This window comes from Myxine glutinosa, chromosome 5 (assembly GCF_964187855.1).
Source record: "Myxine glutinosa chromosome 5, kmMyxGlut1.1, whole genome shotgun sequence".
In the NCBI taxonomy this organism is placed as follows: Eukaryota; Metazoa; Chordata; class Myxini; order Myxiniformes; family Myxinidae; genus Myxine; species Myxine glutinosa.
The window spans coordinates 176,819,376-176,891,464 of NC_136265.1; the positions used below are offsets into that span (position 1 = coordinate 176,819,376).

Below are 72,089 nucleotides of genomic sequence, written 5' to 3' on the forward strand. Positions count from 1 at the left end.
AGGTTGGAAAGGGTGGAAATGCGAATGGTTCGACGGATGTGCGGAATATCGTTGAGAGAGAGGAAGACAAATGATGAATTGCGAAAGATGATGGGAATAGAGCCTGTGATTGATGCTGTGAAGAGGAACAGGTTGAGATGGTTTGGTCATGTGATGAGGAAGGATGAAAGTGACTGGTTGAGAAGAGTGATGGAAATGAATGTAGAAGGAAGTCGAGGACGGGGAAGACCGAGAAAGTCTTGGCTAAAGATGGTGGAAGAAGAAATGCGGGCAAGGGGGTTAACAAGGAGATAGGGCAAAATGGAGAAGATTGTCATGGGGACCGCAAGGCTGACCCCCGCTCTAGTAGGGAAAATGGCCTTTAAAATGCATGTTGTATGTTGCATGTTGTAGCCGTTCACCCATCCTCTTCACCTGTTACAACGACCACGCTACTGACACTTTTCAGCCACAAATCCTACACAGTGCCCCCATCAGGACCCTCTATGGTTTGGAGACAATGCTGAAATAAAGACAGTTAAGACATTTTCTTTTAACTCTTTCATTCCATAATATTATTTGGAACTTTGGAACTCTGTCGATGTGGCTACTCCACTATTAAGGTATAAACTAACCCTTCGTTATAATCAGCGAGTATAGTAGAGAAGTATTACTTCAGCCCCTTGCTGCCCCCGGTCGGTCAACCGAACACGTTTTTTCATGAATCTTGCAATAAACCATTTCTTTCCCATGAGGAATTTGAATTTTCCATTAACTTCAGAAAGCTTTCACACCCCCTTGACTTTTTTCACATTTTGTTGTCACAGCCTGAATTTAAAATGGATTAAATTTATTTAATTTCACTTAATTTAATTTAATTTAAAATTTAAAATCTAAAATGAATTATTTTTCACTGATCTACACAAAATACCCCACAATGTCAAAGTGGAATTTTTATAATAGAAATTTTTACAAAATAATTAAACATGCAAAGCTGAAACATCTTGTCAATAAGTATTCAACCCCTTTGCTATGACATGCCAAATTGACCTCAGGTGTATCAAATTTCCTTTGCTCATCCTTGAGATGTCTCTACAACTTGATTGGAATCCACCTGTGGCCAATTTCTATCCAAGGTCCCACAGTTGACAAAGCTTGTCAGAACAGAAACTCCACCATGAAGTCCAAAGAACTGTCCATAGAACTCTGAGATAGAATTGTGAAGAGGCACAGATCTGGGGAAGGGGATAAAACAAATTATAGTGTCGAAAGTTCCCAAGAACACAGTGAGCTCCATCATTAGAAAATGGAAATAATATGGAACTACCCAAACTCTTCCTAGAGCTGGCCGTCCAACCAAACTGAGCAACCGGCAGGGGAGGTCACGATTTTTCGGCGCTGTCCTGATCTTCACGCACGCTCGAAGTTAAGAAATTGTTCACAATTGTATTTTTGTCGAAACTGTATTTATCTTACGTGTGTGTACCTAAAGTGCGTCCCTTGGAAGATTTATCGGTGTTAATCTTTCATACCTGTATATAATAGTCGAGTATTTCGTGCCGTGGTATTTTGCGTCCCAGTTCTTGAATATTTCTACCTTGAGGCTTGTTTTCTCTCAGTGGTCGATTGTGGTCCTTCTACTCTCGTTCTCTCAGTCTTTTCCCAGTCTTTTCACCCCATACTTCCTTGTTTAAATTCTTAACTTAAAAAAAAACAAAAAACATTTCCTACTTTTCGTTCGTTCGTTCTGCAACCACGTGTTTCACCCCCATTTCACCCCCATTTTCACGCCATTCCCCAGATCTGTTTTGCCCTGTTCCTTTTGCTGACACCTTTTGCCCTGTTGATGTGACTCGTGGTTGTCCCTCTAGGCCCTCTCCCCGTTGGTATTTTTGTGAATATTAGATTGTTCTTCACGGTTCTGTTTAAATATGTTTAAACTTTCTCTTGCAGTGTTTTATTCAGTGGTATATTACAACACGCTGTTTTTCTTCCTATTTAAAAGGCTTTTTTCAATTTCCTCTCCAACTCATTCCACTTCAAAAAAATATTCAATCTCTTATCATTCTAAATCACTACATGCTCTAAATTCACATTCATTCCACCCCTCCTCCATCGTTCTTAAACGGATCTCTAACTTGAAAATCACAATAAACCCAATTTGTTATAAATGTTCCTCTTTCATTAATCATCCACTTTCTAAACTCCCCCCTTGCCCCTCCCCTCCAAATCTCCCCCCTTGCTCCTCCCCTCCTAAACTCCCCCCTTGCCCCTCCCCTCCTAAACTCCCCCCTAACACCTCCCCTTCAAAACTCCCCCCTATCACCTCCCCTCCAAATCTCCCCCCTTGCCCCTCCCCTCCTAAACTCCCCCTTGCCCCTCCCCTCCTAAACTCCCCCCTTGCCCCTCCCCTACAAAACTCCCCCCTTGCCCCTCCCCTCCAAAACTCCCCCCTAACTCCCTCCCTTCAAAACTCCCCCCCTACCCCTCCCCCTTCAAATCTCCCCCCCTACCATCCCTCTCTAATTCTCCCCCCCTCCCACCTCCTTCTCAAAGCTGCCTCCTCCCCACTTCATCTCCCTTCTATCTCATACCACCACCTCCCCCAACCTTCTACTTTCCTCTGCCCCCCCCCCCCCTCAAAGAACCCCTCACTGTGCCTCATCCCATCACCATCAAACCCTTCGTCCTTCTCATCCTTCCCTTTCTTGTAACTCTTCTGTAATCTCTGACACACTATCAACTGCTCTCCCTACCTCCCCCTCTCATCCTTCATCTGACCCTACCCTTCCCCTCCCCTCTCCTGCACCCGATGCTCCCCCTCTCTCCTCATTAACGATATGGACCTCAAACATCCGGGGCCTTCGCTCAAACCTGATTGAGCTCTCCATTCAGGTTGCTTATGTCAATCCAGACTTGATCTGCTTAACAGAAATTTTCTTCCTTCAAGATATCTCTGATTCCTTAATATCTCTTCCTGGTTACTCCCTCCTCCAGTATGATAGACCTGAGCCTCGTCCTGGTGGTGGGGATGCTATCTTTATCAAAAACTCTCTTCCTCACTCTCCTTGCACTGTCCTCTCTCCACCCCACACCCAGGAGTACCTCTGGCTACGGCGTCCTCTCCGCTCCCACCTTTTGTTCATATGTGTTCTGTACCGTCCTCCAAACAGTGATGACTCCATTTACATGTCGCTGTCTGACAACATGGACCAACTTCGAGCAACTCATCCCAACTCTCTCTTCCTCATATGTGGCGACTTCAACTGTCATCATGCCACCTGGCTGGGTGTGGGTTCCTCTATCACCAGCCATGGCACCTCAGCAAAGGACTTCTGTGACTCATTGGGACTGACACAATCTGTCAATTTCCCGACCCGGATCTCAGTCAATGGAGTATCTGCTCTTTTAGACTTGGTTATGACAAACTTCCCTGCAAATGTCTGCTGCTCTTCTTCTGCTCCAATCGGTTCTTCTGATCATGTGCTTGTTAAAGTGGACATCTCTCTGGCCATTCTCAGAGAGCCTCCTCAACATCGACGAGTCTGGCATTTCACTCAGGCTGACTGGCACGGTCTGCAAGCAGCCATCAATCATCTGGACTGGTCTCCCATCTCTACTGCCTCTGACATCAATTCTTCCTGGGAATTCTTCCAAAGCAAACTGCTCTCTCATGCACAGATTTGTCCCATCTCATCTTCGGTTGTCTTACCCTTCCTCCCGTCCATGGTACACTGAATCTTGTGGTGAGGCAGTTGCCCTGAAACAACTTGCCTTTGCCTCTTGGAAGGCAAATCCAACTGAAGGTAATCTCAGTTCCTTCCACCAGGCCTGCTCCTAATTAACAGCAAAGTCATGGAATCCCTCATTACTTCGGATATGAAATCTTTCCTCTTCTCCAATGGCTTGATCTCTGATCATTAATTTGGTTTCAGACCTGGTCACTCTACATGGACATGCTGCTTCTGCTTTCTCAACAATGGATGGAGGTCCTCAATGCCAAACAGGAAATTAGAGCTGTCTCCCTTGACATAGCACGTGTATTCGATACAGTCTGGCACCCCGATCTGCTCACCAAACTCTCCTCCTTTGGTATCCATGGAAATTGAAAATCTCCACGCATGGCTGGCGGACTTCCTCTCTAGTCGTAGTCAATGTGTGGCCCTGAATGGGTTTCTCTCATCTCCTCCTCCTGTTCAGGCAGGAGTTCCCCAAGGCAGTGTTCTGGGCCCTGTGCTTTTTCTGGTCTTCATCAATTATCTCTCTGACTCTCTGGAAAATCCTCTCTATCTCTTTGCTGATGACTCCACTCTCTGCCGCTCCATTCCTCATCCCTCAGATCGGCAGTCTGCAGCCTCCTCACTCTCTACAGACCTGGACAAAATCACAGACTGGTCAAACAAGTGGAACATGTCTTTCAATCCTGACAAATCTCACACTCTTACTATGTCTCTCCGAAAAGACCGACTGGACAACCCTCCCATCCACTTTCTGAATAATCCTCTCCAAGAAGTTCTGTCGCTCAAGCTTTCGGGTCTCACTATCTGCCATGATCTTTCTTGGGAAAATCACATTTCCAAGCTGGCCGCCAAAGCCAGTCGCCGACTGGGCATCTTCCATCGTGCGAAGTCCTTCCTTGGCACACCTGAGCTGCTCACCACATACAAGGCTTTCATCCGCAGCTCAATGGAATACTGTTCCCCCCTCTGGGCTGGTGCTCCTGCCTCACAGCTAGCTCAACTTCACGCTGTTTAAACCAAAGCTTTCAAAATAATTGGAATCTCCCGCGATGAAGGGCAAGAGGGCCTTTCACTCACTCATCGCAGGCAGGTTGGTGGTCTTTCTGTCTTCTACCGACTCCTCTCCGGCCTTGCTCCCCCAGCTCTCTCTGTTCTCTGTCCCCCAAATATTGCTGCAGGTCGCACAAGATCTGCCAGCAACCCTCTCATGGTTAAACTGCCAAAATCTAGGCTCTCTGCTCACCTTCACTCTTTTATTCCCCTTTTCTCCCGCCACTGTAACAAACTCCCCCACTTCCTTCAATCCCACTCCTCCCTCCAGGTCTTTAAACCACCATCTCTTATCTTCCCCCATCCAAAACCTTGATCTTTTCTACCCCCACTAATTCACCCCAGATACACTTTTTCAAAATTCCAACTTCTTTCCTGGAAGTTCTTGCAGTATCATGCTATGGGCATGCTTTTCAGTGGCAGGGAATTAGAATCCCACACGGGGAATAGGCAAGCTGCTCGTTTTATTTCCCATCCCGACACCGCTCATTTCCAGCAGCCTCCCCACTCATCCCAACCCTCCTCCCCCCCCCCCCCACTGATCCTAACCCTCCTCCCCCCCCCCACTCGTCCGAAACCTCCTCCACCACGTACTCGTCTCAACCCTCCCCCCCCCCGCCGCTAATTGTCCCAACCCTCCTCCCCCCACCACTTGTCCCAACCCGCCTCCTCCCACTTATACCAACCCTCCTCTTCCCACACACCCCTCCACTCGTTCCAACCCGCCTCCCCCGCTCGTCTCAACCCTCCTCCTCCCCCTCTCGTCCGAACCCTCCTCCCCCCACCTATTCGTCCAACCCTCCTCCTCCTCCTCCTCCCCCACCCCCCCACTCATCCTAACCCTCCACCCCCCCCCCCACTCGTCCGAAACCTCCTCCCACCACGTACTCGTCCCAACCCTCCCCCCCCCCCCGCCGCTAATTGTCCCAACCCTCCTCGCCCCGCCACTCGTCCCCAACGCTCCTCGCCCCGCCACTCGTCCCAACCCACCTTCCACCCCCTCCTCCTCACTCGTCCCAACCCGCCTCCCCCTCCCACTCGTCCAACCGTCCTCCTCCCCACCCCTACACTCATCCTAATCCTCCTCCCCCCCACTCATCCCAATCCTCCTCCTCCCCTCTCGTCTGAACCCTTCACCCCCCTCCCACTCGTCCCAACCCTCCTCCTCCCCCCCACTCGTCCCAACCCACCTCATCCCCACTCGTCCCAAACCCCCTCCCCCACTCGTCCCAACCCCCCCCCCCCCCACTCGTCCCAACCCGCCTCCCCCTCCCACATGTCCCAACCGTCCTCCTTCCCACCCCTACACTCATCCTAATCCTCCCCCCCCCCACTCGTCCCAACCCTCCTCCCCCCCACTCGTCCCAACCCTCCTCCCCTCTCGTCTGAACTCTTCACCCCCTCCCACTCGTCCCAACCCTCCTTCTCCCCCCCACTCGTCCCAACCCACCTCCTCCCCACTCGTCCCAAACCTCCTCTCCCCCCCCACTCGTCCTAACCCTCCTCCTCCCCACTCGTCCCAAACCTCCTCTCCCCCCCCCCACTCGTCCTAACCCTCCTCCCCCCCCCCCCGACTCGTCCTAACCCTCCTCCCCCCCCCCCACTCGTCCTAACCCTCCTCCCCCCCCCCCCCCCACTCGTCCCAACCCTCCTCCTCCCCTCTCGTCTGAACCCCTCCACTCCCCCACCTACTCGTCCCAACCCTCCTCTCCATTGTCCCAATCCTCCTCCCCCCAACGCTCGCCCTAGTCCTCCTCCCCCGTGCCCCAATCCTCCTCCCCCCAACGCTCGCCCCAATCCTCCTCCCTCCCCCACTCGTCCCAACCCTCCTCCTCCCCCACTTGTCCCAACCCTCCCCCCCCCCCACTCGTCCCAACCCTCCCCCCTCCCCCCACTCGTCCCAGCCCTCCTTCCCCCCCCACTCGTCCCAACCCTCCTCCCCCCCATTCGTCCCAACCCGCCTCTCCCCTTGCCCCAATCCTACTCCCCCCAACGCTCGCTCCAATCCTCCTCTCCCCTTGCCCCAATCCTACTCCCCCTTGCCCCAATCCTCCTTCCCCTCCTTGCCACAATCCTACTCCCCCCAACGCTCGCACCAACCCTCCCCCCCGCACACTCGCCCCAATCCTCCTCCCCCAACGCTCGCCCCAATCCTCCTCCCCCTTGCCCCAACCCCTCCTCCCCCTTGCCCCAATCCTCCTCCCCCTCGTTGCCCCCAATCCTACTTCCCCTTGCCCCAGTCCTCCTTCCCCTCCCCCTTGCCCCAATCCTCCTTCCCCCCGCCCCATTGCCCCAATCCTCCTCGTTCCCAATTCTCCTCGTTCCTCCCCCTTGCCCCAATCCTACTTCCCCTTGCCCCAGTCCTCCTCCCCCCCCCCCTTGCCCCAATCCTCCTTCTCCCCGCCCCTTGCCCCAATCCTCCTTCCCCCTTGCCCCAATCCTCCTTTCCCCCGCCCCTTGCCCCAATCCTCCTTCCCCCCGCCCCTTGCCCCAATCCTCCTTCCCCCCGCCCTTTGCCCCAATCCTCCTTCCCCCCGCCCCTTGCCCCAATCCTCCTTCCACCGCCCCTAGCCCCATTCCTCCTCCCCCCATTGCCCAATCATCCTTCCCCCCCCCTTGCCCCAATCCTCCTTCCCCCCCCTTGCCCCAATCCTCCTTCTCCTCGCCCCTTGCCCCAATCCTCCTCCCCCCCCCTTGCCCCAATCCTCCTTTCCCCCGCCCCTTGCCCCAATCCTCCTTCCCCCCCGCCCCTTGCCCAATCCTCCTTCCCCCCGCCACTTGCCCCAATCCTCCTTCCCCCACCCTTGCCCCAATCCTCCTTCCCCCCCGCCCCTTGCGCCAATCCTCCTTCCCCCCCACCCCTAGCCCCATTCCTCCTTCCCCCCCTTGCCCCTATCCTCCTTCCCCCCTTGCCCCAATCCTCCTCCCCCCCTTGCCCCAATCCTCCTTCCCTCCCCTTTGCCCCAATCCTCCTCTCCCCCTTGCCCCAATCCTCCTTCCCCCCCTTGCCCCATTCCTCCTCCCCCCTTTCCCCAATCCTCCTTCCCACCCCTTGCCCCAATCCTCCTTCCCCCCGCCCCTTGCCCCAATCTTCCTCCCCCCCTTGCCCCAATCCTCCTTCCCCCCCTTGCCCCAATCCTCCTCCCCCCCGCCCCTATCCTCTTTCCCCCCCTTGCCCCAATGCTCCTCCCCCCTTGCCCAATCCTCTTACCCCCCTTGCCCCAATCCTCGTTCCCCCCTCCCCCTTGCCCCAATCCTCCTCTCCCCCTTGCCCCAATCCTCCCCTCCCTTGCCCAAATCCTCCTTCCCCCCGCCCCTTGCCCCAATCCTCCTTCCCCCCCTTGCCCCAATCCTCCTCCCCCCCTTGCCCCAATCCTCCTCCCCCCCTTTGCCCCAATCCTCCTCCCCCCTTGCCCCAATCCTCCTTCCCCCCGCCCCCTTGCCCCCAATACTCATTCCCCCGACCCCCCGCCCCTTGCCCCAATCCTCCTTCCCCGCCCCTTGCCCCAATCCTCCTTCCCCCCGCCCCTTGCCCCAATCCTCCTTCCCCCCCTTGCCCCAATCCTCCTCCCCCCCTTGCCCCAATCCTCCTTCCCCCCCTTTGCCACAATCCTCCTCCCCCCCCTTGCCCTAATCCTCCTTCCTCCCCTTGCCCCAATCCTCCTTCCCCCCGCCCCTTGCCCCAATACTCCTTCCCCCGGCCCCCCGCCCCTTGCCCACCAATCCTCCTTCCCCCCCCCTTGCCCCCAATCCTCCTTCCCCCCTGCCCCTTGCCCCAATCCTCCTTCCCCCCCTTGCCCCAATCCTCCTTCCCCCCGCCCCTTGCCCCAATCCTCCTTCCCCCCCTTGCCCCAATCCTCCTCCCCCCCTTGCCCCAATCCTCCTCCACCCCTTGCCCCAATCCTCCTCCCCCCCCCCTGGGTCGGCGTCATGGGGGGGGGCACTCGCGGGCCTTTCCCCCCCAAATGAGTTATTGTGCCCCCCCACCCCCACCCGCAGGTCAAGCCTTTGGCGCGACACTTTGCGTTTTATTAATTAATTTATATTTATCATATTAAAAGTGAAAATCTTTTCGCTAAATGAAATGAAATAAAAACAAAAATAAGAAAAGAAAGAAACACCCTGTTGGTCATATTTGCATCATGTCACATTTGAGGAAGTGGTGATGGTGTGCTCATTGACGAGGAGTTTAATAAGGTGTGGGACATGGCCACGACTGCCTGCGCATCACTGAGACCCGCGATCCCCAAACGGAGACGCAAAGCGAACACGAATATGGATGAGTTTGTCGTTATGGAACTACAGGACACAGGGATGATGACGATAAAACAGAACTTCAGAGACTGCACCACAACACCATTGATTCAGTGCTTGGAGAGATGGATCACAGATTCAGCGAGCGGAACTCACACTTGGCGAGTGCACTTGTTGCACTGAATCCAGAAAGTGATACATTTCTTGATGTAAAGACTGTGAAGCATATTATGGACCTGTCACGATCGCCTATAATTGAGGCAGAGCACGAAGTTGCTAAACAGTTTTTCAGCTCACAAAAACAATCACAGCCAATCGAGGGGGATTGGACTACACAGCACATCCCCTCAGAGTAGCACACACATGTACTGACTGCTTTCAAACATGCCTCAACATTTGGCGCCTCCACAGCAATGTGCGAGAATTCATTCTCCACTCTGAGAAACGTATTTTCGGACCGCAGACACGCAATGCTCCACAAAAGAAAGGCCCAGTTGGTTCAGCTAGCGTTTGAGAGGGACTCAACCCGAAAATGCACAACTGAGTGGAAGGACACCATTCTTAGGAGGTTCAACTCGCCGCCTGCAACTCTTCTGAAGGTAACCAGGTAAGCCATGTGTTTAATTCACTTCATGATGCCAGCCTTGGCTTTCATGATTATTACGCAAAATGTTGAATGATTTTGGGGTTTGTCTGCATTTATTCGGTAAGAGTGGAGTATATAGTCTATTTCAAATGATGGTCCAATGACGCGCACAGTGCAGTGTGTGAAAGAGTGAAAGAGTGAAATATTGAAAGAGTGAAAGAGTGAAAGAGTGAAATGGTGAAAGAGTGAAATAGTGAAAGAGTGAAAGAGTGAAATAGTGAAACACAGAGACGTGGCTTGCACGTAGGCTATATTTTGTGCAGTGAGGGGCGCAGTGAGGGGCACAGTGCAGTGTGTGTGTGTGTGTGTGTGTGTGTGTGTGTGTGTGTGTGTGTGTGTGTGTGTGTGTGTGTGTGAATAAAAGAGAGAGATAGAATTGTGAGGAACAGAAATGAAAAAACGAGATGTGTGTGTGTGTGTGTGTGTGTGTGTGTGTGTGTGTGTGTGTGTGTGTGTGTGTGTGTGTGTGTGTGTGTGTGTGTGTGTGTGTGTGTGCAAGAGAGAGACTTTGCAGCATGTTTTTAAATAATTGTAACTGGGTTGGTGTGTTGGTTGTTGGCGGCAAACTCTTATTATCAAGCATTTACATCATAGGCAGTTTGTGCCCCCCCCCCCCCCGCGGTTACCCTAATGCCCCCCGATTAGATTTGTTCTGACGCCGACTCTGCCCCCCCCCCCTTTGCCCCCAATCATCCTCCGAGAGAAGCCTTTTTATCGTTTTTCCCGCTTGAAACAAATCTCAGTTGTTTGATTAAAGTGAAATATAATCCACATGTGTAAAGAATGGCGCAGATTTCTTGCTTTCCCGATGGCCGATGATCTTTGTAACGTCTTAGTAAGTGTAATAATCTCGTCTTGGCGACGTTTACTCAGAACATTTACACGATCGACGTGAAGCTTCGTCCCAAGCGTCGTGGATGAGAAGGATTTAAATGAAGAAAGAATGAACCTTCCACTGAGAATGAGTGAAGAGCGAAGACAGGAAGAATGCGGAGTCAAGATGACGCAATGACGTAGAACCCGTCCTGTTGGTTTCTCATCGACGCTGGTACGAACCGCTTCTGTCGGTACGTTGGAATGTCTGTGTCCGTGTCAGTCTGTTCGTCTCCTTCTTCGATATAAAAATTGATCGCCATGACGTCTTGAGCCGACGTTCTCCTCTGCAACGTTTCTCGTGTCCGTCGCAACGGTCTTGTCCATGCGTATCACCCCGTACATGCCGCGCGTACGTCGTACGTTCCGTGCGTACATGTATTTTGTGTTGGAGCGGTGACGTAAAAGAACGATAGGATTTATGAGCTCAAAGAAAGAGGAGTTGTTTCATTAGTGAGGACATTTTATGAGAGGAAAATGAATACTTCATTCAAATCTCACTGATGAGCACATCATCACTGATTAGTGACTAGTTTGAGCACATCATCACTGATTGTAGTGACTAGTGTGAGCACATCATCACTGATTGTAGTGACTAGTGTGAGCACATCACTGATTGTAGTGACTAGTGTGAGCACATCACTGATTGTAGTGACTAGTGTGAGCACATCACTGATTGTAGTGACTAGTGTGAGCACATCACTGATTGTAGTGACTCGTGTGAGCACATCACTCATTGTAGTGACTAGTGTGAGCACATCACTGATTGTAGTGACTAGTGTGAGCACATCACTGATTGTAGTGACTAGTGTGAGCACATCACTGATTGTAGTGACTAGTGTGAGCACATCAATGATTGTAGTGACTCGTGTGAGCACATCACTCATTGTAGTGACTAGTGTAAGCACATCACTGATTGTAGTGACTAGTGTGAGCACATCATCACTGATTGTAGTGACTAGTGTGAGCACATCACTAATTGTAGTGACTAGTGTGAGCACATCACTAATTGTAGTGACTAGTGTGAGCACATCACTGATTATAGTGACTAGTGTGAGCACATCACTGATTGTAGTGACTAGTGTGAGCATATCATCACTGATTGTAGTGACTAGTATGAGCACATTATCACTGATTGTAGTGACTAGTGTGAGCACATCATCACTGATTGTAGTGTGCGTATGTCATCACTGATTGTAATGTGTGTACGTCATCACTGATTGTAGTGTGTGTTCGTCATCACTGATTGTAGTGTGTGTATGTAATCACTGATTGTAATGTGTGTACATCATCACTGATTGTAGTGTGTGTACGTCATCACTGATTGTAGTGTGTGTACCTCATCACTGATTGTAGCATGTGTTTCATCACTGATTGTAGCGTGTGTTTCATCACTGATTGTGGTGTGTGTACCTCATCACTGATTGTGGTGTGTGTACCTCATCACTGATTGTAGTGTGTGTACGTCATCACTGATTGTAGTGGGTGTGCACCTCATCACTGATTGTAGTGTGTGTGCACATCATCACTGATTGTAGTGTGTGTGCACATCATCACTGATTGTAGTGTGTGTACCTCATCACTGATTGTAGCATGTGTTTCATCACTGATTGTAGTGTGTGCACCTCATCACTGATTGTAGTGTGTGTACCTCATCACTGATTGTAGTGTGTACCTCATCACTGATTGTAGTGTGTGTACCTCATCACTGATTGTAGTGTGTGCACCTCATCACTGATTGTAGTGTGTGCACCTCATCACTGATTGTAGTGTGTGTACCTCATCACTGATTGTAGTGTGTGTACCACATCACTGATTGTAGTGTGTGCACATCCTCACTTCCTTTTTAATCGCTGTAGTTCATGGAGCGAAACCCGAAACGAATATATTGTGGTGCTGTGCACACACGACTCGATTGCCAGAGAGGTAGGCCACAACGCGTTGATACAACAAGTCTTTATTCAGAGCTCGCACTTCAGCACTGGGCGGGCTCGACCTTAGAGCCCGCATATATTCCCCGAGGCCACGCCTTGCCCCCGGGCGTGGCCGATCGGCCGAAAGGCGGGGCATGCATTTCAGTTCCCCGCCTGGACGCTCGCGCCACCCACTGGTGCGCGGAATTATTGTCCCTTGTGCCTGCCACACGCGCCCCCCCCAGAATTCCCGCGCACCTGAAGGGTGAGCTTGCGGGGAAGCCGGATGACCCGGCCGAAACGCCCCCTGGCGATGCGTGCAGGGTTGGGGGGTAGCGAGACGGCGGGGCTGGGGGGTGCCGGGGGTCTGACCACAGGGGGGCGGCCTCGACGCGGAGGCAGAGCTGCTTGCGGGGGGTGGTCCAGGTCAAGGTGGGCCGGCTTGAGGCGGTCCACGGAGATACGATCCGGGGCACCGCCGATGTCGACGGTGAAATATTTGTCCCCGGTCTCCAGCACGCGGAAGGGCCCGGCGTATGGGTGCGTAGCGGTGCCCGGTGGGCATCGTGCCGGACGAAGACGTACTCCGCCGTGCGAAGCTCCGGGGCGACGTGGGAGGACGGGCAACCGTGGTGTGCCGTCGGCACCGGGGCGAACCTCCGGGCGGTCTCCTGCAGGGTGGAGCGCTGTTGCGCCACGGACCAAGGAGCAGTGGAGTCAGGGATAAATTCGCCCGGTACCCGCAGTGGTTGCCCGAAGACCAGCTCCGCCGAGGACGCACGCAGGTCGTCCTTGGGCGCCGTCCTGAGGCCCAGCAGGACCCAGGGGAGCCTGTCGGCCCAGCTGCCGTCGCGGAGGCTGGCCCGGAGCGCGGCCTTCATCGAGCGATGAAAGCCCTCGCACAGGCCATTGGCCTGGGGGTGGTAGGCCTTGGTGCGGTGCAGTTTGACGCCGAGCCCTTGCGCCACCGCGCCCCAGAGCTCCGAGGTGAACTGGGGGCCGCGGTCGCACGAGATGTCCGAGGAGGCACCGAACCGGGCAACCCAAGTGGCGATGAAGGCTTGCGCCACATCCGCCGCAGACGTCGCCGCCAATGGCACGGCCTCCGGCCACCGTGTGGTGCGGTCCACCATGGTGAGGAGGTGGGTGAACCCCCGCGAGGGGGGCAGAGGTCCCACCAAGTCGACGTGGACGTGGTCGAATCGACGCTCGGGCACCGTAAACGGGGCCAACGGGGCCTGGGTGTGGCGGTGGCCTTTGCGCGCTGACACGCGAGGCACGTCCTGGCCCAGTCGCGGACGTCCTTCCTGAGGCCATGCCAGACGAACTTCGCCGCGACGAGCTTCTGGGAGGCCTTCGTGCCCGGGTGGGACAGGCCGTGGATGGCATCGAAAACGGGGCGCTGCCAGCCAGCGGGCACGATGGGGCGAGGCCGGCCGAGGGAGACGTCGCACAGGAGGGCCGCGCCCTTGACATCGAACGGCACCTCGGTGACGCGGAGGCCCGTGACAGCGGTCCGCAAGGCCTGGACGCCGGGGTCGGCGGTCTGGTCCTCCGCCATCCGGGCATAGTCGATCCCAAGGTGGACCGCGTGCGCGACGGACCGGGAAAGGCAATCCGCCACCGGGTTGTCTTTACCCGTGACGCGACGGATGTCCGTCGTGTACTCGGACACGGCAGAGAGGTGACACTGCTGCCGTGCCGACCATCGCTCGGCGACCTTGGCCATCACGAACATAAGGGGCTTGTGGTCGACGAAAGCCGTGAACGGGCGGCCTTCGAGCAGATGGCGGAAGTGTCGGACCGCCAGGTGGAGCCCGAGCAGCTCGCGGTCGAAGGTGCTCTAGCGGTGTTCGTGCGGGCGAAGCTGCCGGCTAAAAAACGCCAGTGGCTGCCAAGCACCACACACCCACTGCTCGTGCACCGCGTAGTCCGACGCGTCGGTGGTGAGGGCGATCGGTGCATCGGGCGCCGGGTGCGCCAGCATGGTGGCGTTGGCCAGGGCCAGCTTTGCGCCCGCAAACGCCGCGGCTATCAGCTCCGACCAGGCGATGTCACCTTTGCCCGGCTTGCCCCGGAGGGCCTCGTGCAGGGGGCGGAGGAGCTGGGCGACGTGGGGCACGAAGCGGTGGTAAAAATTTACCATGCCCAGGAACTCTTGGAGCCCCTTGATCGTGCGGGGGCGCGGGAAATCCCTGACCGCCTCCACCTTGGCCGGTAAAGGGACGGCCCCGTGCCTGGTGATGCGGTGCCCCAAGAAGTCGATGGCGGCGACGCCGAAACGGCACTTTGCGGGGTTGATGATCAGGCCAAGCTGGCCCAGGCGTTCGAAAAGCATGCGGAGCTGGAGCAGGTGCTCCTCCCAGGACGCGCTCACGACTAGGATGTCGTCCAGGTAGACGTAGATGAAAGGTAAGTCGCGCAAGATGCTGTCCATGAGCCGTTGGAACACCTGGGCCGCATTCTTCAACCCAAAAGGCATTCGCAGGAACTCAAAGGGGTGATGACGGCCGTCTTTGGGACATCGTCCGGTTGGACGGGCACCTGGTGGTAGCCCCGGATGAGGTCCACCTTGGAGAACACGGTCGTGTTTGCCAACCGGGCGGAAAAGTCCTGGATATGCGGGACCGGGTAGCGGTCGGGGGTGGTGGCATCATTGAGCCGGCGGTTGTCACCGCACGGCCGCCATCCTCCGCCGGGCTTCGGCACAATGTGCAGAGGAGAAGCCCAAGCGCTGTTGGAGCGCCGTACGATCCCCAGCCGCTCCAGCGTGGCGAACTCCGCTTTCGCCACGGCGAGCTTCGTGGGGTCGAGTCGGCGTGCCCGGGCATAGACCGGCGGCCCAACCGTGGGGATATGGTGCTCCACCCCGTGTTTGACGGCCACCGCTGAGAAGGTGGGCCGCGTGAGGGCCGGGAAACTGGCGAGGAGGCGGGTAAACTAGTCCGCTGCCGGAAGCGTGCAGACTAACCTTGCCGGGACAGAACCTTTCAGCAAGCCGCTTGGCAAGCCGCTCGGTGAGATGCTCAGCGAGTGCTCAACGAGCCGCTCAGCGAACAAGCGAGCGAGCTGAAGGTTTCGGCCTGGACGAGACGTCTGCGCTTAACGTCGACCAACAGCCCATGCGCACATAGGAAGTCCGTGCCGAGCAGGGCCATTGGCACGCTGGCGGTGACGAACGACCATTGAAAGCGCTGCCCTCTGAACCGCAGTGAGAGGCAGCGCTTCCCGAATGTGCGGATGGGTGTACCGTTGGCGGCAAGCAAAGCGGGCCCCCAGCCCGCGGCTTGCTTGTCGGACGCGGAGGCAGGGAGGACGCTTACCTGCGCTCCCGTGTCGCAAAGAAAACGGTGCCCGGACAAGGTGTCCGTGATGAACAGGAGGCTGCCAGAATGGCCGACGCTCAGGGCCGCAAGTGAGCGCCGGCCCGGGCGTTTCCCGACCCGTCAAAAGAACACGGCTGGCGGCACGTTTTAGCCTTGCGGCCGAACCTGGCATGGTAGTAGCACCAGGTTTGCGGCGGTGGCGGCGGCCGTGCCGGCGGCGGTGGTGGTTGCGGCGGCAGTAGTGGCGGGGCGCAGCAGCGGCCACGAGGGAAGCCGGGGGCGCTGTAGCCGCTGCACCGGGATCCACTACGGCAGCACCGTAAACCGACCGCGTGTCGCAGGCCGCGAAAAACTTGTCGGCCTCTCCGGCCAGGGCGCGGGGTTCCGTGATGTTGGAACCGGCCAGCGCGAGGCGCACCTGTATCGGTAGCTGGCGGAGGAAAAGTGCACGGAACAAGAAATCCGGGCGCTGGTCTCCAAGCAGAGACAGCATGAAATCCATCCGGACGGATGGTCGTGTGTCGCCGAAGGCGGGAAGGTCCAGGAGGCGGTCGGCACGTTCGATCTCTGTGAGCCCAAACGTGGCAAGGAGGAGACGTTTGAGCGCCTCGTACTTGTGGTCGCCTGGCGGGCGCCGAAGGATGGACACGACGCGGGCGGCAGTGCCGGGCCCGAGGGAGGCGACCACGTGGTAGTACCGGGTCTCGTCCGCCGTGATGCCCCGGAGTTGGAACTGAGCTTCGGCTTGCACAAACCAAACGTCGGCTTGCGCTTCCCAAAACTCCGGGAGTTTGATTGCGACGGCGTTGGTAGCCATGGCACGTTCGGGGGTCAGCAACGGCTGAACCAATCGGGGTCACCAGTGTGGTGCTGTGCACACACGACTCGATTGCCAGAGAGGTAGGCCACAACGTGTTGATACAACAAGAGTCTTTATTCAGAGCTGGCACTTCAGCACTGGGCGGGCTCGAGCTTAGAGCCCGCATATATCTCCCAAGGCCACGCCTTGCCCCCGGGCGTGGCCGATCGGCCGAAAGGCAGGGCATGCATTTCAGTTCCCCGCCTGGACGCTCGCGCCACCCACTGGTGCGCGGAATTATTGTCCCTTGTGCCCGCCACAATATCATTCATTGCTCCTTATCCGTTTGTTTGATTTGAATAATTTTTCACATGAGCACGTTTTCAGAACCGCCCGTACATGCTCATCCATCCACAACCAACTGTACATGCTCATCCATCCACAACCATCCGTACATGCTCATCCGTCCACAACCATCCGTACATGCTCGTCCATCCACAACCACCCGTACGTGCTCATCCATCCACAACCACCTGTACATGCTCATCCGTCTACAACCACCCGTACATGCTCATCCATCCACAATCATCTGTACATGCTCATCCGTCCACAACCACCCGTACATGCTCATCCATCCACAATCATCTGTACATGCTCATCCGTCCACAAACACCCGTACATGCTCATCCGTCCACAACCCCCCATACATGCTCATGCATCCACAACCATCTGTACATGCTCATCCGTCCACAACCATCCGTACATACTCATCCGTCCACAACCACCCGTACGTGCTCACCTGTCCACAACCCCCCATACATGCTCATCCATCCACAACCATCTGTACATGCTCATCCGTCCACAACCATCCGTACATACTCATCCGTCCACAACCACCCGTACATGCTCATCCATCCACAACCACCCATACGTGCTCATCCGTCCACAACCACCTGTACATGCTCATCCGTCTACAACTACCTGTACATGCTCATCCATCCACAATCATCTGTACATGCTCATCCGTCCACAACCACCCGTACATGCTCATCTGTCCACAACCACCCGTACGTGCTCATCCGTCCACAACCACCTGTACATGCTCATCCGTCTACAACTACCTGTACATGCTCATCCATCCACAATCATCTGTACATGCTCATCCGTCCACAACCACCCGTACATGCTCATCCGTCCACAACCACCCGTACATGCTCATCCGTCCACAACCACCCGTACGTGCTCATCCGTCCACAACCACCCGTACGTGCTCATCCGTCCACAACCACTCGCACGTGCTCATCCGTCCACAACCACCCGTACGTGCTCATCCGTCCACAAGCATCCGTACGTGCTCATCCGTCCACAACCACCCGTACGTGCTCATCCGTCCACAACCACCCATACATGCTCATCCGTCCACAACCACCCGTACGTGCTCATCCGTCCACAACCACCCGTTCGTGCTCATCCGTCCACAACCACCCGTACGTGCTCATCCGTCCACAACCACCCGTACGTGCTCACCTTTCACCTGTCACCTGTTTTAGCGCACCTGTCACCTGTACAAATGAAAACGAATTAATAATCCTCTACTCTATTATTATTGTGGTGGAGGTAACCCGCAGCTTGGATAACCACGTTTCTCTGGACAGCATGACATGTTAATTTGAAACACTTTGTCTCCTCTGGCACATTTGTCATCCCAGAGATCTCTTGGTGTTACAAAAGTGTTTTTCTGCGTTTTTATTTCATCGTCAACGGGGAGACACATATTTAAGCAGGCCGTCTATTTGTGCTTGTCCCCTTGTGGTTGTATGAAGGATTATGTTGTGCCAAGGCCGTCCCGGCTCCTCGCCGCATCATGCCCGACTCTAGGCAACACCCGAACCCCGTTATCTGTGAAAGCAGAGGCCTCTGGTTTGTAACGATAGGGTAAAAGGTTACAAAATGCGTCGTCACTCGGCGGTTGATGACATTGTTTCCCTTCACATCGGCGTCGGATGTTCTTACAGGTACATGCGGAATTCGGCGAAAGGTGTTTCTTTACAAACAAGCTCATGGTAAAATAATTTATTCCTTTTTTATTTTATTTTCAATTTTTTTTGTCTTGCGCATCGTGTTTCGAATGGATTTATCAAATTACCCAAGGGACGGATGGATGTTGCCATCGGTCTATGTGTCTGTGAGTGTGTCAGTCCACATGCAGATCTACTTTTACTACCTGGTTTTCTTTATTTATTATTTGTAATAGTTTCATTTTGACGCATTTGTTTTCAGTGCAGCTTTCGTACTCTCCCTGTGTGCTCACGGGTTGACCAGAGTAAGCAACCTCAATACCCGATACCGAGATGGGTATCGAATCGTCCTCGTACTCCATACGTGGGCTCCGTACGGATCTCAGGTTTTGCTCCATTGTGTCCATCGATTACATAATTAAAGAGTTGGTGACATTATTGAACCTGGCTGGGGTATGGAGCGGGGGACACGTTGGCATATTCATTAGCGGGTGGTTGAACTACTTGTAAGGAAGCACGAACGGCTCTGCAATGTGCGTCGATTTCAACATGTGACCTTGTTTTGAGTTCCGAGTACTTTGTGACGATGAACCATGTTTAGGAAAACTGTTGCACCGACTAATAATAGAGAGGTACTCGCCGGTACTTGCATGAATATCCTGATGACCCTTGCGTCACATATTTTTGGGTAATCGTTCTGATAACTATCGTAACTTCATAATTGTTTGTTTTTCAAGCTGGTTCTTGGTGGTCTATTTGACCTTCTTGTGTACTACAGTAATCCCTTGTGTACGTGGACGGGGTTTTACTCCGAACCTCTTTCCTCATCTCCCACAGCTTTTGAGCTCTTCCTCTTGTATGTCCTGCACCAAGCACCAAGCACCAAGCAAGGACGATGGAATTGATTGAGAACATCTTGCATAGCAAATTTTCAACGACCAAGGTGCCCACCAAACAAGACGTCACCTTGATTAATGGACCCAAGACTCACGTGAATGGAACTTCGGTGTCGTACAAAGTCTTGGTGAATGGATCGGAAAATCGACTCGAGAATGAAACGGGTTCTCTGCTTTGCCCGACTGAATCCGCAGCTCATTTTCATCTCGAGCAGACGCGCATCTCTGATTTCTGTCAATCGAGGACTGATTCAGAACCGGCTGAAATCAAAAGTTCCCGTGACCTTGAAGATAATCCCTCCAATTTGTTCTCCAAATTATATGCATTCCCTAACTGTGTGAATAGCATGGGAATAGAAACCCGCTGCTTGGAAGATGCATCAATAGACTCAAATGTAGGGCCTCTGGGAAGCACCCTGGGTGGGATGCCTGAAGATCATCTGGGGAGCATTCCGGGCGGGGTGCCTGAAGATCCTATGGGGAGCACCCTGGGTGGGATGCCCGAAGATCATCTGGGGAGCATTCCGGGCGGGGTGCCTGAAGATCATCTGGGGAGCATTCCGGGCGGGGTGCCTGAAGATCCTATGGGGAGCACCCTGGGTGGGATGCCCGAAGATCATCTGGGGAGCATTCCGGGCGGGGTGCCTGAAGATCATCTGGGGAGCATTCCGGTTGGGGTGCCTGAAGATCCTATGGGGAGCACCCTGGGTGGGATGCCCGAAGATCATCTGGAGAGCATCCCGGGCGGAGTGCCAGAAGATTCTCCAGGAGGTACTCCCACTAAGCCTTTGGATCGCCCAGTTTCTTTGCCAATGGACACCTCTGGCAATGGAGGAATGAACTGGGACGAGACTGCAAAGTTCATGCATGCGTACATCGAACAAATATTCAGCCCAGGGTACGTGTCTCATCTATTGGTTTTTTTTCCATTTTGAAACGATGTGTTTTTGTAAATGTCTAACTCGATGGAGAAAAAAAAAATTGAATTATTTCCTGGAACAATTTTCGGAAATGTTAGGGTGAAGTTTTAAACCATTCACAAGATGGTGTATAAATTCTACCTGAGATCTGCAGGCTTTAACCGATTTGAGGTGAACCTTAATTGTACATAACATTTGATTGTAAGATGTAGTGGTGGATATTTTCACAAAGATTACGTGTACCATGTGTGGTGGCCATTGCGTTCGCAGGACGGACGTGAGCTCGGACGACAAGTCAAGGTTTGGGAAGCTTTGCCAAGAAATGGACAGCACAGGACGTCTGTGGTTCTCCCGTTTCCTGTGTGAGCAGGTGAGCTTGAGTGTCCGTCGTCTGCCAGCCACGGCAGGTCAGAGCAAAACGAGTGTTTTGTCCAGATCCACTCTGCTACCTCATCTTGCTGTTAAATGTTATATTAGTGTAGTGCATTGTGGGATCCTCATCCTGATTGGTTCCACCTGTTGTGCAAATTCTGAACGCATGTGGCATTGTGTGCATACCTTCGCCAGGTTGAACAGTTGCATGTTGTAGCCCACTGTTTACATGTTGTAGCCCACTGTTTACATGTTGTATCCCACTGTTTACATGTTGTAGCCCACTGTTTACATGTTGTAGCCTGCTGTTTACATGTTGTAGCCCACTGTTTACATGTTGTAGCCCACTGTTTACATGTTGTAGCCTGCTGTTTACATGTTGTAGCCCACTGTTTACATGTTGTAGCCCACTGTTTACATGTTGTAGCCCACTGTTTACATGTTGTATCCCACTGTTTACATGTTGTATCCCACTGTTTACATGGATCTGGATCCAGACCTGAAACAAAATCGAATTGGTTTGTTCTCATCACCTACCCGTACTCATTCACCTGGTATCGTCCGAATCCAACTTTTTGAGATATCCTGCTATACATAGTTTTGGTCCCATCTTTCAATGGTGAAGAATCGCTGAAATAAATGATCAGATTGGGATCTCCACCAAAATCGAATCAATTTGTCCTTGTTACACACCCAACCTGCCCAACAAATTCCGTCCGTAACTTTTTCAGATATCCTGTTCACAGACAGACAGACAGACACACACACAGACACACACACAGACAAGCAAACGGGTAAAACCATAACCGCTGTCCACCTTTGGTGGTGGAGGCAATGATACGAAACACTTTCCGTTGTAATTTCTCCAAACATCACCTCTGGACTTTAGTTAAGCCACGGAACCTTGCAGGTGAAGCATATCCCAAAGTTGGTCGAACATACTTTAAATACACTTATTATATCACAAACAGCGATAATACTTGAAATACACTTATTATATCACAAACAGCGATAATACTTTAAATACACTTATTATCTATCTATAATTCCAGTAATCTCTGTACGTTTGTACGTTTGTACGTCTGTACGTCTGTACGTCTGTACGTTTGTCTGTGACCGCTGTTTCTCGACAACTACCGGTCCGATATACTTGAAACTTGCCAGGTATATTGCTGGGGACCCGAGGATGTGCCTTTTCAAGGTTTGAAATTAATCGGACAAGTACTTACCGAGCTATGGCGATTTAGCCGTTCGCCGTTCGCTTTGCCGTTGCGAATGGACCAAACCATTCATGTAAATAGAGGGGGGGGGGGGTTCTGTGGTCGTTCGCTTTGGCTTTGCGAATGGACCAAACCATTCATGTAAATAGAGGGGGGGGTTCTGTGGTCGTTCGCTTTGGCTTTGCGAATGGACCAAACCATTCATGTAAATAGAGAGGGGGGGGGGGTTCTGTGGTCGTTGCGAATGGACCAAACCATTGTTTTTTTTTTGCTGTTTTTTTTTTTTTTTGCAGTTTTTTTTTTTTTTGCAAGGAACGGGCACCCACGTACGGGCACGTCCTAGCTTATATATAGTACGGGCATGCCCTAGTATCACAAACAGCGATAATACTTTAAATACACTGTTATTACATCACAAACAGCGATAATACTTTAAATACACTGTTATTACATCACAAACAGCGATAATACTTTAAATACATTGTTATTACATCACAAACAGCGATAATACTTTAAATACACTGTTATTACATCACAAACAGCGATAATACTTTAAATACACTGTTATTACATCACAAACAGCGATAATACTTTAAATACACTGTTATTACATCACAAACAGCGATAATACTTTAAATACACTGTTATTACATCACAAACAGTGATAATACTTTAAATACACTGTTATTACATCACAAACAGCGATAATACTTTAAATACACTGTTATTACATCACAAACAGCGATAATACTTTAAATACACTGTTATTACATCACAAACAGCGATAATCTATCTATAATTCCAGCAATCTCTGTGTGTCTGTCTGTGTGTCTGTGTGTCTGTGTGTCTGTGTGTCTGTGTGTCTGTGTGTCTGTGTGTCTGTGACCGCTGTTTCTCGACAACCACGGGTCCGATATACTTGAAACTTGCCAGGTATATTGCTGGGGACCCGAGGATGTGCCTTTTCAAGGTTTCATATTAATCGGACAAGTACTTACCGAGATATGTCCAAAAAACGCTTCAACCAATCAGAGAGCAGCGAGCTATCACGTGTGCCGAACGTGGCGATCAGACTCTGCCTCGGACGGCACATTTGACAGCGTATTCATTTATTTCACGTTGGAAAACTATGTTGCCGTTAAACTATGTTTTAAAACGAATTCAAACTGCGATTAAATTAAAACGATTCATCCTAACTGCGATTTGCGAACTTCCGGACAGTGACGACTGTCCGGCAGCACGCTTTCCGGCATCCAATCACAGAACGCTTTGTTGCGTAGGCGTGGCCGATGTGAGACGAGCGGAGCTGAGCGCGTTACGAGCTGACCGCCATTACGGTACGTAATTCGATTTCTTATGCGCATTATTTCTCCCAATTCATTCATCTCCCAATTTCTCCCAATTCAATTCGTATCACTAATAAAAACGAATTTGCGATTCATTCGCTTTCCTGCGCGTTTGTGCACGCGATGGCGATTGCTTTACCAAACTCCGGAAGCCGTTCGCTTTGGACCAAACCATTGCATGAGGGGGGGGTTCTGTGGTCGTTGCGAATGGACCAAACCATTCATGTAAATAGAGGGGGGGGATTGTCACTGTACTCGCAAGCCGTTCGCCGTTCGCTTTGGCGTTGCGAATGAACCAAACCATTTCATGTAAATAGAGGGGGGGGGGATATAATTTTAGATAGATATATAGTACGGGCATATATATAGTACGGGCATGCCCTAGTCTATCTATAATTCCAGTAATCTCTGTCTGTACGTTTGTACGTTTGTCTGTGACCGCTGTTTCTCGACAACCACGGGTCCGATATACTTTTAACTTGCCAGGTATATTGCTGGGGACCCGAGGATGTGCCTTTTCAAGGTTTCATATTAATCGGACAATTACTTACCGAGCTATGTCCAAAAAACGATTCAACCAATCAGAGAGCAGCGAACGATCGCGTGTGCCGAACGTGGAGGACACACTCTGCCTCGGATGGCACATTTGAGAGCGTATTCATTTATTTCACGTTTGCAAACTATGTTGGCGTTAAACTACGTTTTAAAACTAATAAAAACGAATTTGCGATTCATTCGCTTTCCTGCGCGTTTGTGCACGCGATGGCGATTTCTTTACCAAACTCCGGAAGCCGTTCGCTTTGGACCAAACCATTGCATGTAAATAGAGGGGGGGGGGTTCTGTGGTCGTTGCGAATGGACCAAACCATTCATGTAAATAGAGGGGGGGGATTGTCACTGTACTCGCAAGCCGTTCGCCGTTCGCTTTGGCGTTGCGAATGGACCAAACCATTTCATGTAAATAGAGGGGGGGGATATAATTTTAGATAGATATATAGTACGGGCATATATATAGTACGGGCATGCCCTAGTACTTTAAATACACTTATTGTATCACAAACAGCGATAATACTTTAAATACACTGTTATTACATCACAAACAGCGATAACACTTTAAATACACTGTTATTACATGACAAACAGCGATAATAATTTAAATACACTGTTATTACATCACAAACAGCGATAATACTTTAAATACACTGTTATTACATCACAAACAGCGATAATACTTTAAATACACTGTTATTACATCACAAACAGCGATAAAACTTTAAATACACTGTTATTACATCACAAACAGCGATAATACTTTAAATACACTGTTATTATATCACAAACAGCGATAATACTTTAAATACACTATTATTACATCACAAACAGCGATAATACTTTAAATACACTGTTATTACATCACAAACAGCGATAATACTTTAAATACACTGATATTACATCACAAACAGCGATAATACTTTAAATACACTGTTATTACATCACAAACAGCGATAATACTTTAAATACACTGTTATTACATCACAAACAGCGATAATACTTTAAATACACTGTTATTACATCACAAACAGCGATAATACTTTAAATACACTGTTATTACATCACAAACAGTGATAATACTTTAAATACACTGTTATTACATCACAAACAGCGATAATACTTCAAATACACTGTTATTACATCACAAACAGCGATAATACTTTAAATACACTGTTATTACTTCACAAACAGCGATAATACTTTAAATACACGATTATTACATCACAAACAGCGATAATACTTTAAATACACGATTATTACATCACAAACAGCGATAATACTTTAAATACACTGTTATTACATCACAAACAGCGATAATACTGTAAATACACTGTTATTACATCACAAACAGCGATAATACTTTAAATACACTGATATTACATCACAAACAGCGATAATACTTTAAATACACTGTTATTACATCACAAACAGCGATAATACTTCAAATACACTGTTATTACATCACAAACAGCGATAAAACTTTAAATACACTGTTATTACTTCACAAACAGCGATAATACTTTAAATACACTGTTATTACATCACAAACAGCGATAATACTTCAAATACACTGTTATTACATCACAAACAGCGATAAAACTTTAAATACACTGTTATTACTTCACAAACAGCGATAATACTTTAAATACACTGTTATTACATCACAAACAGCGATAATACTTTAAATACACTGTTATTACATCACAAACAGCGATAATACTTCAAATACACTGTTATTACATCACAAACAGCGATAATACTTTAAATACACTGTTATTACATCACAAACAGTGATAATACTTTAAATACACTGTTATTACATCACAAACAGCGATAATACTTTAAATACACTGTTATTACATCACAAACAGCGATAATACTTTAAATACACTGTTATTACATCACAAACAGCGATAATACTTCAAATACACTGTTATTACATCACAAACAGCGATAATACTTTAAATACACTGTTAATACATCACAAACAGCGATAATGCTTTAAATACACTGTTAATACATCACAAACGGCGATAATACTTTAAATACACTGTTATTACATCACAAACAGCGATAATACTTTAAATACACTGTTATTACATCACAAACAGCGATAATACTTTTAATACACTGTTATTACATCACAAACAGCGATAATACTTTAAATACACTGTTGTTACATCACAAACAGCGATAATAATTTAAATACACTGTTGTTACATCACAAACAGCGAGAATACTTTAAATACACTGTTGTTACATCACAAACAGCGATAATAATTTAAATACACTGTTGTTACATCACAAACAGCGAGAATACTTTAAATACACTGTTATTACATCACAAACAGCGAGAATACTTTAAATACACTGTTATTACATCACAAACAGCGATAATACTTTAAATACACTGTTATTACATCACAAACAGCGATAATACTTTAAATACACTGTTATTACATCACAAACAGCGATAATACTTTAAATACACTTAGTACATCACAAACAGCGATAATACTTTAAATACATTTATTACATCACAAACAGCGATAATACTTTAAATACACTTATTACATCACAAACAGCGATAATACTTTAAATACACTTATTACATCACAAACAGCGATAATACTTTAAATACACTGTTATTACATCACAAACAGCGATAATACTTTAAATACACTGTTATTACGTCACAAACAGCGATAATACTTTAAATACACTGTTATTACATCACAAACAGCGATACTACTTTAAATACACTGTTATTACATCACAAACAGCGATAATACTTTCAATACACTGTTATTACATCACAAACAGCGATAATACTTTAAATGCACTGTTATTACATCACAAACGGCGATAATACTTTAAATACACTGTTATTATATCACAAACAGCGATAATACTTTAAATACACTGTTATTACATCACAAACAGCGATAATACTTTAAATACACTCATTACATCACAAACAGCGATAATACTTTAAATACACTGATATTACATCACAAACAGCGATAATACTTGTAATAACAGTGTATTGAAAGTATTATCGCTGTTTGTGATGTAATAACAGTGTATTTAATCACAAACAGCGATAATACTTTAAATACACTGTTATTACATCACAAACAGCGATAATACTTTAAATACACGGTTATTACATCACAAACAGCGATAATACTTTAAATACACTGATATTACATCACAAACAGCGATAATATTTTAAATACACTGTTATGACATCACATACAGCGATAATACTTTAAATACACTGTTATTACATCACAAACAGCGATATTACACCAGTTCAGTTGCTGCAAATGCCAGAGTGGTTTATGACGAGGTTTTGTTTGTGGTTATTTTGATGGTAACACCAAGGAGTGGTTTATAACGAGGTTTTGTTTGTGGTTATTTTGATGGTAACACCAAGGAGTGATTTATGATGAGGTTTTTGTTTGTGGTTATTAGTCCCCTACCAGTGTACACTGGAGGGGACTATAGGTTTGCACTTCGTCCCTCCGTCTGTCCATCCGTCACGCAAAGAACAGTTTTCCGGACTTTTTTTTCTAAACTCAATGCTAATGATTTCAAACTTGGCACATGGTTTCCTCATGATAAGTTACAGATCAAGTTTGAACTTCACGACGTTTCGATCATTTTTGACAAAGTTATGGCACTTTGAACTTTAGTAATTTCCCCAACAGTTTTCCGGACGACAGACTGCCGGTAGGGGACATGTATTGCAGCGCAATACTCAGAATGCTTGTTAGTCCCCTACCGGTGTACACCGGAGGGGACTATAGGTTTGCACGCCGTCCCTCCGTCTGTCAGTCCATCAGTCCGTCAGTCCGTCACGCAGTGAGTCAGTCCATCAGTTCAGGACTTTTTTTCTAAACGCTTAATGCTAATGATTTCAAACTTGGCACATGGTTTCCTCATGATAAGGTACAGGTCAAGTTCGAACTTCACGACGTTTCGATCATTTATAACAAAGTTATGGCACTTTGAACTTTGTTAATTCTGATAATTCTGATGATCCTTAACTCGGTGCCATTTTAAGTTTTAATTTCCTTTAAAAACCAATTTATCTGCAATAATAGGACCGATTGAGATAAATTTTTCACCATATGATGGACTCGGTCTGTAGAATATTTTAATGGTAATTATAACGTCACAGGTCACGTGGTTCGGTCGCCATATTGTTTTTCGTGAAAACACGAAAACCCCTTTTTCTCTGCAACGGCTGAACAGATCGAGGCCAAACTTTGCAGGCAGAATCGCATACCCATGACGAACAAAAAAGTCAGCGAGAATGACGTCATGCGTCACATGGTTTCAGAGTTATGACGTTTTTAAGCATGAACCTTTAAAACCGAGCTCCTCCCTCATTTTTGATCCAATCGAGGGGAAACTTCACAGATCTGTTCAGCACTAAAATGTCCTTTTGGAATTTGCGATAGGGCACGTGGTTTGGCAGATATCGTTAATTAAACGAAAATATATTTTTTTTAAATGGATATTTCTTGTTTATTCTCGAGTTCTCCTCAAGCCTCACTGCGCGTCCTCAGCCTCGTCTCACGAACGTCAACAGCACGACACAGCGCACGCTTTCCGGAGGGGCGGAGCCAAGCCGAGCAACATATATATATATATATACACATCGATCATTGATCGTGAACCGAAAAATATAATAAATTACTGATGGTTTCAGAGTTATGACGTTTTTAAGCATGAACCTTTAAAACCGAGCCCCTCCCTCATTTTTGATCCAATCGAGGGGAAACTTCACAAATCTGTTCAGCATGTCAATCTACTAAAATGTCCTTTTGGAATTTGCGATAGGGCACGTGGTTTGGCAGATATCATTAATTAAACGAAAATATTTTTTAAAAATGGATTCTTTGCTGACGACTCTACTCTCTGTCGCTCCATTCTTCATCCCTCAGATCGGCAGTCTGCAGCCTCCTCACTCTCTGCAGACCTTGACAAAATCACAGACTGGGCAAACAAGTGGAACATGTCTTTCAATCCTGACAAATCTCACACTCTTACGATGTCTCTCCGAAAAGACCGACTGGACAACCCTCCCATCCACTTTCTGAATAATCCTCTCCAAGAAGTTCTGTCACTCAAGCTTTTGGGTCTCACTATCTGCCATGATCTTTCCTGGGAAAACCACATTTCAAATCTGGCCTCCAAAGCCAGTCGCCGACTGGGCATCCTCCGTCGTGCGAAGTCCTTCCTTGGCACACCTGAGCTCCTCACCACATACAAGGCTTTCATCCACAGCTCAATGGAATACTGCTCTCCCCTCTGGGCTGGTGCTCCTGCCTCACACCTAGCTCGCCTTCACGCTGCTGAAACCAAAGCATTCAGAATCATTGGAATCTCCCGCGATGAAGCTAACTCCAAGGGCCTCTCACTCACTCACCGCAGGCAGGTTGGTGGTCTTTCCGTCTTCTACCGACTCCTCTCTGGCCTTGCCCCCCCCAGCTCTCTCTGGGCTCTGTCCCGCAAATATTCCTACAGGTCGCACAAGATCTGCCTGCAACCCTCTTATGGTTAAACTGCCAAAATCAAGACTCTCTGCTCACCTTCACTCCTTCATTCCTCTTTTCTCCCGCCTCTGGAACAAACTCCCTCATTCTCTTCAATCCCACTCCACCCTCCAAGTCTTTAAAACAGCTGTTCACCACCATCTCTTATCTTCCCCCATCCAAAACCTTGATCTTTTCTACCCCCGCTAATTTCACCCCAATTCCACTTTTTTGAAATACCAACTTCTGTCCAGGAAGTCCTTGGTGTCCTTGTGTTTTATACTTCTCCCTCCCCTCCCTCCCCCCCCCCCCTTCCCATGCCTCCTCCCCCCGGGCCCTCTCCCTTCCACACATCTCCCTGCTCTCGGATGTTGTGTTTGTGTGCTTCCCCTTCTCTCCCCATCTTGTCTTCCGCTCCCTCTTTTTGGGTATTTTGTTTGTCTGGTTGATTTGTTTGTGAAGTAAATGTTAGGTCTTTCACGAGCCTCGATTCAGTATCCAAAAAAAAAAAAAAAAAAAAATCTCTTGAATCGCTAGTACCTCAGACCGTGAGTTGGTAATAATTTATATAATTCATACAGTGCAATACGTGCAGGCTGCTCCACGGAGCGACCTTTTGGGCTTATCAACGAGGCCCGGCGTGACACACGTGTCTCAGCATACCTCAGATCAATACTCAGAATGCTTGTTTTTATGGTAACACCAAGGAGTGGTTTATGACGAGGTTTTGTTTGTACGTGTGCAGCGATGCAACTCGAAGCGCGTGTCGGAGCAGACGTTTTTCCGCTTGGTGCAATCCATCGCTGTGGTTCTGTTCGAGTAAGTATTGGGAAGTGGTTTGTGGTGCAACGACAGCCAAACATTTTCTCTAAACTTCCGCTCATCGGTTTTGCTTCACTTTGTACTCGTGCATGTGTGTTGTCACATGTTACAATGCAATGTCCTTCCAGGTGTCATAACTTGGACGATTTTGGACCGGCCAAAAACCTCATGACTATGTGTTTCACCTACTACTACATGAGTACGTTTTTTACACCATGGCATCTCTTGCCGAAAGGGCAGGTCATTGTGTGCCTGTGTCTTTTAAGATTCCATCTTACCTGTGTTGGTCATTCGGTAAGAGTCCTTGCGATTTGAGTGATTAGTTGTTATACAGCTATTATTGTGTAACGTCTGATAAGATCCCATCTACATATTGTGTATGTAAAAGGATGGGGTCATGGGGTTAAAACTTTTTACCATTTTTGCATACACCTTATTTGGTTGGACCAAAATCTTAATTCTTGTCTTGAGGATAATGTCTGTGGCACTGACTTTTCCAAAGTGTAATTAGCCCGTCCCCTTCGCAGCAGGAGACGTGGTTTTGCAAACACTTCTATGACTGTCCGTGTGTCTGTCCGGCCATAACTTTTTTACAATCTGAGCTTTGTCATCAAATTTTCACCAAAGCTTTGTTATGATACTATGGAGAAGGCAAATTAATAATCTGGTCAAAAGGTCAATGTCAGGTCAGCGTCACATAAAATCGTCAATTTTCATCCGATTGACCTGAAAATTTAAGAATTTGCATATTGGGTCACAGAATTGGTTCACCAATCAAAACCTCGAAGCTGATCATTTTTGTAGATCTAAAGCTGAATGGTCATGGGTTTTTAATTTTTTTTGGGATACAGAGTCGAGGCTCGTGCAAGAGCAAACACATTAAACACAAAAACATAAACTGACACATAAAACATACAATAAAGGGAACGGGAGAAAAGAGGGGAAAGAGAGGGAAGTACACAAGCACAACAACAGTGGAGAACAGGGACATCAGTAGATCTGTGGAAGCGAGAGGGCTGGGATTGGGGGGAGGGGGTAAACCATAAGGCTGCATAAAATCAACAATTTTTTTTTTTTAAACTGTTTTCATTATTTTGGGCATACGGAAGAAGAAGACGTCTGAATACAAACGGACACAGATGGGCTTTGCATTTTCAGGTGCTTTCTAGTTTTGATGTGCATTCATAGATCCCTGAGGGCATTAAGGGTCAACTACCCAGTGTAATCTGGCACCTTGTCTTTAACAGTTTGAGGAGGCAGGTTACCCCCAAACCTGGAATAGTTTTGAGTTTTTATTGACAATCTGATAGCAACATGATACCTTGCATCAGAATGGGGTGTAATGGTTCACAAGTCTGCAGAGAGTCTGGGAGGTCGATGGTTCAAACCCCGACAGTCATATTAAAGACTTTAACAAGAACTAGCAGGGACCCGTGGAACTCTGATGCCCTCCTTTTTTTTTTTTTTTTCCTTTTTTTTTTTAGGCAGTGTATAGGCACTGAATTGCTGCCTCACATACTCCTGGAAGTTTATATTTTGCAATGTAAAGGTAGGGCATGGCGATTGTGAATATGACAGGCTTGACGATGTGTTCGGCCTGAACTGCATGAAAATCAAAATGCTAATGGGGGGGGGGCGTCAGCCTTCCTACTAATGACGTCATTGTGGGTGGAGTCATGACAGCTGTCCAACCAATGGGCAGAAAGAGAAAAACAGATGGACAGAAAACTGCCACTACTTTAATATGTAGATGACTTCACTGTGTCACAACGTGCAACAAAATCCGGTAACTGGTCGATTGGGAAACACACATTTAAAGCACTCTTAAAAAATGAACAGCGTGATCTGGAAACACACATTTAATGCACTATGAATGAATGAATGAATGAATGAATGATCGTTTTAAGGCCATTTTCCCCGCTAGAGCGGGGGTTAGCCTTGCAGGCCCCATGACAATCATGGTTCCCTGTTTGAGGCAATGTTTTTATGGCCGGATGCCCTTCCTGACACCAACCCTTCGTTGCCTCTTACGATGCGCAGGGATACGGTGTACCTATTCTAAAAATGAAATGAAATGAAAGGTTAATTTGACACCTCTTATCCGTGTCACCCTCCCTTTGGTTATATCAGTACGAGCTGATTCGTCACACGGTCACGGATCGTTTAACCCCAATGTGGGGCTGTTCAAAAATTACATAACGCTATTTTCTTCGGAGGGGCTACATAACGCTACTGTGCGTGCTGACGGGCTTGAATAAACCTTACTAATATTTGACGTACCGTATGATTAGATTTTTCTGGGTACCTCTTCATGAGCAACACTTGAACCAAACAAAGCCAATGGAAATCTGCTGCACCAAAACCGTGCAGTCAGCAGAGGCCTGCAGGCCTGATGTCTTAAGCCCACCGGAAAACCAAGATGGTGCCATATTGTTTTGTCTTGATGCCATGGTGGGTGGAGTCAAGCAACAAATATGGATGGGGTCCGGCAACTGTCCGACCAATGGGTGCACATTTCAAAAATCGATTCTGCAACTGGACCTGACGGCATCAGCCCACGGGTCCTAAAATCCTGTTCTTCCGCTCTTTCACTCCCTCTCTCTGTTCTCTTCACACTCTCTTTTGCTCAAGGTCATCTGCCATCTGCTTGGAAATCTGCCAACATCACCGCTTTGCACAAAAAAGGTGCAAAAACAGATCCCAGCAACTACAGACCAATCAGCCTTCTCCCAATTATCAGCAAAGTCATGGAATCCATCATTGCTTCAGATATGAAATCTTTCCTCTTCTCCAATGGCTTGATCTCTGATCATCAATTTGGTTTCAGACCTGGTCACTCTACTCTGGACATGCTGCTTCTGCTTTCTCAACAATGGATGGAAGTCCTCAATGCCAAACAGGAAATTAGAGCTGTCTCCCTTGACATATCACGTGCCTTCGATACGGTCTGGCACCCCGCTCTGCTCACCAAACTCTCCTCTTTTGGTATCCATGGAAATCTCCACGCATGGCTGGCGGACTTCCTCTCGAGTCGTAGTCAACGTGTGGCCCTGAATGGGTTTCTCTCATCTCCTCTTCCTGTTCAGGCTGGAGTTCCCCAAGGCAGTGTTCTGGGCCCTGTGCTTTTTCTGGTCTTCATCAATGATCTCTCTGACTCTCTTGAAAATCCTCTCTATCTCTTTGCTGATGACGCTACTCTCTGTCGCTCCATTCTTCATCCCTCAGATCGGCAGTCTGCAGCCTCCTCACTCTCTGCAGACCTGGACAAAATCACAGACTGGGCAAACAAGTGGAACATGTCTTTCAATCCTGACAAATCTCACACTCTTGTGATGTCTCTCCGAAAAGACCGACTGGACAACCTTCCCATCCACTTTCTGAATAATCCTCTCCAAGAAGTTCTGTCACTCAAGCTTTTGGGTCTCACTTTCTGCCATGATCTTTCCTGGGAATACCACATTTCAAATCTGGCCTCCAAAACCAGTCGCCGACTGGGCATCCTCCGTTGTGCGAAGTCCTTCCTTGGCACACCTGAGCTCCTCACCACATACAAGGCTTTCATCCGCAGCTCAATAGAATACTGCTCTCCCCTCTGGGCTGGTGCTCCTGCCTCACACCTAGCTCGTCTTCACGTTGTTGAAACCAAAGCATTCAGCATCATTGGAATCTCCCGCGATGAAGCTAACTCCAAGGGCCTCTCACTCACTCACCGCAGGCAGGTTGGTGGTCTTTCCGTCTTCTACCGACTCCTCTCTGGCCTTGCCCCCCCCAGCTCTCTCTGGGCTCTGTCCCGCAAATATTCCTGCAGGTCGCACAAGATCTGCCTGCAACCCTCTTATGGTTAAAGTGCCAAAATCAAGACTCTCTGCTCACCTTCACTCCTTCATTCCTCTTTTCTCCTGCCTCTGGAACAAACTCCCTCACTCTCTTCAAACCCACTCCACCCTCCAGGTCTTTAAAACAGCTGTTCACCACCATCTCTTATCTTCCCCCATCCAAAACCTTGATCTTTTCTACCCCCACTAATTTCACCCCAATTCCACTTTTTTGAAATACCAACTTCTGTCCTGGAAGTCCTTGGTGTCCTTGTGTTTTATACTTCTCCCACCCCCCCCCCTTCCCACGCCTCCTCCCCCCAAGCCCTCTCCCTCCCACACATCTCCCTGCTCTCAAATGTTGTGTGCTCTCAAGTGTTTGTGTGCTTCCCCTTCTCTCCCCATCTTGTCTTCCGCTCCCTCTTTTTGTACATTTTGTTTGTCTGGTTGATTTGTTTGTGAAGTAAATGTCAGCTCTTTCACGAGCCTCGATTCAATATACAAAAAAAAACAAAAAAAAAACACTTTACTCGGGATACAAATACAACTACAACTTTGGCCGGGGCGTAACATAGGCTATGTGGCCATGGCCTCATGCGAGGGTGTGGGGGACCGGGGTTGGGGTGTAAATTCTCTTTGTAAATGGGTACCGTGTTGCGCCACCTGGTGATTGTGGCAGAGGGTATTACAATTTCCTTTTTAACCTGGGCAACACTGAGGTTAAAGCAATCTTTGCACGGGTAAATTTTTCCCCCTTGCCCTTAGCCCCCCCCCCCGCCTCAAAACGGAGGGGCCTGTCAAAGCCCCCCCCCCCAAAAGATGGATTTGTAGCAAACCTTCCTGCCCCCCACCCCTCCCTCTCCTGCCTCACCCCCTCCCCCCCCCCCCCTGGGTACTTCTGCCAGTCTCTAATATTACAAGTGCTGCTTCAGCGAGATTCATACCTTCAACCCCTGGCATACCATTCTGGTGGCTGTGGAATGCACATTCATGTCTCATGCATTTCAACGTTGTTTAGTTTCCTTTTTTTATTTTAAAATGGGTGAAATAAATAATTTGTTGCACGATTGCTCAACTAATCTGTATCCAGCGATTCCCTGACGTGAAACCTTTTCGCATACAGGCTGCGCGACCACAGAGCCCTCATTCTTCAAGAAAAGCGCGACCAAAGGTCAGAACAAGATGCCAGCTCGATGGCGAGACGTGTTCGACTTCCGGGAACTCCGGCAGCTCATGCTGGGAGATGACAAGAGCAGTTTGTGAGTGACATTGATGAAAAGCATTGCGTTTTTCAATCGTCCTTAATTGGTACCTGATTTTGAGGTTCGGGAAAAGCCCAGTAGCAGCAAACTTTGGGGAAGATGAAGAGGCAATTCCGGTTATGTTTCACCAGCTGCCCACTTCCTGCAGTCGTCAGGAGTCATTCTGAAATATTTGATTCTCCTTTTTGTTTTTAAACCACAGAAAAGCTGAAAGCAAACATGATGGTGATGACAGAAATGGCACAGGTGTGTGCCCATGTAAAGTATTCCTTTAATTAGTGTCCATCTCTAGCTCTTCTCCCCCTTCCCCCCTTCGGCCCCACACGTCTCCCATTCTCCCTCCTCCCCCTCCCCCAGTCTGAAGTTCTCCTCCCCTGTATCTGATGTTGGTGTGCAAAGCCAATACACCCTTGAATTATCACGAGTTCCCAACAACGTGACTTTCCAACTTTCATGCTTTTTTTTCATGCTTTTTTGTTGCTTTTTCCTGCTTTTTCATTATTTCTCATGCTTTTTCATGCTTTTTTTTCATGCTTTTTGATGCTTCTTCATGGTTTTTCATTCTTTCTCATGCTTTTTGATGCTTCTTCATGCTTTTTCCTGCATTTTCATTCTCTCATGCTTCTTCATGCTTTTTTCTTCATGCCTTTTCATGCTTTTTTTTCATGCCTTTTCATGCTTTCTCATGCGTCTTTCTTCATGCCTTTCCATGCTTTTTTCTTCATGTCTTTTCATGCTTTTTTCCTCATGCCTTTTCATGCTTTTTTCATGCTTTCTCATGCGTCTTTCTTCATGCCTTTTCATGCTTTTTTCTTCATGTCTTTTCATGCTCTTTTTCATGCTCTTTCATGCTTTCTCATGCGTTGTTTTCATGCTTTTTTATGCCTTTTCATGCTTTTTTCTTCCTGCCTTTTCATGCTTTTTTCTTCATGCCTTTTTCTTCATGCCTTTTCATGCTTTTTTCATGCTTTCTCATGCGTTTTTTTCATGCCTTTTCATGCTTTTTTCATGCTTTTTTTCTTCATGCCTTTTCATGCTTTTTTCTTCATGTCTTTTCATGCTTTTTTTCATGCTTTCTCATGCGTTTTTTTCATGCTTTTTATGCCTTTTCATGCTTTTTTCATGCTTTTTTCTTCCTGCCTTTTCATGCTTTTTTCATGCTTTTTCATGCGTTTTCTTCATGCTTTATCATGCGTTTTTCTTCATGCCTTTTCATGCTCAACTCTTTTCCAACTTTCATGCCGGAGTAAATTGGTGTGTGGCCTAATTTAATTGTTTCCTTCTTTACTCTGCAGCGGTAAATGCAGAGGGACAGAGAGAGAAAGCTTATTTATACTCTCATCTGAAACAGCAGCCTATCTGGTGAGTCGGTTAATCCCGCAGAAGCAGGGCTCAAGTGCATTCGTTTGCTTGAGTAGTTTTCAAAGATGTTCTTGATTAATAACTTAGAGTAACTTGATATCTCCTCACGCACGTCTCGTCACCAATTCTACCTGTTGCGTTTCATCACAGGAGTAGGGAGTGCACTTTCGCAATTAAGATATCGAATTTCTTCTCAAATTATAGGAAACCTTTGAGATGCACAGTAACTGTGCTGTCAGTCTTCCGTTTGTCCCTCGTATCCGGAATGTCCATGTCCTGACGTCATAAACGGAGTTGCAGATTAACTCTAAACAATCGATTTATTAACTTCTATCGTTGTTTATTGATGTTTGACTCTCATCATCTGACAGTCGGGTTACCTGATGCCCCCTGTCATGTTTCTTTTCCATGAGCAGGGATTGTTGTATAAAGCACACACACACACACACACACACACCCATGCTTTTTAGTGTCGTTTTTGCCAAAGCTATCTCTTTCCAAGGGTTGAAATCCTGACCGGTTTGCCAAGCTGAGGCAGAATGCTCAACTGAGTTGGTAATCCAGGAATTTGTAACTTGTTCAGGGTGCCGGTGATAACTTGCCTATTCTTCACAAAGCACAGCGTGGGATCTTTAACGTTTACCAACTAATGCTGGTAGACAGGACACCCGTTTAACGTCCATCCGAGATGCCTGTGAAACACCGGGATGACAGTTTATAGCTGGATCAGGATTCGAACCCAGGCTAGACAGTTTGGTATTAAGGGGGGGCGAGGGGTGGGGGTCAGCGGACCTCTGAGCCATCCTGTCAACTAGATAATGAAGAAGAAACATGATGTACGTGATTTTAACCCGGGATCGCAGCGTTATGGGTTGTGCACTCGGATGGGAACACCAGATAGATGAACCCCGGTCGTGACATCACGAAGGATTTAGGTTGAAATGCCACAAATTTGAGGTTTTGATGTCTAGTCCAAGCCATTTAGCCCAAATATGGGGCCAGATAGGAAAAAACTGCAACACTACATATCAATGCGAAATTGTATGCAGTAATATATACCAGATAACATATCAAAAGTCTAAAGCTCTAAAAATATGGGGTGTCTGTCAAAATCACTGGTACATGGACCCCCCTTTTCATCCTTTTGCGGTACGATTTGTTCACATTTTGCGATACATTCCGAGCACATGGTATATAATTATACTTTTAATATCAGGAATTACAGCATGTTACAGCCCCAGTACAGCCCGTACGGAACAAAAAAATAAGCACGTAAACAAAATTCCCAATAGCTAAATACTGATCACTGATATGCAAATACATGAATCACTTGTCATGACTGTTTCAGAATTATGGCACATTTTGTTGATTAAAATCACAAACTCATAATAAAATCACATATAGAGAAACTAATAATACTGACTCATAAAATACTGTCGGAAGTCAAGGATTCGCTTAAAAGTAAAACAATGTCCACAATTAACTAATTCAGCTGCATGTAACAGTCTATAACAACAGTCCACTACCTAATCATCATTTTCCTCGTCATCGTCGTCGCTGAAACTGTCCAGGACGGAGTTGGTGCAGCCAGATCCACGGCACTGACCACAAGCAGGAGAACACTCCAAGTAGTGCTTGCGGCATGTACACCGTGCGGAACCACAATCGGTCGAACAGTTGCACCGGATAACATTCAACAAATCCTGAGGTGCTGGAGGGAGGTCGGTCATAACAGGAACAAGATTGCCGTCCCTCATTCTCCAGCCCCAATCCACTGGTTGTAGGCTGTTGTTTCCTTTCCACTGCTGTATTTGCAGATACACCCGTCTGCTGTGATATCTCGCTGCAGCAGATGTGGGCGGTAAGGTCTGTGGGAGTATCTTCGAAGTCTTGACTGCGACCAGTTCACAAAACCGCTTGTACCTGAGGGAATCCAAACTTTCATCAGGTTTACCCTTGTAGAGACACACGAGTGCTATCTCTCCTGCAGCCTCGACCACATCTGGTGATGCATCCTCAGCCAAGAACTGTTGGGATGAGTTTGGAAGAGTGTGCTCATCATGAATTTCTTCAGTGACGCTCCTTTGCCAAGGCCGTACAGTCGAGACGTTGTGTCACATCCCAATACTGCGTGTATGAATAGGATGCTTTCACACACAGCTGCACCTAGCTGACGTTTCATGGACTTCACATTCCAGATGTGGTTTGGTTTTGTAGTGGATTTTGCCTGACTATACATAAACAAGTCGTGTGCTTCTAGGTTTGCGTAGAAGCAGAGTAGGACGATCAGATCTGTGTCTTCTCCTATAAGGGCTGTGTTCCTCATGTTCGCCGAACTGACTGCGGTCTGGACGATTAGCAGGTCAGCATCTTCCTGGGAATGATGGGTCTGGCATCCAGAAAGCCGGAGGTATCTGCTCAACATGTTGATGAAGTTCTGTTTGTTGTTGAGGTTTCCCAGGAAGATGTCTTTCTTCATGGTCAACTTCATGTCATCAGTGAAAGTCACTTCTGGTCCACCTCTACCTGCTGCTCGCCTCTGGTGGGTCATGTGCTTGGTTGATTGACCAAGATATCCATCAAATATTACGATGGCCTTTCCGTACTTTCTTGTAACATAGTCACAGTGGAGCATGCAGATCTCTCGATATGTTGGTGAACCACGTGGCCATGGTATACGGTGCAGCAGACTTCCACCATCCAAGACATACTGGATTTCGCTGATTGACTCTATGGTACCTGGTTCAAGTTTAGACCAGATAGCATCTCCGAGTACGGACTTCTGGGCTTCACGTAGCATCAGCTTTTCATCAAACAGCGCAGGTGGATGAGGGCATAACTCAAAGCGAAACATCTCTTCCTTATCTTCAGCAGATTTTGAGATGATGATGAGACGCTGGAATAGCAGTTCTGGGTCTATCTGTACCTGGTCTTTACCAACTCGCACAGATGATCTGGCCTTCAGAAATGTGGTGGCTTGGTCTTTGCGCTTGAACGTGTAGTGGACAACTGACTGATTTGTCATGGAGTGCATGATCTTGTCTCCAATGAGCTTGGCATTGTCGACATCAACCTTACTGCCAGCGTTGACACCAGTCATTATGTTCCTGAGGGATGGATGACACTTGAAAGGATTTCTGTCAACTAGAGCGACCTGTAGTGTACTTGTATCTTGCATGTCGCGATGCTGCCTGGTTTTGCCCATCTCTTTGTTCTGTTCACCTGTGCTGTACTTCACTCCAGTGAGCTCTTGCATCGATCTGTTCGTCTCCGAACAAGCCGGCATGGACAAAAGCCACGTTAACCGTTGTTGCTCTGTCATTCCTCTTCCTCTTGTTAACCCCCCGCTGGTCTTCATACTTCTCATGAGTACTTGCTCAATCATCAGGTCTGAGGAAATTCCAGCCCAAGCTCTACTACTTCTTCGGGCGACATGGAAGCCCTGAGTAAACTTACGGTGCACTTTATGGTGCACAGTTTCCCTGTCCGGAAATTTGAACTGCATACCTGGTGATACACGGCATCTGCCGCTGGAAGGTCACACACAATGAGCAGTCGAGCCCGAACAGTATCGGCCCATGCATCGTTCCTTGTTGAGCACTTTTGCAGAAGACTATCTTTACATTCTGTAAATGTGATAGAGTGGACATCTCCTTGTTGTTTCCTGTTATCAAAGTTCACCTTTGTACCACAGAAGAGGCAATCTGCTTTGAAGTTGAAGGCTTCCTCTGCTGATCGGAGCGATACACTTGGGCCTGGTCTGTGTGTATCTCTGATACTCTGTGCTACCTTTATTGGATTGCAGTATACACGTCGGCATTCTTGATGAACAACTTGACCTGGAACAGTCTGTATTGGGTCACTGCGCTGGTCACTAACAACATTAATAGTCCGACTTCCCTTTTCACGAAGTGTCACTACTGGATTATCGTTGTTGGTGGATTCATTGCAGAACACACACGAATTGGCCGCCATTCTTCAGGGTTGGATTACCTGCAAATATAGAAAAGTTGAATATACTATTACTGTATGTTATTGCCAATAGACCTAAACATACTAAATACATGTCATTGGTGGGATTAAAAACTAAGATATATATGGTTCACAAACAAATAATGATGTACCGTCGCTTGCTGTGGAGTGAGCAGTCTTTGTAAAACGGGGTGTGGTTAAATAAGACACTAAAACAGTAAAAACTTCACTTATATATACAATATTGTACAGTATGATATCCTTTATTTATTATATCGTGCTAGTGATTAGGTCCAGTGTATAAAATAAGCAATAGAAGTTCAGAGAGCGACAATAATCATAGCATGCGGCATATGTACGTCTTTTAACATGGGGCTAAATGGAGAAAACTTGATTGCATTATTTGAGAGTCACCCCATATTTTTAGACCTTTATACTTTTAGTATGTTATAAAGGTACCTTGAGGGTAATCAATACTAATGAGATCGGTAGTGTTGCAGTTTTTTCCCCGTCAAATGCTAAATGGCTTGGAGTAGTCGTCCTCGTGATAATCTTGGTGTTAAATAAACTTTTTGGAGAGTAAAAACAAGAGAAATGCAAATATATCTATTTTTTTGTAACCCCCGCAATGTTCCGAGGCATCGATGTTCATGTGACGTCGGTTATCAAACCAATAGAGGAATGCTGGGAGTTTTAAAACGCCATGTACCCAGCAGGGCCTACGTCAGCCAAAGGGTCGTTGACGCTAAACCTCCAGCTACGTCGCCAGGTAATCCACATTAATCGACGAATGCTTCCACGACACGGGCAAAGCAAGGGTCGTGCCATCCTTCAGGTGCTGTGGAATATTGAAAAGCTCGTTATTCCCGATGGATCCAAAACCCCTTCCATGGATTCCAATGCAAGGTTGTTTTTTTTGACCTGGCACAGTCTACCTATGAGAGGATAACGAAGAGGGAACATGAAAGGGAAAATAATAAACTTTTCATTTCACAAACAGTGCCCGTTCGGGCTTGCCAGGTGGATTTGATGTCATGATAACCTTTGATAATCCAGGCCTATTAGTAAAGCAGGCCTGTTTTTCCCCTCATTAACACTCTGTTATAATAGCAGCTTCATTACCTGTTCCACCAAAGGTGAACAAAGGTTATGTTTTCTCCTCTGTGTGTTTGTCTGTTTACTTGCAAAAATCGAAGATTTAAAAGTACGAGTATATTGGTCGGTTGACTTTGTTATTCTCTGTCTGTTTATTTGTCACTCGCCTACAGGTCGCAATTCTAAACCGATCGTCTATTAAACTTCACCAAGTTATAGAGGTAGTCTCCACTGAGAACCCCATTGATTTTGAGGTCAAAGGTCATCTTGATATCAAATTTATAAAATCGTCAATTTTTGTCCTATTAACTTGAAAATTAAACAGCAATTGCATCGTGAGTGCATCAATGAATTGGGACAGCATCTATTTTTCAGGTCAAAAGGTCAACTCGAGGTCAAACTTCTAAAATCAATCTTTGAAAAATCTTCAATTTTCATCGTATTAACTTGGAAATCAAACATCAATTGCATATTGCATCAATGAATTGGGACAGCAACTATTTGAGGTCAAAAGGTCAAAGGTCAACTCAAGGTCAAACTTCTAAAATCATAAATTTTCATCTAAAAAAAAAATCATCAATTTCTATCCGTTTAACTTGAAAATTGGAGCATTTGCATAGTGCATCCCTGAATTGGGAAACCAACTATTTGAGGTCAAATGGTCAAAGGTCAAACTTATGAAATAAACTCCCACAATGGAGAGTAATTTTACTTGGAGATTAAAAACAAGAAAATGCAAATATATATATTTTTTGTAAATCCCGTAATGTTCCAAGGTCCATTGTTGGAGTGGTATCTTGTAAGACTCCGAAGTATCTTATGAAATCATCACTTTCCATCCCATTGATCAGAGCTATGATTAAGATCGTCAATTTTAATCTTGATGAAATGGACAATTTAACATCTCCATGGCAACTTTTGTTCTCGAGGGAGGGGTGTAGATTCAGCAAGTATCGTGCTCTGCACGATGTTTCTTGTTTGTCTGCCTGTGAGCAGGATATCTCTAAGTTATGAACGGATTCAGACGAAAATTGGTGGACAGGTTGGGTATGTGACGAGGACGAATTGGTTCGATTTTGGTGAAGATCCGAATCTGAGAAATTTGAGAAATTTTTAAAAGTGATTCTTCACCATTGAGAGATGGGGCGAGAAACTGTATTTCAAAAGGTTGCGGACGAGTTTTGATAAAACTTGGTGGAAGATTTGGTTTGTGACAAGAACAAGCCAATTCGATTTTGGTTCAGGTCCGAGTCCAGATCCGTAAGCATAAACTGTTCAGCCTTGTGGAGGTATGCGTGCCACCGAGTGCCATTCTGGTTCAAGTTGTAATAATCTTTTGATTTCTTTGCTCCTTTAGTACCTCCCATCGAATCTCTGATTATTCATTTTCAGGTTTATAATTTTTCGATGATTCTCTGTTACAACAAGCAATATTATGGTTACATGGACTCGCCCTCCGTGCAGGCACACGTCTCGCTTTTGGGACGCGGCCTTCCTCGACGCTGTGCACAGCGAACGCAACAAGCAATCGCCAACCACACAGTAAGTATCAAAATGGCGGTTTGTACGTGGCTTTTGTGTCTAACACATCCTTTCATAAACTGTGTCAATGCCAAGGTATTACCTCTGGAGGGCTAAATAATAACGTTTCTGATAAGGAAAGAAGAAAACCAAGTTTCGTGGAGCTTGTGTTGTAGGCCTGTGAAACCTGCATTTGTGTAAAAGGTTGATGCACTGTGGCAATTATCATACATGGATGTTTGTTCGCTTATTCTTGAACAGCCAGAAGTGGTATTTGATGACCCCGGAGGAAAGGGATGATGAAAACCGAACCAATGAGAACCTCACTTTTGGGCAGCTCTCGTAAGTATGACCTGCCGATCCTGCCATCAGGACCACTGTGGCAGTTTTCTGGATATCTGGTGCTGTTTGAAGTTTGTCAGACTTGCTCTGATTAATTTAATTATATTTCTTTCCCTTCCCCTCTCTCCCCCACCCGCCTTCTAAGCACGTTCATTTTTAACATGCTTTGCCTCGGCCTGGGAAGGAGCGAATGTCAAACGTTTCTGGACAAGCATTCCATCATTGGAAACCTGAGCAAAGGTATGGCTTCTTCCGGTCAGTGTGCCACCATTAGGTGCCCTGGAGGGAGAAATTCCACAACCGGAATTAGGCTTAGGTGGAATAAGCTATTACACGGTTAGAATCGGAACCGGGAATTGATTCCCAAATTATATTCTGGAGTTGATTACCGGCCGATCAATCCTTTGTGGGGAGGTCGTGGGAGTGGATTAGGTTTAGCACCCGGACTGATGATGCCTGCAATCCGGAAGTGGAGGTTTGTGGATTAGCTCCCGGTCCAGACTGATGATGCCTGCAATCCGGATGTGGATTTTTTGGGATTAGCTCCCGGTCCAGACTGATGATGCCTACAATCCGGATGTGGATTTTTTGGGATTAGCTCCCGGTCCAGACTGATGATGCCTGCAATCCGGATGTGGAGTTTTTTGGGATTAGCTCCCGGTCCAGACTGATGATGCCTGCAATCCGGATGTGGATTTTTTGGGATTAGCTCCCAGTCCAGACTGATGATGCCTGCAATCCGGATGTGGATTTTTTTGGGATTAGCTCCCGGTCCAGACTGATGATGCCTGAAATCCGGATGTGGAGTTTTTGGGATTAGCTCCTTGTCCAGACGAATGATGGTGCAATCCGGATGTGGAGGTTTGTGGATTAGCTCCCGGTCCAGACTGATGATGCCTGCAATCCGGATGTGGATTTTTTGGGATTAGCTCCCGGTCCAGACTGATGATGCCTACAATCCGGATGTGGATTTTTTGGGATTAGCTCCCGGTCCAGACTGATGATGCCTGCAATCCGGATGTGGATTTTTTGGGGATTAGCTCCCGGTCCAGACTGATGATGCCTGAAATCCGGATGTGGAGGTTTTTGGATTAGCTCCTTGTCCAGACGAATGATGGTGCAATCCGGATGTGTTTTTTGGATTAGCTCCCGGTCCAGACTGATGATGCTGCAATCCGGATGTGGAGGTTTTTGGATTAGCTCCCGGTCCAGACTGATGATGCCTGCAATCTGGATGTGGAGGTTTGTGAATTAGCTCCCGGTCCAGACTGATGATGCCTGCAATCCGGATGTGGAGGTTTGTGAATTAGCTCCCGGTCCAGACTGATGATGCCTGCAATCCGGATGTGGAGGTTTTTGTACCGCACACCGTTTTTCTCGTCTATTATTCCTTGTGGTTCATTTCAGGTTTTAACCTATAAAAGTTTGTTTTGGTGAACTTGTAATAAACGAAGCCGATGAACAGTTATGGGAAATCAAGCTTTTATTCTCTTTTCAGACTGAAATTTCTCCAAATTTACGACAAATATAACACAAAAATATGTTAAAATTCCACTTAGCTGAAAATGTATCACTTGGATAATAAAAGAACACTTCAACAATTGCAATGTTTTATAAAGTGCATGTCATCAATTATGGAACTACCCCTGAAGACCCCCAGTACTACCCCTTAAGACTTACATTGTGGCAAACATCCGGATGATAAACACACACACACACACACACACACACACACACACACACACACACACACACACACACACACACACACACACACACACACTAGTTCGGCAACAAGAACAAGCCGATAAGATTTTGGTTCAGGTCCGGATCCAGATCTGGCCTACCAATGGATACAAAATGTAAACTGTTCACCTGGCTCTGCCGTTCTCGTTCTCGTTAGTATTATATCGTCATTTGGGGATTGGTGTTCAGATTCACTACCATTTGAATAATTTTGATATAACAATGTAACAGATTCACTACCATTACATATCTGTGATGTAACAATACCTGTACTCCTTTCTCCCTTTGGAATTCCCACCCCATTGCAGTGCAAAAGGAAACGTTGCAGGAGCAGATGGAAGATCTTATCGTCGAATTGGGCCAATGAGTAGAACATCAGAAGGTTCCCGGTTACGAGGCTACCTTGACTCTTCGTATTAATATTGTCACAGCCGGATGGGACCACCTGAATTATAATCACGTGACCAACACCTGCCCCGATCACTCGCACAAATGTTCCGCAAAGGCCTGCCGGCTTCAAGCCATCGTTCAATTTGCTACCGAACTCGAATCACCAGGTGACCGCCCTCGGCACCGCGTTGACAGGCTTCATCCATGGAGCTTCAAGGTACACTGTGCCCGTGCAGGTCGGTGCTTTCACCAGACCGAGGTGTGAGCTTCCTATTGGCACAGATTTCATAACGACTCCATGTTTTTCCTCCATTAACCTCGGTTGGTCAAATGAGTGTTATCTAAATCATAAGGTCCCTCCGCTTCCACTCTTACCCTTTTCACCTGAAATTGTGCATCGGGGCGATCTCTGCCTCGTATAGACCGGGGCCGGGGCCGACCTCTGCCTCGTATCGACCAGCGCCGGGGCAACCTCTGCCTCGTATAGACCGGGGCCGGGCCGACCTCTGCCTCGTATGGACCGGGGCCGGGGCAACCTCTGCCTCGTATAGACCGGGGCGACCTCTGCCTCGTATCGACCAGGGCCGGGGCGACCTCTGCCTCATATAGACCGGGGCCGGGCCGACCTCTGCCTCGTATGGACCGGGGCCGGGCCGACCTCTGCCTCGTATGGACCGGGGCCGGGGCGACCTCTGCCTCGTATAGACCGGGGCCGGGGCCGACCTCTGCCTCGTATCGACCAGCGCCGGGGCAACCTCTGCCTCGTATAGACCGGGGCCGGGCCGACCTCTGCCTCGTATGGACCGGGGCCGGGGCAACCTCTGCCTCGTATAGACCGGGGCGACCTCTGCCTCGTATCGACCAGGGCCGGGGCGACCTCTGCCTCATATAGACCGGGGCCGGGCCGACCTCTGCCTCGTATGGACCGGGGCCGGGCCGACCTCTGCCTCGTATGGACCGGGGCCGGGCCGACCTCTGCCTCGTATGGACCGGGGCCGGGCCGACCTCTGCCTCGTATGGACCGGGGCCGGGCCGACCTCTGCCTCGTATGGACCGGGGCCGGGCCGACCTCTGCCTCGTATGGACCGGGGCCGGGCCGACCTCTGCCTCGTATGGACCGGGGCCGGGGCAACCTCTGCCTCGTATAGACCGGGGCCGACCTCTGCCTCGTTTCGAGCAGTGAAACTTTATTAACGAGTTTGCACTTTTAAATGAAAGGTCCACCCATTACGCAGCCGATGTCTGTATCCCAGAGTGCAATACGACTGTGTGTCCGCTGATGGTATAGCCGCACCTGGAAGGTACAGGTAGTGTTGTGGAATGCGGTTTCCAGTATGAGCCTTTTATTTTAGTTAATGGGGCAGACGTTCCGTCTTCCTTAGATACTCGGTGTTTTGGTTTGCTGAATACCAATACGTACTGTTCTGGTTCGTTTGCGTATATTTGCGGCACAGACACCCAATTGCTTCGTTGAGTAATTTCGGACGTTTCATAGAAACTTGTATTGTGAACATAGCACACCTTTGTGGTTACCAGGTGTCATTGTGTCGATGTCTGAGGCAGCCTGTGTGAGTGCCCGTATTCCTGTGCATTGTAACAGCTGTTCGTCTCACCAAGGTGTCCATGTTTGTTTGGCTTTAAAGCTGCACTTTGTCTCCATGGCATTTTAATTATCGCATTTGATAAAATAAACATTTTGTGATTAAAAGGAGCCTGCCTTCTTCCATTGCACTTGTAACACCGTTGGGTGAGTGACAGGAATCATGATTATGTGTGTGTGAGATTGTCATGATTATGTGTGTGTGAGATTGTCATGATTATGTGTGTGTGAGATTGTCATGATTATGTGTGTGTGAGATTGTCATGATTATGTGTGTGTGAGATTGTCATGATTATGTGTGTGTGAGATTGTCATGATTATGTGTGTGTGAGATTGTCATGATTATGTGTGTGTGAGATTGTCATGATTATGTGTGTGTGAGATTGTCATGATTATGTGTGTGTGAGATTGTCATGATTATGTGTGTGTGAGATTGTCATGATTATGTGTGTGTGAGATTGTCATGATTATGTGTGTGTGAGATTGTCATGATTATGTGTGTGTGAGATTGTCATGATTATGTGTGTGTGAGATTGTCATGATTATGTGTGTGTGAGATTGTCATGATTATGTGTGTGTGAGATTGTCACGATTATGTGTGTGTGAGATTGTCATGATTATGTGTGTGTGAGATTGTCATGATTATGTGTGTGTGAGATTGTCATGATTATGTGTGTGTGAGATTGTCATGATTATGTGTGTGTGAGATTGTCATGATTATGTGTGTGTGAGATTGTCATGATTATGTGTGTGTGAGATTGTCATGATTATGTGTGTGTGAGATTGTCATGATTATGTGTGTGTGAGATTGTCATGATTATGTGTGTGTGAGATTGTCATGATTATGTGTGTGTGAGATTGTCATGATTATGTGTATGTGAGAGATTGTCATGATTATGTGTGTGTGAGATTGTCATGATTATGTGTATGTGAGAGATTGTCATGATTATGTGTGTGTGAGATTGTCATGATTGTGTGTGTGAGATTGTCATGATTATGTATGTGTGAGATTGTCATGATTATATGTGTGTGTGTGAGATTGTCATGATTATATGTGTGTGTGTGAGATTGTCATGATTATATGTGTGTGTGAGATTGTCATGATTATATGTGTGTGTGAGATTGTCATGATTATGTGTGTGGGATTGTCATGATTATATGTATGTGATAGATTGTCATGATTATATGTGTGTGAGATTGTCATGATTATATGTGTGTGTGTGAGATTGTCATGATTATGTGTGAGATTGTCATGATTATGTGTGTGTGAGATTGTCATGATTATGTGTGTGAGATTGTCATGATTATGTGTGTGTGAGATTGTCATGATTATATGTATGTGAGAGATTGTCATGATTATGTGTGTGTGAGATTGTCATGATTATGTGTATGTGAGAGATTGTCATGATTATATGTGTGTGAGATTGTCATGATTATGTGTGTGTGAGATTGTCATGATTATATGTATGTGAGAGATTGTCATGATTATGTGTGTGTGAGATTGTCATGATTATATGTGTGTGTGAGATTGTCATGATTATATATGTGTGTGTGAGATTGTCATGATTATATGTGTGTGTGTGAGATTGTCATGATTATATGTGTGTGAGATGGTCATGATTATATGTGTGTGAGATTGTCATGATTATATGTATGTGTGAGATTGTCATGATTATATGTATGTGCGTGTGTGAGATTGTCATGATATGTATGTGTGAGATTGTCATGATTATATGTATGTGTGTGTGAGATTGTCATGATTATATGTATGTGTGATATTGTCATGATTATATGTGTGTGAGATTGTCATGATTATATATATGTGTGAGATTGTCATGATTATATGTATGTGCGTGTGTGAGATTGTCATGATTATATGTATGTGCGTGTGTGAGATTGTCATGATTATATGTGTGTGCGAGATTGTCATGATGATATGTATGTGTGTGTGAGATTGTCATGATTATATGTATGTGTGATATTGTCATGATTATATGTGTGTGAGATTGTCATGATTATATATATGTGTGTGTGAGATTGTCATGATTATATGTATGTGTGATATTGTCATGATTATGTGTGTGAGATTGTCATGATTATATATATATGTGTGAGATTGTCATGATTATATGTATGTGCCTGTGTGAGATTGTCATGATTATATGTATGTGCGTGTGTGAGATTGTCATGATTATATGTGTGTGCGAGATTGTCATGATGATGTGTGTGGCAGGAGTCATGATGTGTTTGTGAATGTCATGATGATGCGAGTGTGTCGTGTTTCCTCAGTGAGATATCATTGTGTGGTTCTTGCTCTCCATGCTTCGTGGGGTAGAAGGTGCAAAAAAGTTCTGTGGATGTTTATGGTCATCACCCAAACGAAAGTTAACACTTTAACGAGTAATAGGCGTTCATAACCATCCCTGACCATGTGGTGGAACGTCGGCCGAGGTCCTCACCTTTTCACCTTTATTCGTTCTTCTCGCAGCTGCTTGAGCGATTGACACGAAACTTTCAACATCGGAGCACCGACCCATGGATAATTTAACAAGGTTACATGATGATTGGATGGAAAATGTGCTGGCTTTCCAAAAAGTCTGTTTGCTGTGACATACGAGGAATAACCAGGCTCGGCCTCGGCCGAACCATGAAGGGACTTTCCTAGTAAATAATTAAATTTCAAAAGCATCAATTTAACTGATAGAAGTTTGAGAAAACAATAATTTACAAAAACTTTTATTAACAAGAGAACTTTTGACATGAAAAATGGTACAAAAATGTTTTGATTCAAAATTCAACTCGTGGCCCGTGCTGTGATCCTGAGGTCATCTCCCAACTGGACGAGCCTGCTCCAAACGTTTTGCTGAAATGTCAGGACCAGGCAAGTTCAGAGAACTTCATGGTGGAGATACTGGATTAGTGTCGGGTAAATATCCAAATGCTGGGCAATTGTAGCGATAGAGAAAAGGTAAGAGAATGCAAAAAGTGCCGTTACTGTCACACACAAAATTTACCCTCAGTATGCACACCGGCCCATTATAAACCGCAAGGCTAGTCCCGGCCCATGTCCAACACAGCAATTCAGTTTTTTCTCCCGTTCCTAACTTGAAGCCCCGGTGCAGTGCTCACGGTGAAGTCCAGAGGGTTTTCGTCTCCACCGTCGCTCTCCGAGTCGGGGACAAAGCACGCACAGTTCTGAAAATTCCTTGCAACTACAGGCAGGAAAAAAAAACATTTGTCCTTTCATTTGAACTACCTGACCTCATACCTTCATGCCATCTCTAATTGTAGGTGATACTCTCACTTAAACTGTTTTTTTTTTTAGGTTTGCGTCACCTTCGTGGGAAGCCTGCAAATGTACCCGAGCGGGGGACTTGATGGTAAGAGCGTCCGCTACGAATCTGGGAAGTTGGCAGTTCGAACCCCGACCGAGTCTTGCCAAAGACCAAATGGTACGTGCCACTTCCTCACTTCATGCTCGGCATTCAGAGGATAGCACACGAACAAACCCGTGGGTCAGCATTTAATATGGAGGGAGATTTCTGCTTAACGGCCCCACTGATAAAGTGACGTCACGAGGTGGCATCGCCGCTATCCAGAGTGCCCCAAGAGATTACGCCACTTACTCCAAGATCATCGGCAGTGCTTGTCTGAAATTGAGTCTGGTGTTGTCTCCTGAGTTTGTCTGCGCTTTCTGTTGCAGATGCTCTGATTCGGACCATTTAAAAATAGGTAAAACGTACTCACCCTCTCGTGTGTCCATCACTGAATTGCTCCTATTGCACGTTTCAGCCGGTTTGTTGCAAATCCTGGAAGGGTTAGAATTCAGCGGCATCGCTTCATCAACAACAGGAAACACAATACACAGGTTTAAAAGGCCATAAGGTTAACATTTACAAAACGATCATAACCTGCATACAGGTATGTAAGGTATAAATTTGCAATCGCCATATAGGTACGTACGGTTCAAGTTCACAATCGCTACATACAGTGCCTATAGAAAGTCTACACCCCTGTTTCAAAGTTTTCATCCTTTGTTACCTTATACCTGGTATTAAATTGCATTAAATCAGACATTTTCCGCCTTCATTTACACATCGTAACCCACAACTTCCAAGTGAAAAACAAATTGTACAAATTTCAGAAAACTAATTAAAAATACAAAACTAGAATATCTTGGTGGTATAGGTGTCCACCCCCCTGAATGAATACTTGGTGGAAGCACCTTTGACAGCAATTACAGGTGTGAGTCTGTTGGGATAGGCCTCTACCAACTTTGCGCACCTTGATTGGACAATATTTGCCCATTTTTCTGTACAAAACTGTTCAAGATCAGTCAAGTTGTGTGGGGAGTGTTGATGGACAGTAATCTTCAAGTCATGGCACAGATTTTCGATTGGATTTAGGTCGGGGCTCTGACTGGGCCACTCAAGGACATTTATCTTTTTGTTCCTTAGCCATTCCAGTGTAGCTTTGGCTGTGCTTCAGGTCGTTGTCATGCTGAAAGGTGAACTTCCATCCCAATTTCAGATTTCTTGCAGAGGGTAGCAGGTTTTCCTCTAGGATTTTTCTGTATTTTGCTCCATCCATTTTCCCTTCTATCCAGGCAAGTGCCCCAGTCCCTGCTGATGAGAAACATCCCCATAATATGGTGCTGCCACCACCATGCTTCACATTAGGGATGGTGTTCTTTGGGTGATGTGCTGTGTTGGGTTTGCGCCAAACTTAACATATTGCATTTAGGCCAAAACGTTCCATCTTGGTTTCGTCAGACCACAAAACTTTTGCCACATGGCTTCAGAATCTCTGGTGTTTTTTTGGTTTTTTTTTCCATCTGATGACCTGATCATGGCTTCCTTCTTCCCACCCCACCGTGCAGGCCAGATTTGTGGAGTGCCTGGGATATTGTTGTCACATGCACACAGTGACCAGTCTTTACCATAAAGGCCTGTAGCTCTTTCAAAGTTTCCATTGGCCTCTTGGTGGCCTCTCTGATCAGTCTCCTCCTTGCTTGGTCATCCAGTTTGGAGGGACGGCCTGATCTAGGCAGGGTCTTGGTGGTACCACATGCTTTCCACTTCATAATGATTGTCTCACCTGTGCTCCAAGGGATATTCAAGGCCTTTGAAATATTTTATACCCATCCCTTGATCTGTGCCTTTCCACAACTTTATTCCAGAGATCTTTTAAAAGCTCCTTGGTGCTCATGGTTGTCTTTTCTGTAAAATGCACCACCCAGCAGAGGAAACCTACAGGAACAGCTGATTACCTCTGCCACCAAAGGTGGATGGAGGTTATGTTTTCACCCCTGTCTGTCTGTTTGTCTGTCCGTTTGTGAACAAGATATCTCAAAAAGTTGTGGATGGATTCGGACGAAATTTGGCAGAGGTAGCATGTATGACGAGGCTGAAATGATTAGATTTTGGTGAAGATCTGAATTCGGATCCGGCTACGAGAATTTTTTTAAGTGATTCTTCACCATTGGGAGATAGGACCAAAAATGATACATAGCAGGATATCTCAAAATGTTGTGGAGGGATTTGGACGAAACTTTGTGGACCGGTTGGGTGTCTGATGAGGACAAATAGATTGGATTTTGGTGCAGATCTGAATGTAGATTCGGATATGAGATTTATTTAATTTTTTAAGTGACTTCACCATTAGGAAATGGGGCTAAAACAAACATGAATGAATGAATGATCGTTTTAAGGCCATTTTTCCCTGCTAGAGCAGATGTTAGCCTTGCGGGCCCCATGATAATCATTGGTTCCCTGTTTGAGGCAATGATTTTATGGGCGGATTCCCTTCCTGACGCCAACCCTTAGTCGCCTCTTACGATGTGCAGGGGTACCTATTCTAAATCGGTGTACACACCGGGAGAATTCATCCCAGCAAGCTGGTACTCAATTTGCCGACCTCGGAAGGATGACAGGCTGAATCAACCCCCCAGGCGTTAATTCAGCGATCGACCAGGATTCAAACTCAGGATCCTAAGATCCCAAGCCGGCACCCTAACCTTCGAACTCAGGATCCTAGGATCCCAAGCCAGCTCCCTAACCTTCGAACTCAGGATCCAGGATCCCAAGCCAGCACCCTAACCGCTAAGCCAACACCAGATTGCTAAAACCAACATATAGCAGGATATCTCAAAAAGTTATGGATGTATTTGGATGAAACTTGTTGGACAGGTTGTGTGTGTGACATTTCGATTTTTTGTTTCGATTTTGGTGAAGATCTGAATATGGATTCAGCTACAAGAATTCATTTTTAAGGGATTCTTCACCATTGAGAGATCGGGTGAAAAGCGATATATAACATATTTAAAAAAAAGTTATGGACGAGTTATGAATAAACTTGGTGGACGAGTTGGTTAGGTGACAAGAACAAGCCGATTCGATTTTGGTTCAGGTCCGAATCCAGATCCGGCCTATCAGTGGGATACAAAAGTAAACAGTTCACCAGGTGGAGGTATGCTCTCTACTGAGTGACGTTCTAGTTTTATTTTGAAATAATCAGAATCGCTACAATTTAACACAGGTGGACACCAATTAACTTGGTGTGTGAATTTGAAGGTGATTGGTTACACCTGAGCAAATTTACAATTGCTATTATAGGGGGGGGGGGGGGGGGGGGATGGTGAACACTTATCCAACCAATATATTCTAGTTTTGTAATTTTAATTAATTTTCTGAAATTTGTAGAATTTGTTTTTCATTTGGAAGTTGTGGGTGACGATGTGTAAATAAAGGTGTAAAAAGTCTGGTTTAATAATGCATCGTAATTCCAGGATACAAGTTAACAAAAGGTGAAAATTTTGAAAGGGGGTGTCGACGTCCGATAGATACTGTACTGGTATGTACTGTCCAAGTTCACAATCTTCTTCCAGCTCTAACTAAACATCCAATGGCATGAGAGTTTGAAGAGGTACTACAACGCTTGGAGTGTTAACCATAGAGCGAGGACCAGGGCATGGCATCTCCAAGATTGAGAGGGTCAAATGTTCCTCAAGGCAACAGTCTTAAGGAATTGGTCACTCTTCCATTTGTCTCGAGATTTAAAAAAAAACAAATAACGTCCAAAAGATAAGAACTACCATACGGCTATAGGATCGTGAGAAAAAAAAAACCCCTTCTGGCTCACTTATCACTTTCATCGATGGGGTAATCTGACTGCCCCAATGTCTGGTCTACATGGGAACATCAGTCCACACATTGTGGTTTGATTGCTGCCCTCAGGGAAAGGTGGAAAGGGCACTCAAATGGGTACCTAGGAAAAGAGTGCTGCCCAAATTCCCCAAACTGAATAATATTTAAAACCCCATTCGAGTATGATCGCCAGAAATCACTTCACTCATCCCCGATTGATAAAATAGACACTACAAGGTCCACAGTGTTCAGCAGTTTCCGTACCTGATCTGTTTTCCAAAGGAGCTCTTGCTTAGGCCAATCTCTGCCTGATCCACACCGTAGGGCCTTCTCAAGTCTTCACCGGGTCTTTTTCGCCTCTTCTTTCCCCCTGTCAAATTCACTTCCATCCCAACACCGATTTGTCCCCTTCCTGTAGAGTCGTTCCGAGAAAGCCGAGACGAACGGCGCAACCCGAGAGCAGCGTCCGCCGAGGGCTCGATGCACAGGGCAGGACTCGGACGGTAGACCTTCAAATACAAACGCAAGAGGTCTTGCACCGAAGGCTTTTTCCATCCCAAATCGGCAAAGAATTCCAAAGGAATTTTCTCCTCAATACGTGTCACAAATCCCTTGTTCGTTTGATCCCCTTTCTGCGGCTCCATCCGCTGGTGCAACTGCAAAAGCTGAACAGAACACAGTCAGTTTGATTGATGCCGAAGACGTCAATTTTTCCGATTCTCCCACCAACACGGGGGGAATGCCTGTTTGAACAAAACCCAAACACACCTTAAGGCTTTTTACCTGATCAAACTTGGTTGTGGGAAGTGTATCTTCAAGGCATTCCAAAAATTCCCAAAATAATTTTTCCAAATTATTATGGAATCCATCATCATAATGCAAGGCAAGTTGAGTCTATAGAAAACAAATCAGATGAACAATAAATAACAATGAATGTGATTTCCTTGGGCAGGGATGGGCTCCGCAGCCAAACAGGACGAGTTTCATATTCGTATGTGCTGCTCATTACCTCGACATTAAAAATGGCTTATGTTCCTCTCCTCATCCCATTGCTCATTGATAATATTGCCAAGTACAAATCATTTCCACCCATCCCTTCGCAAAGAGTGGGCAAACTCTCGCCGGCACGGTGAACAAATTACAAATTCCTGCCCTCATGAGCAGATGGCCTTGCCTCAGCGGAATTGCGCGCCCTGGGCCTTGTGCTGTTACGGTTTTCAGAGACCCTGGGGAGGCACATACCAATACACAAGGGAGCCCTGGTCTAGTTATACCTGTAGTATATTGTTTAGCTAAATTTACTCTCCCTCGTATCAATGGAAAGGGAAATGTGTTGTGATCGAGTAGAATATTTGAACCCCTTTGATTCTTCTCCATATAAATCCTCTCTCTTTCTCTGTCCTCATATCTCTCTCAATCTCCCTCTCAGCACCTCTGCAGCACATCCATGAATGCTTGCAACACTCAACATTACAAGCAACACTACAAAACCGACATTACAAATTAAACAAGAAAGAGCAATCAGAGATTGCAGACCCTCGCCAGGACATGTTGTGTGGTGTATATAAGCTGTTGTATTTGTGTGGTTTATTGATGACGTAGATTTATGTTCATACGGCACACAAACAGACCTTTTCGGTTTTATTGTATTGATTCACATTCCAATAATATGTATTTTATAGAAGTACTCACATTCCAATCGTACGTACTGTATAATAGAATACTTTATTGACATACTCACATTATTCATCGATTTTGATGTACGCTTTTTGAGAGTTGAATGCCTCCAAAGCAGTTTCTTGGCAAGGTTTATCCTGGGTGGTTTGCCATTGCCGTTCCAGTATTGTTCCTGCTATATCCTTTTAAATGCTGAACGCCAAGAAAGGAAGCAGCTCGTACTATTTTAATAAGAATTTTTTTTTATATAATAACAATTAAAAAGAAGGCCAGAATCTAGCAGCGGTGTAGCTGGGCTTGTAAAATATTATAAAATACAAACACATATGATTAGCTTTATAAACAGTCGCTAATGCCGTTCATAACATTAAACAAAGAAATTTGGAGGAATCCCGACATCCGTGAGGTACGTTTTACTTACAGAACTAAGCGAAGATCTACTGCAATCTATATACCCCACAAGGGTTGGGTAAATAGCATGACCCTTCCTGCCACGCCGATAAGTACTGTGTCATTGGAAGATCCGTAACATCTGTGCTTTCGATATTTGATGGTCATTTTAACAATCGGTTTGTTTGTGTTTCACACTGAATGAAAAATGTAAAGGTACAGCATGGCGATTGTGATATATGACAGGTTCGACGATATGTTCGGCCTGAACGAAATTATGATGTCATAATGGAGGCACCTATGACATCATCATTGACATATGTTATTCCACATGGAGAGCTCTTTACAATGAGCCATGTCTCAATTTTTTCTATGCAGCGCTTTAAGAGATATAGAGGTGCAATTTTTTTCGGTTTTTCCAAGAGGGCGGCCCAACCACGTCACCAATGAGATCGTCATTTTTTTTTCTCCACCAATTTATCCCTAGATGACGCTCAAGAAATTTAATCTTGATAGGTTGAAGTTTTGTACTTGTCGAATTATGACGTCATAATGGAGGCACCTATGACATCATCAACATTTTATTCCCCATGGAGAGTTCTTTACAATGAGCCATGTCTCAATTTTTTCTATTCAGCGCTTTCCGAGATAGAGGTGCTAAGTTTTTCGGTTTTTCCAAGATGGTGGCTGAACCACGTGACTTATGACGTCATAATTATCATTTAAAAATTATACAGGTGGAGTTGCACCTATGGTGAAAATTTCCTGTCAATCGGACCAACGGTTGCAGAGAAAATCATATTTATTCTGTGCGGACAAACAAACAAACGGACTCGAATGCAATACCCTCTCCTCAATCGAGGGGAATCGACCAACAGCATCATATAATAAGGCAGCGCAGACCCGTGTGCTGGCAGGAGGATGGGTCTCCAGCGCCAACCACCGACACCCCGCCTTGGTCGTCGGCGGCACGGCAAGAGCTGGGCTCACCCAATGAGCATCGCATAGATACAAGTGACATAGATACAAGATACATAGATACAAGATCCAAGTGTGGAGGTTGAAAGAGGTGACAGTAAGGGAGGCATTAAAAGAGAGGCTGAGTAGGGTAGAGGATGATGTGGTTGAGCTTAAAAGTGGTTGGATGTCAATGAAAGATAGTCTGTTGGGAGCCGTTGGTGAGGTATGTGGATGGACAAAAGGACCACCGCGGCACTCAAACATGGTGGTGGGATGATGAAGTTGGAAAGAGGATTGCGAGAAGAGGAAGAAGTTCAAGGAGTGGCAGAAGGCGAAGGGTACGGGAGCAGAAATAGCAGAGCATGAAAGTTATAAGGCAGCCAAGAAGGCTGCAAAGAAAGAGGTAGCAAAGGCGCAGGAGGCATGTAGGAAAATGTTCGGAGAACGTTTTGATTTGGAAGAGGGTCAGAGAGCGGTATTCAGGATTGCAAAGCAGATAGCGAAAGAGAGGTGTGATGTGATGGGTGTGAGTTGCTTGAAGGATGAAGTGGGACAAATCGTTGTGGACCCAGATGGAATGAAAGGAAGATGGAAAAGATATATGGAAATGCTGTTGAATACAGAGAATGAATGGGATGGCAACATAGAGAGTAACCCAGTTTTAGGACCGGCAGAGAAGATAACTGAGAAGGAAGTTGAGGAAGCGATAAAAGCAATGAAGAGTAGAAAAGCAGGAGGGCCGACGGGAGTTGTGGGAGATATGTTGAAAGCAGCGGGAAATTGGGGTGTGAAGAGAATGACAGAGATCTGCAATCTGGTGGTGAAAGAAGGCCGCATTCCAGTGGATTGGGAACCAAGTACCCTCGTCCCTCTATACAAGGGGAAAGGTGACCCTCTGGAGTGTGGCTCGTACCGAGCGATAAAGTTATTTGAGCATGGAATGAAGGTATTGGAAAGGGTGTTGGAGAGGAGGACAAGGAAGAAGGTGAAGATCGACGAAATGCAGTTTGGATTTATGCCAGGAAGAGGAACGACAGACGCACTCTTTATTGTGAGGCAGTTGCAGGAGAAGTACATGGAGAAGAGGAAGAAGTTGTTTCTTGGGTTTGTTGATCTGGAGAAAGCATTCGATAGGGTTCCACACGAAGTATTGACATGGGCATTGAGGAAGTTAGGAGTGGAGGAATGGTTGATCAGAGTAGTGATGGCAATGTACAAAAGAGCGCACACAGCTGTAAGGACGAAGGACGGGAACAGTGGTGAGTTTGAGGTGAAGGTGGGAGTGCATCAGGGGTCGGTACTAAGTCCACTACTATTTGTAGCTGTGATGGAGGTGCTGGCTCAGAACGTAAAGGAGGGTTTACCGTGGGAGTTGTTGTATGCAGATGATCTGGTGTAGATTGCGGAAAGTATGGATGGACTGAAGGAAAAGATGAACAAGTGGAAGGAATGTATGGAGACAAAAGGTCTGAAGGTGAATATCGGAAAGACGAAGGTGATGGCAAGTGGTAAAGCATGTGGTGAGGTGGAAAGAACTGGGAAGTGGCCATGTGCTGTGTGCAGGAAGGGTGTCGGAGTGAACTCCATTCAATGTACATTGTGTGCTGAGTGGGTTCATCAAAAATGTAGCGGTCTGAGAGGGTCATTAACCAGTGTGGCAGCTACATTCAAATGTAAGGTGGGCACAGAGGGAGCTGCAGATGGAGGAAATGTTGATTTGGATCTTGGAGACGGCGTGAAGCTGGAAGGTGTGAAAACATTTTGCTACCTCGGAGACATGCTGAATGGAGAAGGTGGATCAGACTCGGCAACGGTTGCTTGAGTGAGATGTGCATGGAAGAAGTTTCGGGAACTGAGTGGCGTGCCGATGAGGAGGGGAGTATCGTTGAAGCTGAAGGGAAAGGTGTATGCTGCATGTGTGAGAAGTGTTATGATTTATGGGAGTGAGACATGGGTCATGAACGTCGAGAAGCAACGAAGGCTGGAAAGGGTGGAAATGCGAATGGTTCGGTGGATGTGCGGAGTATCGTTGAGAGAGAGGAAGACAAATGATGAATTGCGAAAGATGATGGGAATAGAGCCTGTGATTGATGCTGTGAAGAGGAACAGGTTGAGATGGTTTGGTCATGTTTTGAGGAAGGATGAAAGTGACTGGTTGAGAAGAGTGATGGAAATGAATGTAGAAGGAAGTAGAGGATGGGGAAGACTGAGAAAGACTTGACTAAAGATGGTGGAAGAAGAAATGCGGGCAAGGGGGTTAACAAGGAGAGATGCAGAAAATAGGGCAAAATGGAGAAGATTGTCATGGGGACCGCAAGGCTAACCCCCGCTCTAGCAGGGAAAATGGCCTTAAAATGCATGTTGTTGTTGTATAGATACAAGATGGACCAATGAGGGGAGAGCCATCCAAGAAGCTAAAGCTGCCCTCGAGAGTCCAGCTAGGTGCTGCTCATTCCCTAAACTACGCCTCTCCCAGGGTCCATACAAGCGGGCAGATCAAGGCCTGAAAGCTTGCACGTCTGGGAATTCATTCGCCGAGAATGAACAGGCTGGTGAACGCGGTGCAACAGAGAGCTGACAAGCGCACCAAGCAGCAGAGTCTCCCTGGACGCGCTGGCCACGAGACACTGATTTAAACTATCTATTCTTGCTTTCTCTACTTCTAATTCGTCCTTTTTATGGCCGGCTTACTGACTCGCATCTCACACTTTCCTCCAAATCACTACAGGCATTCACCCTTTTCTCCTCTCCCTACACTACACTACATCCTCGACCATCCTTCTTTCTCCCGCTCCCCTTTCTCTCATTCGGACAAACATAGGCCGGCTTGTGTCGGGTGAATGAGGGGCCGCCTATACGCCCCCATCTTATTCGCTCCCCTGCCTATCACTCTTTCTTATCTCATTCCTCCCGGAATGACTGAGGCGCCTGTGTGTGTAGACTGTGACCAAGTTTCCTGATTAACACTGGGTTTCTTCCTAGAGGTAAGAGCTTGCTTTTGCGACACTGTTTGCCTTGTATAAACATGCCCTTTTTGCTAATCTTTATAAATTATTTCCCAAACTGCCCCATCGGCTTTCCATTGGTTAGACATAGTGTGTAATTAGTGACAGGAAGTTTAGCCCCGCCGTTTCATTATGGTTAGACGTTAGCAAACGTTCTACTTACGGTATTGCTCGGCCGTTTTAATCGACGGCAGTGGGACAGCAAAGACCTTATCTAAGGTGAATCATTTTATCGGGAAGGTAAAGCGTGATTTGGACGCTCGACCATACCTAAATTAAGCATCTCAGACGGCATCTGTGGTTGCTTAGCAACCTGACGTGCCGCAGAGTTATTCGTGGTTCGTCGGCTTTGGCGTCATTGGCCAGAAGTGGGTCCGGGACCACACTCGCAACTCCTACCACCCCAAACACGTAACAATATGAACGAAGAAGATCCCACAACACACGTTTGTCATTACGCTTTCGAGGATCACAGAGGGGAGAAATTTAGGAGTCTGGCTCAATGGTGCACTGCCCAAATCGAGGGATCAAGGTACCGTGGGATCAAGCAGCTTCGATGCTGCCAAAGCAGTCTTGTGGCGAGGAATGCACTTGGTGGATTGCCTTTGCTGTCCCAATGATAGAGCTAGAATTTTGAATTTGTTGAGCGTGCTGGCGATAGAGCTGGTTAGATTTCCTAAAGGTATGTGTAGTTGCTTCCGAGCTACCTCGGTTGGGTCAATCCCGATCCACCTATAAACTACCACCCTGTGGTTTCACATGCAATGCGTTTCATCCATGCGTGTGTCGTCCCTCAGATGTACGTTAAGCGGGCATCCAGTCTGCTGGTACTATCTGGTGGATGTTAAAGATCCCAAAGATCCTAAAGTCTTCTGTGACAGGGAGGCGAGCTATCGCCAGCACCCTTAACAAATTCCATATTCCTGCCAAAATTACTCAGTCGAATGCCGAGTCTAGCCAGCTCACCTAAAAACGTGAAAGACACCTAAAAACAGGCGGGAACTAGAACAGCATTTGGGAGAGCGCATACCTCCGGCAGGCTGAACAGTTTCCGTTTTGTATTCCACTGATAGGCCGGATCTGGATCCGGACGTGAACCCAAATCTAATCGCCTTGTTCTTGTCACCTACCCAACGTATCCACCTAATTTTGTCACAAACATCTCATCCACAACATTTTGAATTATCCTGCTCACAGGCAGACAAAGAGATAGGGGTGAAAACAACCTCCGTCCACCTTTGGTGGAGCTAGACAACAGGAGCTAGTTATTAATAACAATGGAAGCGACGGACGGTGTTGGTGATAATGGAAGCGTGGACTACTCTTTGCAAAAAAGAGGGATATTTAACGATGTTCAAGCAGACAGGACTCTCCGGCTTAACGTCCATCCTAGGGATGGTACACTTTGCAATAAAAACACCCTCCCTACGAAGCAACAACTGGACAATTTATAATCAGGTTGGGAATTCGACTCAAAACCATCGTATGTGTTACCTGTGCACCATCCTGTCAGACAAGGTCGGAGTAAAGAAGAGCAAGAGGAAATGGAGCACGCATGATTATAATCTCACCTTGACGTATTCATCACGGTCACGCTTGTTGCTAATAAGGTGCTCGATATGCTCGGAGAACATCCTGCATTTTCTCTGCACCTTCTCCATGTCTATCTTCCTCTGTGAAACAAAGTGAACGTACAAATACAAGGCAGCTAACGTTGGATGGAATCTGCATACCTCTTCCACAAAGCTAACTACCCAAACCCTCAAATAAGCATCCAGTTCCAAAACTACGTCAATGCTGAAGACTTCATCCAAGATAGAAGTTTCCAGCACTCGCACAGCATTCGACATGGTTTGGTGAAAACCTGGACTTAAAGGGTGTAATAGAAGCTTTACCTGCACAACTAACTGAAAGCGTACCACACATCAGAGCTACCTGGAAACTCGCACCAAATCATCGCACCCTAAACTACATTAGGCTACGAACCTCAAAATTCAAACTCAGGATGCCCATGACACCCAAAACCTGGTCAATGCAAAGAGCATCCAGATTCTCAGAAAACCTTTCCTGTTGTCCTCCCCAAGTCTAAACTCGTTGATCGTCTCCATTCTCTCAAACCCCGCTTTTCTCACCTGTGGAAATGTCTGCCAAAGTCCATGGTCATGAGCAATTCCCTCCAGGATATCCGGTCTACACCCCCCACCACCACCACAACCACGTCATGGTCTCAACCATTTTCGCAAATGAGGTTACGACACCCAATGAGATCCTGTTCCCACCTTTTTCCCACAATTCCTCTCCTTGTGCTCTGGTGCATGCGTTTATGTCGGCCCAATGTTTCCCCTTTCATCTGTTGATCCATTCTCCCCTTTGCATCGCGCTTCCACGAGCCTCATCAACTGTATACACTACCTAATTCATGGAACAACTTACTCCGCACAGTCTTGAGAAACAAGGACATCGGCAGGGTCTGTGAGCAACAAATTTGATTGGTTAATAGGATGTAAAATGCCGTAATAATTTGTCCAAGTACTGATAAATGGAAGGTTTTGAAAGTGACAAAAAAGTGATTTGTGTTCTAGTGTTCAGGTATATCATTCCACTAGTATAGGACTCCTGTCCCAAGTGACGGGAAGAGCTAGAAAAAGTACCCATCCCCAGTGACGGGAAAAGTTTAAGTTAATATAACAATTTAAGTAATATTTCATGGATTTTAAAAAAAGTCAATGGTGTCACACTCTTGGTTTCACTCAGAACCAAATCTCTGAGCTACTTATACCGTCCACCGCAAAATGGTGGTGCAACACACGGCTGCGAAGGTTGGATTTTTCGAAAAAGAAGGGAAAAATATTGTGGTTGCGAAATAGAAGTTGGCATCAATATTACTCATGCCTGTTCTTCCGTCATTTCAAAAGTGAATATTGAGCTTTCCAAACGCAGCGCAGGAAGTGGCCGCCATAAACGGGAGACAGACGAACGCACGTACAAGCACCATGGTTCACAATATATAATAGATGACTTCCCTTTCCGGGAACCAACATAGAAAGATACCATTTGGTCCATCAAGCCTGTCCAATGGTTGCCACCATATGACATGTTTTTCTACACAGTCCAAGCTCGTGGAAGAGCTTTTCCACTGAATGGATCGGGATGCAACATGACAAAAGAAACAGTAGTGAGGGTGGGGACAACATAGAGGGAGAATTGGACAAACAATGGGGCAGGGATGAATGGGGTGGAAACTTCTTACCCATCCCTATCCCCCCTCTCTTCACCACTCCACTCTCTCCCCACTTCCCACCCACAACCCCCTCCCTTATCCCTGCCCTCACTTTATATGTCCGCATTCTATTGATGACGATTCACTAGTCTGTGAAACACCAGGATGATATTTTATCGTTTTTTTATTTATTTTTTATCGCTCTTTTCAAAAAACTTTCCGATTTCACTCTAGATTCCGACATAATTATTTACGCCACAAGTTCTGATAGTAATATATGGAATAATATTTGGAATATCAGCTTTTAATAAGCATATACGATACATTATTCAATCAAGCCAGGAACCAATCACATTGCATCTAGCCTCACACAGCCAATCAGCGTAATCGCGAATGGACAGCCATCTTTGTCATATTACAGTCGTGGCCAAAAATATTGGCACCCTTGCACCTTTTTCAAATAACTCACAATTCTCTCGAAAAATAAGTTGAAATTGACATAAGTATTTGGTCTCCACAATTCTTTATTTCACAGTTAATATTACAGAACCTTTGTTTTTGATTCAGAACTTAATATATACTTTTAAATAAGAAAACAAATAGAAATGGCATTGACAAAATTATTAACACCCCAGACTTAATATTTGGTATCACGGCCTTTGGACAAAATAACTGCAGTCAAGCGCTTCCTACAGCCATGAATGAGCTTCCTCCATCTCTCTACTGGCAGTTTGGCCCACTCTTCTTGTGCAAACTGCTCAAGTTCTCCCAGATTTGCAGGGTGCCTTCTCCCTGCTGTTTTCAGATCTCCCCACAGGTGTTCAGTGGGATTTAGATCTGGACTCATTGCTGGCCACTTCAGAACAGTCCAGCGTTTTGTCTTGAACCATTCCTGGGTGCTTCTTGAAGTGTGTTTAGATCATTGTCCTGCTGCAAGACCCATGACCTTCGACGGAGACCCAGCTTTCTGACACTGGGTTGAACATTGTGCTCCAAAATGCCTTGGTAATCTCCTGATTTCATGATGCCATGCACACATTCAAGGCACCCAGTGCCAGACAGCACAGCAACCCCAAAACATCATTGAACCTCCTCCATGTTTGACTGTAGGGACGGTGTTCTTTTCTTTGAAGGCTTCATTTTGTTTTATCTAAACATAGAGATGATGTGCTTTACCAAAAAGCTCTGATTTGGTCTCATCTGTCCACAGGGCATTCTCCCAGAAGAATTTTGGCTTGTTCAGGTGTGTTTTGGAAAACTCGAGACGGGCTTTCTCAGCAGTGGGGTCCTCCTGGATCTCCTACCATAGAACACCCTTTCATTGAGTTGGCGACGGATGGTGCGAGTTGAAACTGTCGTACCTTGTGTCTGAAGGTCAGCTTGAATCTGTTTGGCAGTTGATTGAGGTGCTTTCTCCACCATTCAAACAATCCTTCTCTGCAATCTTCGATCAAGTTTTCTCTTGCGGCCACGTCCAGGGAGGTTGGCTACAGTGCCATGGGCCTTAAACTTCCTGATAACATTGCGTACGGTGGACACAGGAACATCAAGGTCTCTGGAGATGGATTTGTAGCCTTGAGATTGTCCATGCTTGGCTACAATCTTGTGTCTGACCTCCTCAGACAATTCTCTGGTTTTCTTTCTTTTCTCCATGCTCATTGAGGTACACACAGTGACACAAAACAGCAGAATGACTCCTTTTCTCCATGAATGAGTGATTTTTATATTGCAGGCACCTGCAACTCACCATAGGTGAGTTTAATTCCAAAGTAAAGGAGAATCACCTGCTTGAAATCTAATTATTTCTAAAAGGTGCCAATAATATTACAACTTCTAAAAGGTGCCAATAATATTGTCTGGGCCATTTTAGGATTTCTGTGCGGAATAAGCTAGGATTTAGTAATTTTTTTTCAGCTTTTTTTTTTGTTTTGTTCCACTGGAAACTAAAGAAATACATATGTGGATACCAAAAGATTTTTTAATTTCAACAATTTTCTGGAAGAAATGGTGCATTATTTGAAAAAAGTGCAAGGGTGCCAATAGTTTTGGCCACAACTGAATATATACTCATATATATAAATGTATATATATGTATATAAATATACATATTGTTACGGACGCGGTTAAAGATGTTATTTACCGAGCAGTTGGTATTACCGCGACCGAACAGTTATTCCCCGACTAATACCCGATTTGCCCCAAACTTTGGCCGGATCGCGCCACCGCTATTCAATCGGGAAAACTCTAAAGCGACCGAATGCAAAGAGGAAAACGAAGGCAAAGAAAGGTTTGGAAATACTACTAAATTTATTTACTATTCACACACATAAGCAAAAAGACAGCAGTCACGTTTATTTACAAGCACATGAGACGCAGGTGACACAGTGAAAATACTAGCTTATACAGACTTATTGTTACTACCCAGGGACAAGACAAAAGACAGACTACGAGCACACTTACACGGGGAATGATGTTAGGGATGGCAGGTGGGTGGCTGGTGGATGGCTGGCGGGATAGAGAGGTCCAACTAGTTCTGCAGCTGATCGACTCGTGGGCAGCCGCCGCTCCTTCGCGGCCCTGCTCCAAACTGCCATCCAGGCCTCACGCTGCTGTGGCTGCAGTTTTGGTGGCTCCAGCTGCAGCAAATGCAGTTTCAGTGGCTCGAGCTGCAGCAAGTGCAGTTTCGGTGGCTCGAGCTGCAGTGAGTGCAGTTTCGGTGGCTCGAGCTGCAGTTCAACCCTGGACTTCTCTCGCAGTTTCTCCGTCAAAGCTCATCTCTCTTGTCTTCCTTGGGAACGCCCTGCCTGCGGGTTATATAGGCCCCACCCCTCAACCTTCGCGAACCTCCTCGATGTTTCTTTCCACACCCTCTCCAAGTCCAACCCCTTGTTCGTGGTTGGTTGAGTGGGGCTGACTCACTCCTCCCCTCTATGATGAGGTGGGGACCCGCCTTTCTTCCCCAACCCTGCCTCGTGGTCAATGGCGGCAATTGGAGCGGAGGTAGTTTCCAATCGACGAAAAGGGGGAATGGAGGTTTTGGGAATGGGAATGAAGGGAATCTATCTCTTTCACTTGGTGCAATGGAGTACTTCTATTAATGGGAGACACAGCCTTACCCTAAAACACAGAATAAGATATAACTATCGAACAGGGGTATTCTATGATTGGCTGACGTGTATGCTTGTGGACTAATTATGGGACGCCCTTTTGACCTTTACACAGCTCCGGAGGCAGGAGGCGCAGACTCAAGCAATATTCATCACCAATTTACCACAATACAACACAATCAAAAAAATACAGTCCTCATATCCGCAACAATATATACATGGGGAGCTTCCGGTCCGGTCCGGAGAGGACGCTGGCGTCGCTTCTCCGACTGGGCCATTGTCTTTAGCATGCTTCTCTGGTGGTCGTGGTGGATTTTGGGCCATCGAGTCTGCCCTCTGCATGGTCCCGGCTCTGCTTCTAGCTTCGCCTGCCCAGCTCCTTCGCTGTTTCCTCGGGCCCGCTCCCGTGGGTTGTGGCCATTGTTTGCAGCGGTGGTGGTGGCGGTTTGCCGCCGTGATCTTGATTAGCGGCGGCGGTCGTTTGCCGCTGCATTTGCCGCTTTGCCTCCTCAACCTTGGCCTCGTGCTAGTCTCTTCCCTCCTGTCTGCCCTCTGCTCGGTCCCGGCTCTGCTCCTGGCTTCACCTGCCCGGCTCCTTCGCTGTTTCCTCGGGCCCGCTCCCGTGGGTTGTGACGATTGTTTCGCCTCCTCAACCTTGGCCTCGTGCTCGTCTCTTCGCTCCTGTCTGGCATGGCTCTGCGGTACTCCGCCGCAAGGCTTCTTCTGCTTAATACCCGCTCCACCCATTCATGCATCTCTGCAATCAAATCCAATGGACTCCTGCGACGACCCAGGTACATTCACCGTGGCTCCGGTCGTAAGTTTGTTCATTTACAATCAGGTCACTCAATCCCCGTCCTCTGGTCGGCTCAGCGCACTCCCACTCATCGTCCCAGCGCACCTGGTCACAGCAACGCACACAATCACACCTCCTGTCTGCGAACCCTGGCCACATCACCTGAGTTCATCCCCGCCGTACAAAACAACATCAAGCTCACCCTGTTCAATACCCAGTCCCTCAACAACAAATCCCTCATCCTCAACGACTACATCCTGGAAAATAAACTGGACTTTCTCTGTCTCACTGAAACCTGGCAACAACCTCTGGACTACTTCGCACTCAACCTCACCACACCCAATGGATATTCCTACATCAATAAACCACGTTCGGAGGGCCGAGGTGGTGGAATTGCCGTTATTCACCGACAAGACATCAGGACCAGCCTCATCTCCATCGCATCTGCTCCATCATTTGAACACCTGGCTTTTAAACTCTCTGGTCACACACAGTCAGTCATGGCTGTTGTCTACCGCCCTCCCAAACCACACTCATCATTCCTGTCTGACTTCTCCTACTTTCTGACCCAGCTATGTTCCCTCTCCCCCTCAATCCTCCTCCTTGGTGATTTCAATATCCACATGGATTCCATTGACTCCACGATAACCACTGACTTCACTGATTTACTCACCTGCTTTAACCTCGCTCAACATGTCAACTTTCCTACCCATAACCGTGGTCACATTTTGGACCTTGTCTGCTCTACTAGATTAATCTTGCACCATCTCTCTGGCTCCGACCTCACCCTCTCTGACCACTTAGCCATCACTATGACCATCAACATCCCCACCCCAACACCAAGGCATTATTGCACTATCAACTTCCGTAAGCTAAACGCTCTTTCACCTACCTCATTCTCATCCACCCTCTCTGAAAAAATGTCCACTTCTCCCTTCGTTGACCTCCACAACCCTTCTGATCTCACTGACTACTACAACCATACTCTCTCCTCCTGCCTTGACCAACTTGCGCCTATAAAAACCAAAACAGATTCTTTCACCAATTCTGCTCCCTGGTTTACCCCTGAACTCCGCCTGATGAAAACTTGTGCTCGCCAACTTGAAAGACTCCGCAATAAAACAGGTCTCACAATTCACTCCCAAGCCTACAAGGACCACCTACAACACTACAAAGATGCCCTCTCCCGCGCCCGCTCCGCCTACTACTCTCAAATTATCCACTCTGGCTCTGGAAACCCAAAAGCACTCTTCTCTACAATAAACAAACTCCTCAGCCCCCTGAACACCACCACCCAGTCATTCACAGAAGACAACTGCATCTCCTTCCTTTCATTCTTCCAACGCAAAGTTGAAAACATCTACAACAGCTTGACCACCGCCGCACCCGCTCCCCCTCAAACCACCTGCCCCCCCCCCCCCCCTTATCCTGCCACCCCCTGTCTCAATTCTCCCCAATCTCCCCGACTGACCTCTCTGAACTCCTCATAGGAATGAAAACTGCCACCTGCACTCTTGACCCCATCCCCTCCAGCTTTGTCAAGGCCTCCCTTCCTGCTCTCTCTCCACTTATCATTGCAACAATAAACTCCTCCCTGTCTACAGGCATCGTCCCACCATCCCTCAAAATTGCTGCTGTTACCCCCATTCTGAAAAAACCTGGACTAAACCCTGACACCCTAAACAACTTCAGACCCATCTCCAACCTACCCTTTCTGTCTAAAGTTTTGGAACGCGCTGTAGCCGCTCAACTCAAACATCACCTCTCTGCCAATAACCTGTATGAAACATTCCAATCCGGATTCCGCTCCAACCACAGTACTGAAACTGCTCTCCTCAAAATCACCAACGACCTTCTCCTCTCCTCGACGCTGGCAACCTCAACATTCTCATCCTCCTCGACCTCAGCGCCGCCTTTGACACCATCGATCACACCATCCTCCTCACCCGACTTGAAACCACCTTTAACGTTACTGGCACTGCCCTCTCTTGGATTAAATCATACCTCTCTGACAGACGCCAGTTCATCTCCATCAATAACTGCAAATCCCCCACTGCTCCCCTCCCCCAAGGTGTCCCCCAAGGTTCAGTTCTTGGCCCCCTCCTCTTCATCCTTTACCTGTTCCCCCTCGGTCACTTAATCCGCCGTCATGGTCTCCAATTCCACTGCTTCGCCGATGACATCCAGCTTTTCATCTCCACCAAGTCCATCTCCACTGCCACCCACTCTATCCTGACAAACTGCATCACTGAAATAAAATCCTGGCTTCAAATTAACTTCCTCAAACTTAACTATGATAAATCTGAAATAATCATCATTGGCCCAAAAACGCTCATAAAATCCACCAATAACTTTGCCCTCAACATCGACGGTATCCCAGTATCCACCTCCCCTCACATCCGGAATCTTGGCATCATCTTTTACCAAACCCTCTCCTTCGACAAATACACTAAACAGATCACAAAGACAGCCTTCTTTCACCTGAAAAACATCGCCCGTCTCCGTCCATCCCTCTCCTCCACGGCTGCAGAAACCCTCATCCACGCCTTCATCACCTCCCGTCTGGACTACTGCAATAGCCTCCTCTATGGTTCACCCTCAACAATCACCAATAAACTCCAATACATTCAGAACTCCGCTGCCCGTCTACTCACCCATTCCCGGACCCGTGACCACATCACCCCCGTCCTTTACAAGCTTCACTGGCTCCCCATCTCCCAGAGAATCCAGTACAAAATCCTCCTCTTGACCTACAAACCCCTCCATAACCTGGCCCCATCCTACCTGGCTGACCTCCTCTCCAGACACACTCCCAACCGCAACTTCCGCTCTGCTAGTACCAACCCCCTGACCCACCCCCCCCCCCCCCCCCCATCCAGACCAAATTCAGATCCTGGGGGGACAGGGCCTTCTCCATCGCTGCTCCCACCCTCTGGAACTCACTACCTCACACCATCAGAGACTCCTCCTCACTCAGCACATTCAAAACATCACTCAAGACCCACCTGTTCAACACTGCATTCAACATTTAACCCACAGCATTTAACCCCTGACTATCTCTTCTCCTTCTCCTTCCTTTTTGCTTTGAATATTTCCCTATTGATTCTTGTTTTTTGCAATTGTTTTTATGTTTTGCTATGCATTATGTTTTGCACTCTGTCAAAGCGTCTTTGGGCTCCCTGAAAAGCGCTATATAAAATAAATGCATTATTATCATTATTATTATTATTATTATACATTATTATTATCATAGTATTATTATTATCCCTGGTGTTGGGCTAGCGGCTAGGGTGCCGGCTTAGGATCCTAGGATCCTGGGTTCGAATCTCGGTCGATCGCCGAATTAATGCCAGGGGGGTTGACTCAGCCTGTCATCCTTCCGAGGTCGGCTAATTGAGTACCAGTTCACCGGTAATTCCCTGTTTGTCGTTGAAGGCGGCAAAAAGGGTTGGCGTCAGGAAGGGCATCCGGCCGTAAAACATTGCTTCAAAAAGGGGACCAAAAAACAACAACTACCACGGTCCCCGAAAAGGCCAACCCCCGCTTTGCAGGGAAAAATGGCCTCTAAACGGTGGTTTTATTATCATTATTATAATATATATATATATATATATATATATATATTATTTATTTATTTTTGAAATAAAAAAGATTTTAAAGTTTTCAGAAAAATAAAAATTTGGAAGTTTACTGCCGTTGATGCAGCTTCATTTAGACCACCTTATTTAACACGTTACATTTGTTCTTTGTGCATGTTGTTTGTGTGCTTTATGACGTCCTTAAACATGGTAAGCTTCCTGTTTGGAATGATTTTCAATTTTGTTTAATTGCCAGACAGGCAGAGTGAAAATATTATATATCACTCCTCTCCGCGCATGCACAATCTGGCCAAATTCAGAGGCAAAATACTTCTAAACTACAGGTTATTTTTCTGATTCATGTTGAAAATATAACATTAGATTTAAATTTAAATTGTTCCTCGATCATAAACTGACGTTTGTGGACAGATAGACAGACGGATAAACTCAACCAACACGTGACTTTCAAAATGACGAAATTACACCCCAGGTTGTTCGGTGCGCATGCACAGAAGCTCTTAGTAGCTCTTAGTAGTGAAGTCCATCGGGGCAGCCGGATGCATACAACGTGTGGCAGATAAGGATTGTAGCATGGAACGACTCCCCAAGATTTAAAAGAAGCAGAACATACTTGGAAAAGCATCTCAGGGAAAGGGGTATTCTGCACAATGAAACATTTGTGGAACTTTCGGATCAACTTGCCCAAAAAATTTAAATCTTGCATCCGGTACTGCAAAAACTCCAGACAATGTGGGGAAAATCATTGTGCATTCACTTTGATAACGAATATTGTTGACTAAGCCCTGAGGGTAATGTCATATGGGTTAATTAATA

The 72,089-nt window shown here is 46.8% G+C and overlaps 2 protein-coding genes across 19 annotated transcripts in view; one reads left to right on the forward strand and one right to left on the reverse strand.

Annotated features, from left to right (window-relative positions):
• The first annotated feature begins 10,540 nt into the window (after nucleotides 1-10,540).
• On the forward strand, nucleotides 10,541-47,488 carry KIAA0513 (KIAA0513 ortholog). Of its 9 annotated transcripts, none has more exons than XM_078779137.1 (12): nucleotides 10,541-10,717; nucleotides 19,436-20,392; nucleotides 20,685-20,784; nucleotides 30,196-30,269; nucleotides 30,401-30,471; nucleotides 35,211-35,346; nucleotides 35,552-35,595; nucleotides 36,645-36,711; nucleotides 43,243-43,320; nucleotides 43,561-43,641; nucleotides 43,787-43,881; nucleotides 45,696-47,488. In XM_078779137.1, exons 2-12 carry the CDS (start codon nucleotides 19,494-19,496, stop codon nucleotides 45,752-45,754), a joined length of 1,704 nt encoding a protein of 567 aa, XP_078635263.1. In that variant the 5' UTR covers nucleotides 10,541-10,717; nucleotides 19,436-19,493; the 3' UTR covers nucleotides 45,755-47,488. The 9 variants fall into 9 exon arrangements, with proteins under 9 accessions (XP_078635263.1, XP_067971562.2, XP_067971565.2 ...); XM_068115461.2 differs by having other exon boundaries at nucleotides 10,623-10,717; nucleotides 35,552-35,607; XM_068115464.2 differs by having other exon boundaries at nucleotides 10,647-10,736.
• A 2,609-nt stretch (nucleotides 47,489-50,097) lies between these two features.
• TINF2 (TERF1 interacting nuclear factor 2) overlaps nucleotides 50,098-72,089 on the reverse strand; it is a 32,538-nt gene continuing 10,546 nt past the window's right edge. For 8 of the 10 annotated variants that reach the window (XM_078779142.1, XM_068115457.2, XM_068115456.2 and 5 more), the window contains 5 exons: nucleotides 62,126-62,227; nucleotides 55,306-55,416; nucleotides 54,787-55,187; nucleotides 51,125-51,186; nucleotides 50,098-50,589 (listed from right to left, as the gene is read on the reverse strand). In XM_078779142.1, coding sequence (XP_078635268.1) covers nucleotides 50,459-50,589; nucleotides 51,125-51,186; nucleotides 54,787-55,187; nucleotides 55,306-55,416; nucleotides 62,126-62,227 — 807 coding nt within the window. In that variant the 3' untranslated portion in view covers nucleotides 50,098-50,458. The remainder of the gene's footprint in view (nucleotides 50,590-51,124; nucleotides 51,187-54,786; nucleotides 55,188-55,305; nucleotides 55,417-62,125; nucleotides 62,228-72,089) is intronic. The other 2 variants (XM_078779144.1, XM_068115459.2) reach the window with 1 other exon arrangement.

Excerpts from the sequence above, each read along its gene's own strand:
- KIAA0513 (XM_068115461.2), top strand. The coding sequence starts at position 19,494 with ATGGAATTGATTGAGAACATCTTGCATAGCAAATTTTCAACGACCAAG. Across the intron at positions 30,270-30,400 it reads ATCGCTGTGGTTCTGTTCGA|GTGTCATAACTTGGACGATT; the intron begins GTAAGTATTGGG and ends ATGTCCTTCCAG. Across the intron at positions 36,712-43,242 it reads CTGAAACAGCAGCCTATCTG|GCACACGTCTCGCTTTTGGG; the intron begins GTGAGTCGGTTA and ends CCCTCCGTGCAG.